The sequence below is a fragment of the Hoplias malabaricus genome, chromosome 3 (assembly GCF_029633855.1).
Source record: "Hoplias malabaricus isolate fHopMal1 chromosome 3, fHopMal1.hap1, whole genome shotgun sequence".
NCBI classification, from domain to species: domain Eukaryota; kingdom Metazoa; phylum Chordata; class Actinopteri; order Characiformes; family Erythrinidae; genus Hoplias; species Hoplias malabaricus.
Window position 1 is genome coordinate 54,729,256 of NC_089802.1, and position 72,089 is coordinate 54,801,344.

The window sequence follows — 72,089 nt, forward strand, 5'->3', positions numbered from 1 at the left end:
GTGCCTCTATTCTAATCTTTTTCAGGCTTGTTTCACTTTCTGGTCTTGCTGTTTTTCTAAAGTTTGTTGTGCACGCCCCTTTTCTTTGTCTCAGAGCAAGCAAATACTTTCCAGTCTCTTTCCTTCTTTCTGCTTTCTTTTTCTCTCTTTCACTGGCCTCTCTCTCTTTCTCTCTCTCCATCCTCCCACAGCAAAATTTCATTAAGGTTTTATTTAATCAAATACAGATTTAATGACTTTTGTGGTACTCTGCTGTGGAAGACTACATGTTTATAAACATAAAACACAGCTCCTTGTGTGTCTCCTTACTGCAGTTCTTCTATAGAGTGTAATTGTGTTTTCATGATTATTCATGTCTATGTCTCTAGATGCAGAAGCAGAAAACAGAGAGAAAAGCTGGAGCCAAGAAAAGACATTCACAGCTCAGTTATGTGTAGAGAATGTTTCCTGTGGGACACATCTAATCATTTAAAACCATTCACACTATAGTTAATAGGACTATGATAATCTACAAGGGTTACTCTTGGACATAACGATGCAGTTTAACACAATAAAACCTTTACACCTAAAAGAAAGAGACTCATTCAACCTGGCTGAAAAAGCAGTTTTTCTCTTTTTTTTTTTTTTTACTTATTTTCATATTTAGGGGCGGCACGGTGGCGCAGCAGGTAGTGTCACACAGCTCCAGGGGCCTGGAGGTTGTGGGTTCGATTCCCGCTCCAGGTGACTGTCTGTGAGGAGTTGGTGTGTTCTCCCCGTGTCAACGTGGGTTTCCTCCGGGTGCTCCGGTTTCCTGCCATGATCCAAAAACATACGTTGGTAGGTGGATCAGCGACCCAAAAAAGTCCATAAGTGTGTGTATGTGAGTAAATGTGTGATTGTGTGTCACCCTGTGAAGAACTGAAGCCTCCTCCAGGGTGTGATCCTTCCTTGCACCAATTCATTCCAGGTAGGCTCCAGACCCACCGCAACCATGAACTGGATAAGTGGTTACAGACATTGAATGAATAATTTCCACTTAAAATCACTAAGCCATTAAAGGACCACTAGTTAAAACTGGGCGATTTCGCTCCTGGGCTCCCCCTACAGCTCCTGTGTGCAAAAGGGAAGGAGTAATCAAAAAGGAGATATTCTTAAAATCTCAGTGCTTTCTCCTAGACAGCTTTAAAATGAGATGGAAAGACAAAGGAGACATTAGAATAAGTCTCCTGTGGTTAAAATGGGTCTTTTGAGACAAACACCTCTGTACCCTTGCACATGTCTCCTCTGTGACTTTACTGAGATCTTCACTAAAACTCCAATCTGTGCTCAGATTTGCCCAATGAACTTAACCTTACACTCTCCATTTTCTCTTCTCTCTCTCTCTCTCTCTCTCTCTCTCTCTCTCTCTCATATCATGTCTCCTTTTTGTCTCATTATTTTTTTCCTGAGGAATTTTAGGAGAATCACCATTATGGTTCCTGAGCCATTGCAGAGCTACATATTTTCCCTTGCTGTTTTTACAGCTCCCTCCTAAAACCATTATGAATGGGGAGGGAGTGGTTTTCTACCTTCCTTTAAAAGTTACATAGTGCAGTGTCTGCAGTGCTGAGCCTGAAGTACACAGTAAATTCACCAGTGTTATATCAATAATATTAGTGTTAACTTAACACTGAGAGTGTTTAATTATTACACTAACAGTAGTAGTGTTGATTTAACACTAGTGTATTTACTGTGTAGCAATGCAGAGGCTCTATTCTCCCTGTTACAGGTCAGTTAATTATCACAGATGTTTTAAAGCTGTAATTTTATGGTAAGAAATATTCCCTAGGGTTCATTTAAGCTCATTAAACAGATTATACAGCAAGTATGCCAGGGTCAACACTTTTTGTACTAACATTGAGTGTTAAATTATACCAACGGTGTTGATTTAACTTTGGCAAATTTGCTGTGTATTCATTTTCAGGAGGCAATTCTAAGGAAATTATATATGAAAAACTCACTTTCATTAAGTACTGGAAAGTCAGAAAAACCAAAATAATATTTTCATTAGAAACTGAGATGCATATTAAGATTTCATAAACAGATCGTTTTTAATTATTGAATGAATACAATGAATTTTTGAACTGTTTGAGAGGTTTGTAAAAATATATCTGCATATCCCTTTGAAAAACTGAAACACAGTGGTGAAAATATTATAGCTTTAGTAAAGGCTTTTTATTTACAGTTTTTAATTTCTAGGAAAACTGACTAATTTATGTATACTTGATCATAATTTTTCTTGAAAGTCTGGTCTCTGACTTTTGCACTGTATGTAAATAATTAGTATTTTGTTTGATTAGTTTAAAAAGCTTTGTGAATTATATACTGTATTGCAACACTGCTTGTGTTAAGGACGTGTGAGACTAGTTAAGTCACTATCAGTTTCACCTTCTCAGTAAACCATTTGGCCAATTTTCAGTATATTTTACTGACTCTTATCCCAATGTTCTGTACAATAATAAATACTTAATGACGACTCCATGTGTCAACCATAAAGCAATATTATGTTTTAGTGCTAAGGATTTTGCATTAAATCTTCATCTGAGAATTCAATATAAAAGAAATCCAATATTTAACCTCACCTTGCTACCTTAATATTAGCACAAAAATCAATGCAACTGTCAGCTTTTGTGTGCACAAATAACTGTTTCCACTGGAATAGGCCACAATTTCAGAGCATGTCCTCCACTTGGATGTATGTCTTATGGTTTGCTGGAAATATTCTTGAAGTTTTTTTACCCCCCCCCCCCAACCACAAATTTGTGCAGCCTTATCACACTCAATCCAGCTGTTGCTCTCACAGCTGTCAAGCTAGCAAATAAAACAGCTCAATTAATTTACCTCCAGTTGGTGGTCAGGTTGCTCAGCTTGTAGGAAAACCACTGGGATTTGTGACCAAAAAGAAATTTACAACATCAAGTGGCAGTACCAGCAATGCATTGAGTGAAACTTTAAAAGAAGTGGCTGGAGCTTGTCGAGAGAAATGGCATCAGAACATAGTGAAAGAACTGGATTTATCTGAACGCTCTCAGATTTTGTACAAAACAGCTGAGACTAGACTAACAAAACAATAAAAGCATGTGAATCATTTTCTCTGAGTGCTGAATTGTGTCTTCGGAATGTGAAAAGCCTCTACTTCAGTTAGGTTATAATGTGATAATGTACAATTATTTATCATTGTCCAACATACAACAAAATGTGTTTTCCTCACTTAACCCATCTGTGGCAGTGAACTCACGCACACACTCAGTCCTGGGGATTGAACCTGCAACCTTCCGGTACCAAGGCTGGTCCTCTAAACATTAGGCCAAGAATTTTCACATGGAGACAATATGAAAGTTAGGGAATAAATATCTAACAAAGAGCAAAAGTCTAATATTATAAATATATGAACAAATGGTTCAATATTATGATGTGTTTAAGCATATAAGAAAGCTATCATTTGTAAGAGATACTAGGTCTAAGTTATTATTAAGAGACAATAATATTTAATGTTATACTCATTATTAAGAGTAACTAAAAAGCTGTTTTGTTGTTATATTACTATTATTTATTTATTTATTTAATTTACCCCTCGAGGTTATGCAGGAGGCTTCCATACATTAATAGAATCAAAGTTCATTGGATGCTAAATGGCTAAGATTTAGCATGTAACACCGGTTTTGACCACAGGGGGCAATAATGCACTGCCAATCCAGGAGCAGGAAGGAACTCTCAGTAAGCATTACAGGTTCGTGTTTATTTTGTGTTTTCTTTTTCATAAATATTCGGTAACACACTACTGAAGCCGTTTGACAGAAGAAGCTCATGTATGAGACTTATTTACTCTTGAAGCCTTAGACATTTACTTAGAATGAGTGATATTTTAACTTTGCTGGGTAAATTCAGTCGATATTTTGGTTCTGCTGGTTTATTTAATGAAGTGAGTAACCCATAAAGCTGGGTTTCTCAGTTGAGCCAGTTAACTTAAGCCCAAAGTCAAATCCAACAGGAACAGAGCCAATGGAAATTTCAATTCAACAGTCCTTAACTCTAGACTTAATTTAACTTGCTAACTCTGAAATGCTGCTTTATGGAATACCCCCCAGACCTAAAATGTATCATTTTACAATTATTCACATAAATATTTGAGAAATGAACAGGGATTCTATATGAAGCCCACGCTTTACCATTTGGAATACATGTCATGATCAGTTGTGATTATATCTGCATTCTTCTAGGTTCAAGATTTGATTTACAATTTTATTTTATGGTATTGTTGCAACTTTTCTGACATTTTAATTGTTATACCTTCATGAGTATTGAATTAAATTTACAGTATATTTTTAAACTTCTTTAGAACGCATGCATATCAAAGTTTACTTTTTAGGTAACTTATAGGTTAAATGCCATTTATGTTTGTTTGTCATTTTCAGGCTTACTTTAAAGGTCTGGTAGAATATTTCCACCCTTTCCTAAACATTTGGTACTAAACACAGATGTGAAGAGAAGTCCTGGGATCACTAATATTTCAGAATTCAGCTCCAGTTTCTCTGTATATTACAGACCTTACACTTTGCAGACTATCCAGTAAAGAAAAGGTAGGTTGGGGTAAACAAGTATCCAGATAGTTCCATCCTTGTTATTGTTTGTGCATGTTATATCTTTATATATCTTATATATTTTCTCTTCTTGAAAATCAATACAATATATTTAATACTGATTTTTATATGAGCTATATGGAGGTTGGTTTGTGGCCTTTGTATAGTAATTTATATGATATGTGAATCTATGTGATATGTAATGTAAAATTTGATCACTTCCCAAATTATTTTCTATTCCACAATCTATATAATTATTTTCATTCGAAATTATATAAACTCAGTGTCAACTTCATATTGCTTTCTGTATCTTTTTCCACTTTCCTTCCCTCTTGTATATTTTTCAGTTTGTAGATCTGTTTAATCTTACTGTAATCACCAGCAGAGGACAATGTTCCACTCTAAGTACTGCACAGCACATGCTGTCTACACATGGATGAGTCCTCATGTAAAAACCTTAATTTAAAAGTCTCACCTCATACACATTTTTCTATATCTTTTTCTAAACCATGGTGATACTTTCAACATGACTTACTGCCCCAAAGTGCTTCTCCCCATGCCCTCCCTGAAGGAGTGGAATACAGCAAGAAATAAGATCTGGCTCTGTGAGCACAGAATGCATTAGTGTATCAGTACCTGCTTAGCTTCCTTCCAATACAATTTCACAGTTGATTCAGGGCAAGACAGAAGCTCTAGGCAGCACTGATAATGCTCCAGGTTCAAGCTATTTCACCCGGCGAGATTTCCTCTTTCCCGATCTGCAGATTTCTCTAAAGCTTCTCCAACTGGGACTCAGATTCCAATAAAGTTCCCATCAGAGAAGTCTCACATCAACTTCACACCACTTTAGAGGAGGAACTGGGGAGTTAACCCTGAGTATCAGAATAAAATTACAATTATGCCACCATACTCCCGTCAATCTGAACCTCTCATCTTGTTTATTCAATACCTGTCCACTTCTTCAAATGTAGCTCCTGATTTCATCCTCATCACTAGATTACCAAGCCATTGAAACAGCTCCATCAGACACAGTCTTTCTTTATTTTGCTTTCATCAGTCTTGATGCCTTCTTTCTCAAGAAGCTGACAAGGAAACAACAGCATTGATGTCAGCACTTTGTTTCATGTAGTGCAACAAGAGCTTTATATTCAGAATGTGTTTAGAATCCAAATGTGTCATGTTCACAAATCAAACTTACTTGTATAAATATATCTTTACACAGTCTTCATTCAGCCATAGGCCTTCATTATATTGTGCTTGATAAATGGTTACAAAAATGATAGCACTAATAGCTTTAGTGGTGAAAAAAAAATCAAGTATAATATTAATCTGCTTTTACAGAGGAAATATTGTATGCTCAAATAGTGCTCTTTTATGGCTCAAGAGACTTAAGGAATAGGCCTATTGTCCTAAAAACTCTTTGGAGAAATAACAGGAGACAGAAAGGAGATATGGGACAAAGGAGAGAAGATGACTGGGAAATCTGAGCACAGGGTGAAAACTACACTAAGTATCAAAAGGGGACATATGTGAGATTTTTGGCTTTTATTTCTCTTGAGAAATATCATAGGGGCAGGAGATGTCAGCTTTTCATCTGATATCATTGTAGCCTGTGGGCTAGTTATGCAGCTACACAGGTAAGTACCTGATATGATCAACACAAACAAAATCAGCACAGGAGACACTCAAATAGTTCTTGAACATTTATGTAATTAGATTTTTTTTATAAGAGTTTGTTGGAGAAGGCTTTACTCAGGTCCCTGATGAGTGTCTCAGCTTATGATTCACATTGGATTCACTTTGACAATTGTGGTTAATTTGCTGTTATAATGGATTGATTAGTAGCTGTTGAGATAAGTGCTTAGCCAGTGATCAGGTGTGTATAGCATTTTGGTTTGTGTCATACAGCTGGCTGATTTTAGATAGAGCAGAATGATGTTTCTGTGTTTTGTGTGATCCGAGACATGTGTTCTGTTCATGAACATTCTATATCCGCGCTCTTTTTCATTTGTACGTATGTACACCATAGTGATATGTTGCTGCTTTTATAGAAAAATTACTCCTCAGCCTCCCTGTCCTCTCTGTGACAAAACACAAATTCAATCTGATCTATAAAACATTATTAAAGACGACTGCTTAACACTGTGTATTCACTATTATTAATTTCAGGAGTAAACATGATTAAAAATGTCTTTTGTACCTGTGGTGTTAAATTTTCCCTCAGATAATTTGTTTTTATGAACCTATATTCTGATGTCTGGTGGCATTGATGTACAAAAACAATTTTAAACATGGCTGTCCCCATGTCTGTGACCCTCTCTATGGAGCTTGAAGGTATTCATTTGTTAATCACATATGAGTTGTGCGGTTGCTGCTGTTTGATGATAAAAATGACTGATTGTTCTTTTAAGGGGGTTTAGTTTTTAATAGTTGTGTGTGTGTGTGTGCAGGCATGTGAGGACTGATAGATGTGGACCAGGAGGTTTGATGTGTGATGGGTTATATTCCTTAAAAACCATTGGAGTATGGTGGGCCATTCAAAAATCATAAGACTGAGGAAAAAAATAACTATGCTTGTTCTGTATGGTAGTGTGGAGATTCAAAAGGACAACTACATTTACACATTCATTTGGGATAACTGTTTGATTTTCCCATACTATACAGACCATGCCTAAAATGAAGCCGGTTCACAGTAGGTGCAGTGGGTTTTTTTTGGTTTGTTTGATTTTTTTTCCTCTCTCCTTTTGCCAGTTGCCACTATAGAAGCTTGAACAATATTGTAGGTTTAATGGGGTGTTGCCCCTCTAAAATCCTCCTGACACTGGGCCTGAGAGTGCTATAGAGATTTCATCCATTAGAAGCCTCTAACTGGTCATGAATCCATTAGGTTTGTTTTCAAAACATTCTGCAGTTTTGTCTTGTGTGGGGTAGAGTCCACATTGCTTTACTGAATCATACTGTGCTTATTTGTGTTCAGCTGGAATTAACATTGTGGGTATTAATTCAGCAGTGCAGATTTTCTGTGTGAGGCTGATTTAAAAATATGTTCTTGATTGGATAACCAATTTTATACTGGCTATCACTGCAGGGGCAAATAGGCCAGGTTTTAGCAGTGCAATAACTGAGGAATTCACAAAACAATGGAGGACTCTGAAATGTGCTAATTGTAGCAAGATTCAGCTTAGGCTCTGCTTGTAAAATTACATCTAGTCCAGGGGTAGACATGGCACTGTTTCAAACATACCTACTTGGGGCCTCAATTTTTCCTCTGTTTTGAAAAGCCAAATTGCACATTTCAGCCTTTCCACCACTCGGTTGAGGGCCAAAAAATAGTTACCAGAGGCCTACTGAGAACATGAAGAATAGGCTATAAGGAAATTGTCTCAAGCTCAATAATGCGTGGCCGAGAGAGACAGCCAACTAATTGCTGAATAATCATGGAGAAGATGGTCTCCTCTGATCAGAGTTCTTCTCTGTGTGAGAGAAAAGAAGCTCGATGGGGTTAGGAAATAAATGGTGGAGGGTAGCAGCTCAGAACTAAGGGTCTTTAGATGTTTCCTCCTATTTCAATAGATGTCACTTGTTAGGAATAGCATAATGTGAAGGATTATCAATAGCTGGATGTTTGCCACAATTTGTAGGGGAGCAGAGCAGGGCTTTTGCTCAGTGAGAGTATCATTTATCAAGTTGCAGATTCTGTGTCTGCACACATGTTCCTGCAGAGGATAGCATTCATGTAAACAGATCTGCTGAGCACAACGCACATTCCTAAAGAGAATAGAATTAGTTTCCTAACTTGTTAAGTAAGCTGTTGAAATTGCAAAGTGTGTAGGCTTGCGAGATTGTGTGTGATATACCATCAACACATCATGCCTCCTAGCTATTGCTGTTTGACGATACTGTTGTGCACAGGAGTGCTGCCAGAGATTTTGGGCTCAATGAAAAGATATTACACTGGGCCCCGCCGCCCCACTAAAGTAAAAACAAACAAACAAACAAACAAAAATACCCATGAGTTTGCAATCATTTTGAAAATGAACCATCCTGCTGATGATAAAAAGTAGATAAATAAATAAACAAAAATAATAAATAGATAAATAAATAAATCCAGCATAGCAAAAAGTATATAGACCACAGATTAATCTGTGGTCTGTGTGTTTTAAGAAATGTGAGAGTGTGAAGAACCTTTTAAACTTTTAAAATCTTTCACTCAATCTTAAGGTTTTTTACCATTTAAATGCATATGCAAAATTATTATTCTTTATGGAAACAATATTGCTTCTTCTATGTTATCACCCGGGCGGCACGGTGGCGCAGCAGGTAGTGTTGCAGTCACACAGCTCCAGGGACCTGGAGATTGTGGGTTTGATTCCTGCTCCGGGTGACTGTCTGTGAGGAGTTGGTGTGTTCTCCCCGTGTCCGCGTGGGTTTCCTCTGGGTGCTCCGGTTTCCTCCCACAGTCCAAAAACACACGTTGGTAGGTGGATTGGCCGCTCAAAAAAGTGTCCGTAGGTGTGAGTGTGTGAGTGAATGTGTGTGTGTGTTTGTGTTGCCCTGTGAAGGACTGGCGCCCCCTCCAGGGTGTGTTCTCGCCTTGCGCCCAATGATTCCAGGTGGACTCTGGACACACTGCGACCCTGAATTGGATAAGCGATTACAGATAATGAATGAATGAATGTTATCACCCAAAGAACCCTTTGTAATATATTTAATTTTTTTTTTTACATCACACCCTGTAGTGGCCTTTAAACATCAGACAGTGTATTTTCTGAAACTGTGAATTAAGTAAATGCATATTATGTATGTACATAAGATTATAACATGCAGTTTATCTCCAGTTCTCAGTATAATTGTCATCCAGCTCAGGCATTGTCAAGTGGACAGATATGTGTTGAAAGCCATCACTGTGACTTATGTCACTGTTGGTATTTTTTTTTTTTTGTCTTGAGTAATGTTCAGATGCCTGATTTTCCAACAAAATGACTCTGTGTTCTGACCTGAAGATGGAGAAGAAAGAAAAATCCCCCTCTTCAGATTTCTACCAGAAAGCGTCATTCTCCATCCACAGATGATAGGCTGAGGGGAAGTCTCCTGCCAGGCATGTCTTCTGTGATCAGAAAGCATGGAGATGTTCACCCTTCACTTTGATGGACTCATGCAGAGCAGCTCTGACATCACTGGGCTGCACACAATGAACAGTGATATTTCTCCTGGCGTGATGGGGAGGGGAAGGACTGCATGCTTTTATAGTGTTTCTAAAGCAGGTGTATTCCTGACACATTGCTGTAAGCTGTGAGAATGCAATTTTCAAATGAAGAATCATTTACCCATCAGCTCTTGGGCATTCCATTTCATTATCCACACCGACTGACGATGCATCAAAACAATGGACTCGCATTCTTTCATTTTCCATTTTCATAGGGTATTAGAACTTACAAAAGTTGCACAACAAAAAAGTAGACAGCTGTAAGCTTCATAGAGAGGGAGGGTTTAATGAGACAATTACAGTTTTAATATCACCTAGAGGAGAGGAAATGTCTCAGATGTACAGCAAGCTTTAGTGTTTCAAACATGAAAAGTATGTATTAGTGAGAAACTGAAACTATGTATTACTTGCTTGCACAGGTTTGGTTCCTGACTTCTATGTGCATTCCTGCCATTTCATAGGTTTGTTTAATTCCATTAGCAGGAACCTAAATATTGACAATCCATTATAAGGGATAAGTTTGTGAAGAGTTATATGCTCACACACTTTAAATCACAATGCCTTTAATTGTTTATTTTCATTTATTCCAAAGCTAATACCTGTTTGAACAAACAAATGATCACTTCACAGATAAATGGCTTTACATATCATTTCTCAGATGTTTAAACATGCCCTCAGATTCACTCAGGAATGTATATTTCTGCATTATATTTTGACAAGAAAGAAAGAAAAAAGCCCAGCCCTAGCTTAAAATGCATCTTCAAGAAGGAGCCCCCACTGGCAGAGTGATTTAATCCATGACTAGGCTTAATCTGTGTCTGGAAAACCAGCCATTAGGGGATCAGTGCAGGATCAGTGCATAAGCACAGAAATGCATTTGTTTCTGTGAAAGGAAAGTGAATTTCACCAGCTTTGGAAACTCATATATTTACAGCAAGTCAGCAAAGTCATAGTTTGGACAACTTTTGTTTTATTGGCGTGACCACACCAGCCAAAGATTCTGGTGGAAATGAAAGTCTGAAGCACTTGACACAACTGTATTTGACACCAGCAGGTATAGTGCTTTTGTATCAATATATTCACTTACCCCTTCAACTTCTGACTGCTGCTTTGCACAGGCAATGAGCACTCAGTCTTACACCATGCTTCAGAAAACTGTCGCTCACAGGAAATTCTCACTGTGAGTACCCACCTGTAGACCCCTTCTACCAGGCAGGAACGGCTTCCTTCCATGCCAACAAATCTGGCCCTTGCTCCTTTCTAATGTTTGGTTGTTTTACTCACACGTCATGGTGCTGTTACTGGCCAGACAACCACAGTCTCACTGTGGTTTTTTTTTTTGCCAGTTTTAGATTTGCATGATTGGTTTACTTAGCATGTAGCATGTTTTACAGTGCCTTCTTTAGTATATACGTCTTGCATGGAGTTGTGCATGCTGCAGTTTTTTATTTAAAGCAATCAATAGAAATATGGCTATGCCTCCAGTTCAGTCAGTGACTTATCTAGAATTTTCAGAAGGACTCAAGAGACACCTGGTCAACAGAGTGGCTCCTGTCGGTTAGAAATGAGTAAATGCTTATTATAGTGGTGATTATTCTGACAGTATAGGCATTCTGTTCCTGTCCTGAAGTCTTAATCTATGGGAAAGCCCATTTCGCTGTAGATAATACAGAAATGAGAAATCCTGAATTGACAGTTCTCCAGTGGGTTTTCCAATATCTTAGCTGAGTCCTTTACTTCCAGGTAAATTTTTTCAATGATAAAAATGAGTAGAATTATAGTATTTACAGAGTTTCTGTAGAAAAAGATTATAAAATATATATAGTTCCTAGAAATAGTAAGTCATTTCTGAGGGCCTTGGAGATCCTGATGGGCTTCAGTGAACTGTCACATGTATAGTAAATAAATAATAATAATACATTTAAATTAAACAATATGTGGAAATTTTGCTTCCAGGTTCAGCAAGTTTGCACTCTATCTAAGACATGGGTAAAGATTTTCATAAAGTCATATGGAGTGGAGTGATGAAAACATTGCAGCCTACACTTGTTAAAAATATCCCTTGTGATTCTTTGAGTTGCGGAGTATAAAAACTGAGCACGTTCTTGAAAAATATACCAGTTCCTTGTGTCACAGTAATTAGATGTGGTCTTTTAATGAGCTTTAGGCCAGTCCCTGGACTCTGAATCACTAATTAATCTTACACTATCTATGCGCTACCCAAGCCATTCAGTAAAAATAATCATCTGATTTTCCCAGAGAACCACCTACAATATTAATTATTTTTTCCTATCAAAAAAAAAAAAAAAAAAAAAACCTAGGGAACTTTTTCTTAATTAATATAAAAATATATTATAAATAGGCATCTGTAGTAAGATCCAGCTTTGTGTAAAGCTGCTCCTGGAAGCTTTCAGATATGATGCCCCTAAAGTACTACGTGTCATTTGGCTATTGTTACAAAGGCTGAACTCTGTCCTCTGCTTCACTGTTATGTGTGGGTGGATATTGTACTTGAACTATTGGAAACATATTTCTACCTTATTCCGTAAGCAGGATTTCATATCTCTGAAATGCTAAAGTTTAGATATTTGGCATTCCAAGCTTAAGCAGTGTGAAAAAGAATCAGGAGTTTAAATTTACCTTCTTTTTTAAACAAATACATAATAAATTATTAGAATAGATAAAAAACTGGTCACAAATGGTCAAATGACATTCTGACATTCTGTTACAAAATAAAATAAGCACACATTTTCTACAGAGAAAATGCTTCTTCTCTGTATACATACAGATACATACAGAAGATTTCATTTCAACAAAACACAACCAGCATTGTCCAGAATGTGACTGATCACTGTATTCTCTTATAGGTCAGTTCCTCATCTAAAGCTAAATGCTTCATATTTCAAATCTTGAAAGTTTGGTATGAATGTCTGATTACAAGCTTTTCTTATTCAATATCCAAAATAGTCAATGCTTTTTTTATTATAATCATACACAAGATAAAATGTAAAATATCCTATGCCAATCCATTAGTACTTCACATAGGGCCCACCCCACACTCTTCCTACCAGCAGCCACACAATTTCTATTGTTCCAATCCTACAGCTACACCCTAAGGGTGCTGTGGCCATTTATGATCCAATTAGCAACCAGCTACCCTTAACTTCTACAGTTACTCAATGAGCCCATCACGAGTACCCAAACCACTCACTGCATCACTAGCTCTTCACAGGGGTCATCGGGTAGGCACCTCCCCTCGTCAGTGTTTCGCTGAATTAAGCCCATGACCCCTCCAGAATGTTCAACAGTGAAGTCCAGTTAATTTCTGGAACTGTCCATATTTTATTTAGCATTATCCCACATTGCGCCACCAATTTGAAATTCCCTCTGGGATCAATAAAGTTTCTATCTATCTATAAATTAGTAACATGAGATGCTTGTAGGTATGCATTTACATAGTGTTGTGCATCTTTGGTAAGACCTTTGGCTGGGAAGTTCTGCATTTGGGAGTGTTGGTTTATTGGCTGTGTTTATTTACGAGCAGCAACCCGATCTATAGCATTGGATCCAATTCAAAATTCATGAGGGGGGAAAATAGTTTAGTTGTCACTAGTTAGTTAGTGCCATTCCCTGTCCCTGTCCTGTCTGTAGTTCCCACCATGTGCTTACTTAGCACATGGTTCTGTTTATTTTGGTTCATGTCTCTGCCCTAGTGCCGCCTTAGTTCCACCTCCTTGTCAGTGTTTCCATCTGTGTCTCATTTGTAATCTTGCCCCCTCTTTATCTGTCTCAGGTGTCCTTCTGTGTATTTAAGTTCCTTTGTTTCTTTCTTGGACATTCCACTTTTGCTTGTCTGTCACTAGTTTTTCTGGTCTGTTCCTCGCTTCGCTTTGTATGTCAGTCTGTTCCCTCCTTGTGCTTTGTGTACTTGTTTAGGTCTCTGTTTAGCTCTCCCTGTCCAGGTATCTGTTTAGCTCTCTCTATCTGTTTAGTTCCCTCTGTTTAGGTTAGTCTGTTTAGCTCTCCCTGTTTGGGTCTCTGTTCAGCACTCCCTGTCTAGGTCTGTATGTATCTGTCTCTAGGTCTCTGTTAAGCTCTATCTGTCAAGGTGTCTCTGTCCAGTTCCCTCTCTCTGTCTAGGTCTGTCTTTGTTCAAGTGTTCTGTCTAGTAATCTAAGCCTGTCTGTCTCTGTTTTGTTATTTTTGTATAAATAACGTCGTTGTGTTATAGTGTGTGCGTCTGCCTCCGTCAGTCCGACCGGTCTTGACATTGAGGAAAAACTACATCAGGCAATGAACAATGCTTTCGCAAACAGGAAAACATTTCACGGGAGGAAAATACACTTTGAGTGAAGAAAAATCCACCTTGTTCGAGGACAGTCAAAACAGTGCGATGTACTCACTGCTCTTGGGTCCTCCCGCAGTCCACTTGTGTTGTCTTCACTGATTGTTAAATAATTCCAGATTGCAGATATTTTGAGTTGTCTGCTCATTAGCTCAGCAACGTGCATTAGGTACAAGGTATCAGATGTTGGTATCAGAGCCTCGTTTTCAACTATGAGAACATGTAAATGAACACGGTATCAGGCAAATACCCAATGCCAGTATCGGTATTCATGCATCTCTACTTAAAACAAACTCAGCCTTAAATTATATTAGATTTGTCCAGTAAAGTTATGAGATGGAAAATAAACGTCTACATAAAATTTTGTAAATTATGCAAAATAATTTCAACTGTAATGACAGATAAGATAAAGATCTCCACAATATGTGAATATATATTATATTCTGACACTTGTTCAATGCAGTTGTTCAGAAAACCAACTGAAAATTTCTTTTTTTCTACTAAGAACATTGAGTTCACTTTCCCAACACAAGCAGAAGCCTGCTGTACTTTTTGAAGACATATCTCCGAGCTTTCCTTTACTGCTTTCTTGGGCCTGGCAGACATACTACATAAAACTTTAGTGCATAGATCCAAGAAACAAGATTAAAACATGTCTCCAGTTCTAAATGACTTACACAGCAGTACAAAGGGAATACAGAATTAGTGCACACCATTCACATTTAAAGCTCAGTTAATTTTCATTTGCTGAATTTAACATTCTGAGGAAAAATAAGCATAATTGTTTCTTTTGTTTATTTCCCCCATTATGTTGAATTCAGCAGTAAACAGAAATTCTGCACCAGAAGTTGCTGAAAAACACCATGTTGAAGTTTGTTCCATGTAAGTAATGTGTGCTTATTTTAACAACCAAATCATAATACCATTGGTTATTTTATGTTTGGATACTGTATTATATTCTCCTTCTCTGAAGTCTTATACAATATATCCAGATATTTTTTATAGTCACCCATTATCAATAGTAAATTCAGCTACTTTAAAATACACATATGATCACCACTTTTCAGTTCTGCACACATAGGTTTAAAATGTCCATAGAAAAATCATGAAAAAAGGAATGCTCTGAAGAAGCTGCACATGGGATCACTGTGATTAATGCCAAGTGTGGGCTAGAGTTGTATAAATCTCCAAACATTAGGCTGTGGAGTAGTGGAAGCACATGCTTTTGAGGGTTAACTCCATCAAGGTCTGATCCGGGATGAATCATCCATATGATTATAACACTACTGCTGGACCTAATGTAGGTTCTTGTGGATGAATGCAAAAACCTCAGTGAAATGTAATATATTGTGTAAGCATGTTTCTACGAACATGTTGAGCACACCCCCATGTATACTCTATATTTCAAAAGTCATGTTTGATGGGCCAATGTTTCGCAATATACTGTATGTACCCTGTGAAATATTTCATATTTCATTCATGCCCAGGCCTGTTTGCTGTCCTGTGAGCAAACAGACCCCAATAATGGACTCAAATTGCTATGAACTGACAACATCAGGGCCTAGTGTGCTCTATTAGCCATTTGCACCATTTATTGAGTCCCACTAAATCAACTACTTGAACATTAATTTCAATAATGGCACTAAACGAAAGTGCCTAAGACCATGAGTCAAATAATATTTAAAAGCAAATTGCAAAACACCTGAAAGGGGACAATAATGACATGGAGAGTATGCATTAATGAGGACTCCAAACAGCTAGGTCCGTTGAAGCCTATTATGAGACAGAAATGATTGCCTACAGTCATTATATGCTGTATGCCAGTCTATTGCAGTTAGATCAGCCTTCACAGTGATTCACTTCAAGATCGATGAGTGAGTAATTCTCACTAGATGGCTTCTTACTGACTGTGATAATGTGACTGCACCACACCAATTATTAGAATAAAAAATGAACTTCACACTTTTCTGAGTGTTTGGCAGTGAACCCAGTGCTTATTAGTGCATGTATGACATGCCACTTTGGCCTGAGCACTCATTGTGTTGTTGTCTGTGACATAATCAGGAATGTTTTTTATTTGCGCCCCAGGGATATCCATTAAAGCATTTTGGCAAAATTACAATTAAATGCTACTGAGGAGCAAGGACATTTCCCTTCAGACTTATTTATTACCTTAATAGTGCTTTCGTCTTGTCACACTTTTTAAAGATAAATTTTGTCTTAGTCCTTCAAACTAAATGCAAATTCCTGAGAAAACACAGAGGCAAATACACTTCATTTTTAAGGAAAAATATTACTTAACATTAGCTGGCCCTGCAGAAAATATTTGCCCCCTCATAATTGGGATTGCTTAAAATAAAGATGTGCATCTATTGATTTGAAAGAATGGATATGGGCATGTGTACAATACACTGTCAATACTAAATTAAATTACTGTTCGGAGAGTATCCTTCTAGCATTCTCTCATAAGACCGAGGACCCTCCTCTGATGTATGAGAACCAGGAGCAATGCATAGGTACAGTTGCATCACATGAGATAAAATAACATAAACGCACCGTATAGTCTGGTGGATGCTAAGACCAATAAGATCAGTTAATGATATACTAAGAATGAACACCTTTATTCTATTCCATTTGATCTGCTGTGTGTGTGTGTGTGTGTGTGTGTGTGTGTGTGTGTGTGTGAGACTCACGTTTTGATTTCTGCTGTAGTATAAAGCTTTTTTCAAAAGCAGATAAATCAGGATTACAAAGAGGAAATGATAAATAACAATAAAAGGAGTGGAAATGGGATTCTTTGCTCAAAGGGCAAAAGCATACATCAGTGCTGAATGGAGGGCTTTCGACATTTTGTAGAGGGAGTTCTTGCATGACAAATGAAGGTTCAATGTGTAATAGAGCAGGAGCAGAGCGGGGCTCGACATTGGTTTCCATCTGCCCCAGTTCTTAACGGACATGTTTAGTGAACCAGATTATTTAGAGGTTAACTGCATGTATTCTTGTTTAGATCTATACCAAACTATGTCCTCCGCCTTATGGCCATATGTGGGACCACCCAAAGATATAGGTAGTGACCACAGGAATCCTAAAGTCCAATACGGGAAGGAGTTAACACTACTCTGGAACTACCACAAAACCTACCACCTCCTAGAACTGTTTATGCACTGAACCTTTCCAATTACAAAATGTAGTCAATATGATGCTCTGCATACTTTTTTGATAGATATTATATAATATCTATCTATACGACAAAAGATTTTTAGACAGAATCTCATTAATGTTCCTTTTAAACCCATTAAAGTATCCAACTCCCCTTTGTTGTAATAACCACTCATCCTGTTGTGAGAAGGTTCCTGGACTAGATGCTGGAACATGAATGTGGTCAAACTCCCACTTAACACTGGACGTTGTGCTCTTAGGCTTATGTGCAGCTGCTCCCTGCTCCACGCTGTGCTCAGTGCTTTCCCATAGAGATAACATTAGCTATGTGTCCACTATTGATCTCTTTTATCTGTGATAGGTGCACTTAAAAGTTCCAGGAATTCATTCATTAGAAAACAAAGCTGCGATAAACTCGTAGAGGATAGAGTGAACTCACAGGGCTGTAGTGAGACTATAGTGAGCTATGCATTCGGCATGTTATGTGGAATTATTCCCCAACAAACACAGCTGTGTAAGGAAGAAGTATTACAAGCAGCGTTCAAGTGCACTGAGGGTGCATTAAAATTACATTTTTATACATTTTCACCCAGTGGATTCATTGTAGCGTATGTTTCTGCAAATTGTACCAGGCCAACTTTTACATTTGGAAAACAATTCCCTGCAAGCATCAGTCATCTGTGCACAGAGAGTCTGTGCTTCTAATAGTTTAAATGATAGCATAATGCCTTAACATTTCTTTTGTGCTGTTTGTAATACATTGGTTCTGCTGCATAAAATAAGGCTGTTTTCGCTGTGTATGGGGAAATGGTGGCCGTCTGCTGTAATATCTGAAAACTTCCTTCTCAGAAACTTTTTTGTGGTCAAAGGCTTGAAGGCTTTTCTGAGCATCGACTTTGTTTTTTGAGAGAGATCAAATGCAGGGAGGACTAATAAGGCGAGAAACAGAGACTCAGCAAGACCCAGGCATATTCAAAGGTATTCACTCCCAGCACTGGGAGAAAATGAACTGTGCTCATCGACTGGTCTATTACCCTGTTATCAGATATTTGATTTTGTACAGCTTGTATGACACACATTTAGGAAAAAGGGTTCCAATGATAGGGCTAACACCCCAGCGTCTGACCTGGAGGTAGTTTCTGAACAAATGTCTATGATAAAGGTAGATAGTAATAGTTTATTCCATGACCTAACGTGGAATGCACTGTTAGCATTGATTTAACATTTTTATAACAATATCTAAACATGCAGATACAAGTGCATAATTTTTTTTAAATGGAGAAACTGATCTTTGATTGATTTTTCAGGTTAAAATAACTTTTCTATATAGGATTACAACTGTAGTAAAATGAGTAACATAGAATAAAATTATCTATATAAATATACAAAGATTAATCAAAACTTTAAATTATTCTTGTTATAACACCTGCCATCCATTTTATCAGCTTCACTGACTGACTGAGGTGCACTTTATAGATGTACAGTTACAGACTGTAGTCCAACTGCTGCTCTGCATACTTTCCTCATATTGGCCTTCATTGGTCTGGACCTTCACAGTTATGTTTTGGGCTATATATATTTATCTACACTGTAGTAACATTGTTGTTGGTGTGTTAGTGTATTTTGTGTTGGAACGAGTGGATCAGACATAGCAATGCTGCTGGAGTTTTGCAACACTTTAAGGTAATCTGCATGGGTATATTTCCACATCTCCAAAATCCAGAAGAATTTTTTTCTTCTCGGGATCTAAATACATTCAGTATTGAGATTTGGCCTTTTTGAGAAGATCAGTCCTTTTTATTGAATCTCTATCAGCATCTATGTCTTATCAGACCCTTAGTGATGTTTTCTCATGGTGTATGGATGGAGAGAAACTGTGTTCTTGGTGACCTTGCACAGCTGTTATGAGACCTGTTTTCATTGTTCAGTATTTTTTGGATTTTACATTAAAAATACCTTTTTGGACACTAAGTAAGATTAGCTATTGTTGCTCCTGGGCTCCCCCTACAGTTGCAAAGTGAACTTCAATTTTACTGCACTATCCTAAATGTCTCACAGCAGAGGGGAAGCTGTTGGAGTTGGTTTCCTACCCATGTATAGAAGTTACCAAGTGCAGTTCCTGCAGTGCTGAATTTGGAGTAGCATAGACAGAGACTCCTGTTCTCCAGGCCAGTGGAGCATCGCATTGATTTTGAAGCTGTATTTTTAAGATAAAAAGTATGACTTATTGTTCCTTTAATTCACTTCCTTATTTAAATTAAATATACATTCATTCATTGTCTGTAACCACTTATCCAGTTCAGGTTCACGGTGGGTCTGGTGCCTACCCGGAATCGCTGGAGGGAAGGCGGGAACACACCCTAGAGAGGTACCAGTCTTTTGCAGTGTGACACACACTCTTGTATTCAATCACACACTCACACTTATGGAAACTTTTGAGTCACCAATTCACCTAACAACATGTGTTTTTGGACCGTGGGAGGAAACCGGAGCACCCGGAGGGAACCCAGGCAGACACGGGGAAAACACACCAAACTCCTCCAAACTCTAGCAGGACTCAAACCCACAACCCCAGGACCCTGTAGTTGTGTGACAGCAACACTGCCTGCAGCGCCACTGTGCCGCCCTAATTTCATTATCTTGTTTCGAATGTCCTCAGAAATAACTCCTCTAAAAGTATAATTTGTGCTTAATGTTCATTATGAGTGGAAATTAAATAAATAACAAGGCTTTCTCTTGACATTTACTCGGTGTTGTGCTTCATTTATTTATTCCAGCACAAGAAGTTCGTATATAAGCATATTGAATTTAATATTAACTGTGCCATACTACCGCAGCATTCAAAAACCCACAGGGCTCTTGGTATTAAAGCATTTAGCACAAACCAAGTAGCTTTTGGAGGAACAGTATTTGGGCCATTAACTGTGCTGACAGTTGAAGCTATTACCTTTGTAGCTGCTTTATGATGGGTTACATTATTGCTGTGTACTGAGAATCCTTTTTGTATTTTCTTTATCTTCTTGACATGGTTTTTCCCAGCTCCCAATTCAACTGTAATGTAATTTAGTACTACAGTACTACTATGTTACTACTATGTTCTAAACATATATTTTCCATGTAAGTATTGTTGTTATCACCCAATGTTTATCAAGAGAGTGGTGGCCTGCCCTCTGTAGCAGATATGATGATGGTTTAGAAGGACATAAAATTGAAGATTTTGTTGTCCTGTCATCTTGTTTTATTTAACATAGGTAATTGTCTCACCCTGGCTGTTTCTTGTTGTTTAATGAACTGATCTAAATGATAATGACTCCGTAATGACATCCCCAAATAAATATTTAATTTGTCCACAGTGTGCAGCGCCACCTTGCCGAGGCCTAAACATAAACCAGGACCTTTTCAATTAGACCCTGATTAGATCTGTGCCTCTAACTGATTCGCCTGCGTATTAATTAGTCCCGTTAGTGCAATGCATGTCTGTGTGCTTGATTGCTGTGTGTGTTGGAATCTGAAAGGTAGTTATGCATTATTACCTTTAATGGCAAAATTTCCGCATTCAGTAACTATAGCTTGTGTAATTATGTTGCTCAGGCTATTTCAGCGTCCTAATGTGCTTTGAATGTCCTATCATTAAGATGAGTTGTGAAACCTTCAGTACATAAAAAATGCAACATTAAACAGTGTTAATGGAGTCAATTAATTTGCTCTAACACAGTATTTTGAGCATGTGTGGGAAGACCATTTCAAGTAAGAAAATAGCACAGCAGGGGGTTTCCTCAAAAATATGGCTGATCACAATGACATTTACAGAATGTTGAGATGTTGTACATGTCACACGGGTCATTGCTCAGCATGCAGACCCTTGCCCCATGTAGCACTGAGATACATGCCAAATAACTTTCAATTAACCCACTGAAAGGGTTGAGTGGTTTGATCTTTTGTTTTCCTCAACACTAGGATCGAACTGCAAAGAGGTTGAGGCAGGAAATGTGTCTCATATCATCACCCTGCCCTTCAGGGAGCTCACTCACCTTTCCTTTGACTTTTGTTCTGTCTCCAGATTCAGCTCCTGGGTTTCTTTTGCATGTTACATGCATTACACTTATGAATGTCTTTAAATAGGGCACAATTCTATTATTTAGACTTTGTTCAGTATGGGCATAGGCATTATTATTAAAAGCTAGGCTGCCATATAGGCTTCTTTGAAGTGAACATATAAAAACAACTAATGGTTTCATAAAGGAAATTTCCTTGGATGTTTCCATACACATTATTAACAATAATGTTTCTAAATACAATCATATGCAACAGTTTGGGCACCCCTGGCTCAGAATCTCTGTTGATATTCTTAGTGAAAAAAATTGCAACATCTATGGAACGTTTTTCTACATATTTCAGTGGATTTCCTAGGTCCCCTTGCAAAAATGTATCTACATTGTATTGCTACTTAGCACACAAACAAATCACAGATATGAAACAAATCAGTTTACATATAAGAGTTTTCATAAAACATACCTCAAACCAATTCAGTTAAATTACAATGCACAAACCTGTTCCCCATAGAGCATTTGCACTTATTTTCTTGTCATTTAACTACTAACAAAATGTATAATTTTGTTCTTTTGACTGCAGAGACGTGCTCTAAGTAGGTGAATATAATGAGACACTGGTAGCGGCTGACAGCGGTGGGCTCTCAGTGCTTCTAGGTAAAAGAGTTAATGAGATTCTAATGATAAAACTGTCAAAGTGTCCTCATACAACAAACAACATAACAACACCATAACAGTTATATTGAAGGATCATTTGTAAAACATGTCTTTAAAGAACACATGAATTTATGGGTGTGGATGAGATCTGAATAGTTGAGGAATCTTTTAATTGTGTAAATAACCTGCATGATACCAGTTAACAGTATTTCCTAGGGTAATTTTTTAAAGAACTCAGTTATCCAGTTAATCAGTTACTATCCAACTACACTCTGCCCTATAAAAGCATATATAGAATTAATTTTCTTACATTAGAATCCTATTTCTCTTTTTATATGATTTTATATGATGTTTGTGCACTATGAGACATTCAGAAGCAGACAAAAGACCTTGCTCACCACTGAATCAACTTCAAAACTCAAGGTCACATGGCCTTATGTGTGTATCCTCTGAATAATTGATGAAATGCTGGCATGGATTCAAACCCATTTTGCCTCCGTGTTCACTCTGACATTAAAGTAAATAACTCATTTACAAACAGGAGTAGTTCACAGCCGCAGTCTTTGGCAGCAGTGGTGACAGATGCTGATAGCCAAGTTTAGTGTTGACCACAGCAGGATGCTTTCCCTGAAATACTGCCACTTGTAAAAAGAGATATTCAATTTGGATTTTTTTTCTACAAAATGAGAAATTCCAGCAGAATTATACTGGCAGTAAACCATATTTTTCAGTTCCAAAGTCAGTGGTTATTTAAAAATCTTAAATATTCCCTGTAAAAACTCTAGAAGTTATTGGAAGGCATGAGGGGATGATCCCCATTAAACATGTTTAATTAAATGAGTATTCAGTGTGAACTCAATGTGAACTTTTAAACTCATTTATGAGTTAATTCAAATGGCAGGAAAACAATTAGTTTGAATTATCATTGTTCTGTAACGCATATACTTCTCTTAATGTAAACTAATTGAATTAAAGTAATTACTGAAAGGAGTCAAGGCCATTTACACAGAGCCATGTTAGTTAATTCAACTGCTCATGCATTTAATATGTTAAGACAGCTGTGTTATTCTGTGATAATCACATGGATATCAGTAGGTGAGAAAAGACAATGTTGATATCATAGCAATTAAACGCATGTAAAATTAAGGACAGACTGTATACACCTTTTGAAAATAATGAACTCAGCTACTTAGAGATCCACTCATTGCGGACATAGACATTTAATTATTCAATACACTGCTAGCATAGCTTCCACTAAAAAAAACAAACAAACATGAAATGCAATTAAATGTAATTATATTACATTTCATTTTATTTAATACACTGGAGTACTTTTACATAAGTTTACACTATATGCCCATTGCCCAGTATAGACTTGAAAGGTATAACACATTCCCCCTCTCAGCATTACACTATAGAGACTGAGAACTGCATGAAGGGCCACCCAGTAAATTCAGAATGAGTGTGGGTGGTGTTGGTGATCCAGTGCAAACCGCCCAGCATCAGTACTGATGTATTTAATGCTCTTATGTATGAATGCAGTCAAATATAGCATGTAGAGTCAAGTCTTCCCAGTACAGTAGAAGCTGTTACTACAGCAAAGGAGAGGCAACTCACTATTAGAGCCCTTGATTTCAGCAGACTCTCTGAATGCAAAAGTGTCCAGAAACATTTGGACATGGCTTTGATACATCGTGCATTCTTAATATGATATATCTGGCATCATAACTGTGGCATACAAGAGAATAAACTTCCTCTAATGTCCAATTTTTAAATAAACTTTACGAGGTGATATTTTTCTTAATTTTACATTGTAGTTGTAAGTACTTATATGCAGTGTATGAGATCATAGACGAAAGCTAGTCAGAGAGAAAGTTGTTCAAAGGCAGGGCTAAGGTGAAGTCTCAGCACCTCTGCATGCATTTTCTACTGAAGAAGTGTTTATAAATATAGAAACTGGAGAAATAGGAATAGAAACAGGACTAGTGCCTGAGCCAGGTAGAAATTGGTGAGGGATGCCACTGAGGCCAAGCACTAGACTGACAGAAAGACGAGCAAGGAGAATATGGGATGGAATAAAATGAGCTTTAGTCAACAATCTCCAGACAATGAACAACACTGAATCTGTGGCAGGGTTACAAGAAGACAAACATTCCTTAAACACCTTCATCTCAAAGCACCTGAATGATTCAGCGAAACAGAACTGCCAGAGAACAAGCTTGTGTGGTCCACTGAGACGAAAACAAAACTTTTTGGTTGAATTGCCAAGCGGTGTGTTTGGCACAGACCCAACAAAGATAATCTCTCAGTCAGCACCATCTCAGGCATGGTGGCAGCATTGTGCATTGGGGTTGCTTCCCAGCAGCTGGGACTCAAAAGCTTGTTAAATTTGAAAGAGAAACGGATGGAGCAAAGTACGAGCAAATATTACAAGCAAATGTGCTGAAGCATGCTAAAGATTTCAGACTCATTCAGAGTGGAAATTCATTTTCAGCTCCACAACCATCTGAAAAATGAGAAGAATCTACTCTGGATCGTAGCAAAAGAAATTTAATGCTTCTCTGTTGGCCAATCAAAGCTCTGATCCAAAATGTAGCCAGAACTGGGAGAGTAAAAATTATTTTTTTTTTCCTCTTATTGTGCACAAAATGCTATTACGTGTTGGATGCTTCTACCCAGCAGTGGAAATGGACTGAAACCCGGTTCTCAGAATAAAAGTAAGCAAACAGTGTCCCATCTCGGATTTCAAAATTAAAATTACTTATAATCAAAATGTATACAGTTGTTATACGTTATTTTGAAGTTTGCATGAATAATCGTCCACACAGTCTCCTTGGTAATGATGATCAGCAGGCTCCATAGACACACTTACTATGATACCAGCAGAAAATGAAGGCTGTCATGCATTAGACTCCTCCATACTAAAAGTGAATTGTGATGGGATATATAATATACCCAGTGTAATTATATTGTTGGAGAGCCTATGTCATTTCTATCAGTGATTTTAAGATGTGTGCAATACCTTGCAATCATGTGAAAAATTTGAGTGGGCATTCTGCACATTTTATACAGGGCCCTATGTGAAGATTTAATGGATTGGCATAGGATATTTTACATCATGTCTTCATTCATTCATTATCTGTAACCGCTTATCCAGTTCAGGGTCGCGGTGGGTCCAGAGCCTACCTGGAATCATTGGGCGCAAGGCAGGAATACACCCTGGAGGGGGCGCCAGTCCTTCACAGGGCAACACACACACACACACTTTTGAGTCGCCAATCCACCTACCAACATGTGTTTTTGGACTGTGGGAGGAAACCGGAGCACCCACGCGGACACAGGGAGAACACACCAACTCCTCACAGACAGTCACTTGGAGCAGGAATCGAACCCACAACCTCCAAGCCCCTGGAGCTGTGTGACTGCGACACTACCTGCTGTGCCACTCCACATCATATCTTGTGTTTGGTTATAATTAATAGTCAGCTTTTTTTTACCTAGCTTCAAATATTGTGGTATCCAATATGGTCCCCACATGGCGGCAGGAAGTTAAAGTGACAGACCTTGCAAAGTGGCTAGCAACATGCCTACAAAGGGTTATTTGTTGTTGTTTTCCACTGAAACTGTGTTGTAGTGAGTAGTTGTATTTAATTTGTCGTGTAGTCTTGCGTACGCTTAAAATATTTTTTACTGTGATGGCCCACCGTCATCATATATCTTTTCCCTTTTTGTGATCTCCCCTTATTCTATTTACATTCCTTGGTGCTGGGTGGGGTGATATGTTTGTTTTTTGAAAACAGTTCCAGGGATTGCTGCATGGTGAGGCATAGTGTCCTCGCATCTTTTAATGTGAAAGCCACAAAATCAGTAAACGAAGCTCTGGATGTTCTTGACAGTTTTGATTTAAACATAAAAAGAGCAGTTGGTATTTGATCAGTTTAATGGTTGTTTTGAGAAGCTCATTCCTCAGTAAATCTTCAGCTCTACTTCTGCTTAAAGTTGAGTTCATGTTTCTGAATATATACATAATGTTTTTCACTCTGAGTTTAAGAATTGGAGCTGCAGAAAATACACTTCATGGTAACATGTGCTTGACTCCTTCAGCTCTACACAGGCACTGTATTCATTTTACTGTATGCGTGAATTAGCCAAAACACCTCTGTCAGTTACAATCAGTGAGAAAGTCATGGCATGTGCAAAGGAAGGACAAAAATAATGTTCTAAGTAAAGACTGGGAGGACAGGTAGGTGGACGTGTGCACGCTTTTCTCAGAGAGATGTCAACCCTCTATGGGTGACTGTATTGCTTCTTTACTAAACACCAAATAAGCCAGCTCACACAGAGGAGGCTGGTCCCAAAGAAGGGGGTGCACTGTCAGAGGAAAGTAAAGCAAAGAAAAGAACCAGCTTGACATCCATTCTGTCTAAAAGCAGCTCCACTAACTCAAAAAACTGGATGTCCCATTCCTTCATGACAGCTACTGTGTTTACAAATGGAATTACTTAGCTAGCACCAGTGATTGATGCCTGGTTGAATTGCTGGCAATTTGTTGTGCCACTACTGGAGCTGTACAAATGAATGGACTTCTTTCATTTAATATAGAACCATGTTAGAACAAAACACAGGTACATGGCAGAATGGCATTTCCATCAACAACTTCCTTTTAGTTAATTTTCCTATGAATTTACTGTCATGAAACTTTGTTAGAAATTATTTTACTCTTTGAATGGAACATAATTATAGGACATGCACTCGCCTCCATGTTGCACAATCACCATTTGTTACAGATTGATAGGTAATTGCTTATTTGTTCTAATTATATATTTTTTTTCAAAGTATGCGTCCCATTCAATTCTGCATAATGTGCTTTTAGCATCTAGTTAATTTGGTAGGAGAGAAAAAATGTTTAGCAATTCCTTTCAAACTGACAATGAGCAACAGAGATGACAATCACAGATGTATATCAGACAGGATGAATGGCTTGATTATAATAGATTAAAACAACAGGAAGTCCTCTTCTTTCTTTTTCGCAGGCACAGATTGTACAGCATCTATGTTGTGACAACATCATGTGAGCAAAAAAAAAAAAAAAAATGATGCAGTTTGCAAATTTATATGGAATATATATGTATATATGCAATATTTTCATTTCTCAGTACTAGAGTTTTCACACATTACAAGCTTATCTAAATAACTTGCATTACATATTTTGTATTGACAGTGTCTGTTTAAACATCTGCCACTACACATATATTCTTCACTCCACTTTAGTTCAAATATTTATATCAAATTTTGTATTACCCTAAATTACTTACAATCCTCCCAATAACTCAGAAGAATACTAGTCTTGCAGATCCAGATTTGATATGAAAATAACCATCACTTCCTTGAGGAAAAAATAATTCTGTAAGTGTTTCCATTATTTATATTGGATATATTGAATTATAAGGATATATGTCTAATTTTCTAAAGTCATGTTATTTAATTAGAGTTTCCTTAATTATGAGACATCTTTAGATTAGCTCATGCATCTTCAGAACATCGAACATTAAGAAATCAGTCATGAAAGTTGGCTGTTAGGGTTCCATAACACTATTAGTTTGCTGGATAATACTCTTTTGCATACTATCTTGAACATGAGTTTCACTTCATATATTTGGATTATTTTTAATTTTTAATTTTTTGTTTGGCATAGTTACCAAAAATACCAGTTGTGCTTTACATTGTTTTAAATGTTACACTGTGAATTGACCATTTAATTGAAATGACTTTATTTTAGATAAACTTGCATTCAATATTAGTGTTTATTATTTTAATTAATTAATTTTTTATTTTTATTTTTTATTTTTACAAAGTTTGAACTATTGTGGGGATGGATACAGGGTTTTGATTGAACAATGCAGGTATACTGAAGAATATATACTGAGGAACTGAATATCTTTTTGTTCTGGTTTTTCAGTGATAGTTTTCCTTATGTGTATTTGTGATTATAGCAATCCTTTTTCTGCCAGTGATTGTTCATATTATCCAAGTTTGTTTATGGCAACATCTATGCTGCTTTGTGATTGGTCATACATCGGCTTTAGTTCTTTAGCATTTATTTTAGAACAAACAGAAAACACAAAGAGAATAATGCAACAATTATTAAGGAATTCCAGTTTTCTTCTAGGAAAGTACTTCAAATAAGGCATTATTTTACCTAAGCAATAATATATTGACTTGAGTGTTGTTCCTGTTGGCTCCTCTAGGCTCCCCTATCCATTTGTGGTGGCATGATAATGTCAATTTTATGTAACAATGTTCAAATAATATCCTTCTAAAATATGAGCAGATGCATGTGATTGCATTTCAGTTTCTTTAATAAGGACCTTGATTTGTTGTTCTCTTAGGTCTGAGATTACAAAGCATGCATTCACATTAAGAGTATTGATGCAAACAAACAAAGGTTTATCTTAAAATGCTTTCGATCAGAAACAAATCCCCTTTTAAGATGTTTAAGTATGCTGATGTAGACAAAGTAGGTCAATAGAAAAAAGTTTTGCAGGGTATGAAATCACTGTCATTTAGATTCATATAATGAAGAGTGAAACGCCAATAAGACGTTTCACACTGTGTCCTTTGTTCCGTGTTCGTAATTAGCCAACTGGCAGATACATGGTGAGCTTATGTTGTTGTTTTCAGCACAGGCTCCTCTGTAGCACACCCAAGGACAGATTTTGATGGCATATGACAAAACAGGCAGCGAGACGTAGCTGATATCCTCAAACACTCACTGTAATTAAAGACCAGAAATCTGTCATTATCTTCTGTTTTTGTCTTCTTCCTCTGCCTCAAAAATCATGAAATATTAACAGAAAAACTGGAGTTGTGAAAAGAATGGCATTTTTCCGTTTCCTTTCTTCCCTGCAGTTGGCATCAAGGAGGTGCTGTCTACCTTTTTTATGGGAAACGCCCATTTGCTCAACTGCAAAAGCCATGTATAAATGTGTGCTAGTTAAATATAGTGTGCTATTTTTCCTCAAGGCTTTATGCAAATTTCAGTTATTCATATTTAATAGTAATAGATATACATGAACTAATAGTGTTAACAGCAATAGAGTCAGTAGTAATAACAACAGTTATAGCATTAACTGATTAACTGTAGAATTTCTAATAGCAGCTATATATATATATATATATATATATATATATATATATATATATATATATATATATATATATATATATATATACATAGACATAGTGGTAGTAGTTGTTGTAATAGCAATAGTAGTGACAGTAGTAATAAGTGAAGTATTAATAGTAATAGTAGTAGTGATGTTGGTAGAAGTACAGTAGTAGTAATAATAGTAGAAGTCTTATTATTCTGTTCCCTGAAACAGCATGTGAAGTGAAGTCAATGGAGTCCTACATTTGTAGGTTGGTGGTGTTTATTATTAACACTGATAGGGTATATAATGAATTGCTTATGCATGCTGACCTTCCAGGCCTTCAGAAGTGTAATAAAAGGGAGGTCTTTTGGGACCTGCTGATGTAAAAGGTTCACAGGGGATTAAACGAACTCTGATGTTCTGTATGATATCTAATGAGGTTGACACTGGAGACCTTGGGAGAGAAAGAGAAATTTATAGACCAGGAAAAACCACCAGCCATCTTTTATACTGTACTCATCCATCAGCCAGAATGAAGAATTGTACTTTAAATCTGTATAACCAAAAGTGCTGTCCTATACACACTAGATGTCCAAAAGTTTGTTCACACCCCTTATAAATATTTTATGAAGCACACAGATGTTAAGGATGTACGCATGAAATAAAATGGGATGGTCAGGAACAGCTGGACATGAGCCTAAGCTCACCATACCCAGTGCCAAGCTTCAGCAGTATTTTTGTGTTCACTGGTTTGATAAAGCTAAGTTTAATACATTTGGGATGAGTTGTGATATACAATTAATAATCAAACATAAGTACCTGACATTACTAAGGTTTAAGTGGCTGAATGCCATCAAATCTTACGAGCAATAGTCTAGTGTAAATCCTTTCTAGAAGAGCAGAAGCTGTTACTGCAACTGAGCTGGACAAAGTTCCTATGAATATTCTTGATATCATTAAACATTTTTGGATAATCTGGTGTAGTTGTAGCACCAGTAATAATGCAAAATTAGCAGATGTGGAAGCTAGATCCATTAATAACCATCTTAACATAAAAAATCACTGACGGAGATGAGGCTTAAAGAAAAGAAAGGGAATCCCAGCAGTAAATCAAAAAAATGAAAATATGTACAAGAAAGCTGACAAAACAAATTACACCAAGACTGAAAAAAACACCAAATGAATGACATTGCATCAGTTCCAACTACTATACAGACATCAAGAAACATCTGAGAAACACCTGTGAACAATAATTACACTCAAACAAAGCACTGGTTTGCATGACAACAAGTATACAAGAAAATGAATAAACAATTTACTCTAGTCACAGATATATTCTTAGTTCTTCCTGTTTCACTGAGGCACAAGTAATTGAACAGTTGTCTTCACCATAGTTACTTATGGCTTGGTAATTTCAAATATTCACTATCTCAAATATCTCAACAGGTAATGCAGCTCTCAGGGGAATTGATAAGTAGACATTGACTAGGATCTGTAGTTGTTGTTTTTGTAGATGTAACAGTATTCATAAGCAAAACAGTAGGAGTAATTTTATGAGTGGTTTGGACGGTATTAGTAGTACTACAGTAATAGTAATAGTACTAATAATAGTATTTCTTGTATTTGCTGAAGTAGTTGTCAGAGAAATAGTAATAGAATCAGAGGAACTAGTAAATATATTATTAGTAGTATTTGAATTAATAGTCTGAGGGTGGTGGTTGTTATGATAGTAGTAATAATATTAAAATTAGTAATAGTGGCTGTAAAAATTGTAGTGGTTATAATAGTTGGGTTTAATAATAGGGTTATTAATAGTTTTAAGGGTAATATCATTGGTTATAGCAGTGGTGGTGGTGGTGGTGGTTGTGGTTGTAGGAATAGAACTAGTGGTAGTAAAGTGGTTTTTGTAATATCCAGTCTTCCTTTGCCACTGGTTAAGTTAGTTTTGGAGACTGTCTGCAAATTTTGAGTAATTACAGCATGATGTTATTCCCTGACTCTTCTAGTGAATCTATCTGTGCTCAGTGAATTAATGCTACTCAAAGTTGCCTCACGAGGCCATAAGCTTGGAGGTTTTTTGGACACTGTACAAAACATTGGTTTTAAATATAACTATGTATATGTGCACACAGATAAATTGAGGTTGCTTGTGTTTATGGAGGCATTTAGGAAATATATGGACTTATTTAACATGTAATATTTAGTATATATTCCTGTTGTAATGGGCCTTGAATAATTGGACAGTTGTCTTTTGCATCATTGGTTTAGGCATTAGATTAGAGTTGATTAGAAATGTTTCATCTGTTGTCTGTTGCAGTTGTTGAGTGTCTAAGGAGTGCATTAAAGGTAGCCGTGAGGCTGAGCATTCAGGATAAATCAATTTAGAATGCAAATAAGAAACAGAAACACTCAGGAAAGCTTAACTTTAGCAAACAAACTGACACAGTAAAAAAAAAAATAAATAAAAATAAATAAAATGTCCACAGTAGTGTTATGCGCATATCTGGGTTGTTACTGTGCGTGTTTGTGTGCATTAGGTTGGGCTGATGTGTAGCGAGAGGTTTGTTTGTGCTTATACTCCCTCTTCTAGGGTTGTAAGATGTTGGATATGGCTCACCTCACACTCACCGCACACCCACGCCCATCCACTTATACACTATGCCATTGTTAGGGCATAATAAAGAGCACCCTTGAACAGAATGCCTGTGCCTCCCATCATCCTTTGACATCCTCTACAATATGTTATTCCACGTTGACTTAATTTGTTAAAAACCTTGAAGTCAGTCACATGCTGTGGGCCTTATCTTGAATAAAAGAAAATGCTAAATTCTTGCCAGTGATTCATTCAGAAACTTTGGCTTTGTTCTATCTGTCCTCATTAAAAAAGTGACTGGATTGCATGCATGCCTGTAATGGCAACAGATTCAGAGTGTTGTGTATTGATCCACTGCACATTCAGTCACATTCAAAATGCAATTCAGACCTTTATGGAAGTGTATCTTTTGATCTGTTTAATCAGGATGATAAAATGACTGAAGATTAAAATTTATATATATTTATGCATTTGCTTTTAACAGGTTAGGACCCAAGATATTTTTTCATTTTTTTTTTCTTTTATTTTCCTAAGTATTTTGTATGGCTTTAAAAGTACATGACTCTCACTTAAAAAAAACAACAACAAATCTGTATTTCATTTTTACAGCCTGTTACACAACTGCTCAGTACGTCTTCCTTCAAGTGGTTTGGAACAACAAGCATTGCTATATTTAGTTCCTTTTCTTGATAGAAAATTCAACATGCATTTAGAGAAAGCACATATCTGAATATATTCTAAACTTCATTTTGGAAGAATATATGTTCCATTTATGTATGTAGAGCCTGTATTTAAGATTGTGTATATATATAATGTAATCTGGTATGTATCTGGTATGACAGCTGGGGCATCAGCAGGTAGTGAACCAGCAGTCTACAGATGTCATGGCCATGTTTGTCCTCTACGTAACGCAGTAGCTTATGTTCTTCTGGGCAGAGTTTCCACTAGATGTTGGTCTGTATTTGTGAGCATTGGATGGCATCCAACCTTGAGAGCACTGTTGAGGTCTGACACTGGTGTTGAATGAAGGAAGCCTCCCAGTTCTGGTTCACAAATGCCATGCAGCGTCATCCCAAAGGTATTGGATGGTGTTACATTGCTAAAGGGAACACAGTTCCACGCTGTTCCAGATCCTAATTCTGGAATATTTTATACCCTTCTAGCCCTTTCTCTGTATAATGTACAGTGACTGAAGGTTAATTTTTGGATGTTCATGTATTGGTTCTTGATTTTTTGTTTGTTTGCTTTTTGTTTTTATAATGAAACTACACAAGCATCAGTACAACTTATTTTCTTTGTCTTTAAGGGGTGTCTATACATTTTTGGGGCAATATGAGTTGCTCATACTGCTCATACAGTATGCTATACTGAGAAGATCTGAGAAGGTTAAGCAGCCTAAATGAAATTATCTGTTAATTAAATGAATGTAATGAATCCAGATTTTTTTATTAATTGTAGAGGTATAATGCTATGTGTTTAAGAGTTTAAAAGAATCTCTTCTTAAGTTCCCTTTTTCCTTTTTTTTTTCATTAGATGGGTATAAGACTCCAAAGTGGCTTCAGTTGAGTCCTTCCTGATGGTAAAGAGCTCTCAACACCTCATCCCTCACTCCACCTTTTTAACAGCATATCATCTTGTTATTACAAGCCAAGACGGGCCTTATTTCAGTGTGACAGAGGATGGAGGGAAAGATATCAGGACCTGCAGGTTTTTGACATTTAATCTCATTTCTGGGTGGAGATAAGGATTTGAACCTGGTTAAATTTACTTTAAGAGCCCTTTTAAACCCTGTTTTTAAGAGTAAGTGCCAGTGACTGAAGACTGCCCCCCATCCCTCTACTCAGTACGCTGATAATCTTAGGCAATGTCAAACACTCTTAAATTGGTGCTTTTCTTAAGCATACCACTTTAGGAGAAACCTTGTCAACCACATTAAGAAGGTATAAGACATATAACATATTTATAATCAATTTATAAAACATTTTAATATATCTGGAAACATTTATAACAGCACATTACATTGTATAAACAATTTTATAATGGCTTAATAGGTAAACATAATTAAATACTGAAACAAATTGCAATATTATTATCAAGTCACTTAATAAATAATTGATGTTAATTAGCTGTTAGTAACATAGTAACTTTAGCATTGATTTCCTTAATTCTCTACTAGCTGTGCTTCAATGGTGTATCAGCTTTGAGAATATTGAGGCAGCTCCATGCATGGAGATGAAGAAAATTAACCAGATGCTAACAAATACTTAGTTAGAAACTAATTTATTTCTTAGTATTTACTAATTAAAACTGTGCTGATAGTTGCATTTTCATTCATTCATTTATCATTCATTCATTGTCTGTAACTGCTTATCCAGTTCAGGGTTGCGGTGGGTCCGGAGCCTATCTGGAATCATTGGGTGCAAGGCAGGAATACACCCTGGAGGGGACGCCAGTCCTTCACAGGGCAGCACACACACATTCACTCACACACTCACACCTGTAGACACATTTGAGTCACCAATCCACCTAGTCCCTGGAGATGTGTGACTGCGACACTACCTGCTGCACCACTGCCTGTGTTTTCATTCATTCATAACTAAATTACTAATGACCAGTTGATTGCACTGGTGCTGATCTGATAAATATGTCTGCTCTCATGGAGAAATAATATGGAAACTAACCAATATGTAAATCTCATTCATTTCAGTGAATTAATTTACAGTTTTATTTTTATATACTACTTGTTTAGGACACAGTCATTAGCCTTTAAGAAGTTTCTTTACACTTGCATATATAAGTTACACAAAGAGAGTCTTATGCATAAACGTGGGTGCCCCTGGTGGAATTGCATGTTTTGATTGTATTTGTTAATATACATCACTCCCAACCACACGTCTACACATCTGAATACACAGTGGCTGTTTACATGCTGCATTTAAAATACTGGGGAAACCTAAATAAATAAATAAATAAATGGGGCCTCTGCCAAAGTTACACCACATTTTATATTTTATACTTTATTTTTCCAGCATGTTTCCAGTGACGTATTTCAAATGTGGACCTTTTTTTTTTTTTTTTGGGCCCTTTTAAGACCTAGCCTCCCAGTATCTTCCAGCTGAATGAGCAGAATCCTTGCTTGGCAGGGGTCCTTACAACAACAAGGCAATAAACCTGCTGCTCCACTACCCACATGTATTCTTCATGAACCATCATCCACAGTAAATATTTCACAAACAGCGTGCTACAGAGGTTGAGGCTCTGCTTTAAGATGCCAAGGCATTGCATTTGGAGAAAGCAATGTGATTATGCTCCAGCGCGCCAGCTGGTGACACCTTTCGGCAGAACGCGAGCTGTGACACTCAGGAGTGTGAGATTCTGGGGGCTTGCAGGGTGTAAGAGCAGCTTCCAGAAACACCGTGACTAATAAATATGAGTGTGTGTGTGGGGGTGCGTAGAGTATGTAATTGCATGTATTGATTAATCAGGGTGTGGTAACATACAAATCACAGGGCAATGATATTTACCAATTCATTGTGATTATAATTTATTACCTAATCCAAAGATGTTTTGTTGAAGAGAATACAAGAGCATCCTACTCCCTTCTCCCTGTTCACTTGCCAGCCAAATATATTAAACCTTACATGATGCAGTTATTAGAGGATAACACTGAAATGGTATATTGCTGAATTGTAGCTCAGTGAAACCTCGGGTAAGATTCTAAACCTTTAATCATATATATTTATCAGGAGAATAGAGGTTTTAATATGGTTTAATGGTGATAAAATTAATGATATTCATATGATCTTCAGCTGTACATTATTTAGATTGTACATTATTATTGCAGGAGAAATTATGGCATAATCTGTATGTTGTAGGGAATTAAACTAATAAAATAACCATGTGCACTAAATATACTCTTACTACTCTAAAATAAGACCACCTAAAGGACTTAGTAATAGTTTAATAACAGTTGCTTTAGGTATGGTCTTTTTTTGCGGCACTATCAAAAGTAGCCAAATGTAAACAATGTAAATGTGATTTCTTTACAGTGGCACACATTTGGTGGAGGAGTATGTTGTAGATGCCTTTACAAAATAATCTTAATGTTCATGGGATAGTTCCCAAAAGTGTATACATCTCAACTGTAAAAGAGCTACCATTTATTGATTGTTACCTACACACTTAAAAATGATGATTCTACAAGAATTCTGAAAAATGAGAAGAAATGGTTCTTTTTATCACGAAATCATTCTTCAGATTGATGGAGAATGTGCTATATCTCTATATATCACCTTTTAGAAAAGGGTTCTATGAAAAAAAGTTTTCCTCTATTGTTACAAGCTTGACATGGACTTGGAACCATTTATAGCACATATATCTTCATCAATCTGAAGAACCCTTTCATGATACAAAGAACCCTTTAATCATGCAAAATATTCTTTGAGTGTTCAGGGTTATATATAGAACATTTTCTTTACTGAAGAACCATTGAAGAACCATGAGCACATTTTTAAGTTTGTAGCTGTCATTTACATGTTTATATAATCAAACACAGAACCTAAATCACAAACAATGCCCCTGACCTGGGAGGGTGAGGAGAAGTACATGCTTCCTCTGGGACTTTGAGGACAGTGAAGCCAACCACAGCTTCTTCTCAAACTGACATCAATGTAACAACACTGTACAGTTTAACACACTGAAGGAGAGTAAATCACTGTTAGATCAGATAACAGACACCTGGGTTAGCACTTTGGGCAGTAATGTGGGAGATGGTGACCCATCCTACTCACCCAGAGAATTAAAACCAACTGTGCGTTTTAGGACCCTCTGTCTCAAACAGGCAATCTCCTGATAATAGGATCTACACTTAAAGTAGTTATGCACCTGTGAGTAAGTCCAAACCTAGCCAAAGTTTATCTTAGAGAGCAATGGCAAAATGAAGCATTAACCTGCCCTGGAATCATTTATTCTTTTTCTTACTAATAACATAAATATTATCCGTGCATATACCATTACTTGAGGATAACAAACTGTGAGTCATTCTTAGAATTTTAGCCACATTAGGCAGCAGAATTGAATCTATGTAATGAATACTGGCCTATTAAATATGACCACATTTGTAGTTGTGACACAGTTTGTACTGTTAGCTTTAGCCTCATGATTATTGTCAGACTAAATTTTATTAATATATATATATATATATATATATATATATATATATATATATATTGTTCAATTAATATTTTTATTAATATATTAATAACTATGCAACATTATGCAAATAAGAAGTGCTTATACTTTATACAATAAATCTATAACAGAATAATTACATTTTAAAAACGTTTGTCATTTTTGTCAACATTAATGTCATTTTACAACGTAAAGACGTATTTGTTTTTCTCTGCAATTAACACACTTTGTGAAGCACTGGCGACACTCCAGGGTGTTTTACCACCTTGTGCCCAGTGATTCCGGCCAGGCTCCACCTGAAATGGATAAGCGGTTACAGACAATGAATGAATGAATGAATGCATATAACACACATTGGTACACTAGGGGCAGTGAGCGCACACACACACCCAGCACAGTGGGTAGCCATACCCTGCACCCAGGGAGCAGTTGGGGCTTCGGTGCCTTGCTCCGAAGGTATTTCAGCCATGGATTGAGGGAGGAGACAGCATTGTTCACTCACCCCTCCTGGCCCTTCCTGCTGGTTGTTAGAATCGAACCAGCAACATTCCAGTCACAAACTTGCTTTATCTATTCATTAGGGCACGGCTGCCACATGGTAGTGTAATAAGTTTAATTAGTAACAAGTATTAGAGTTCTATACATAGGACAGAACAGAAGTTTAAAACACACAAATCATGCTTATAAAAAGTCATATGTGATTCCTGCCTCAACTAATCCTTGGTAGAATGGCTTCAGAAATGTCGGCAGACATGAGTGGAGGGAGGTGCAGTGACTGGGTGAGTTCATCAGTCGCCAGAGGTACATCAGCTTTCCATTTGTTGCTGGAAAAGTGGGGACTGGCTCAGAGGTCAGTCAAGCGCTGACCCCTCTCAGCTCAGCTGATATCTAATCTGCAGGAGTGGCACGGAGGCCTGAAGCATGTGGCCGAGGCCTAGGGCAGATCCCCTCATGTGTCATCATGTGTCACTGCTGTCAGCGTCTCCGCGTGCCCCAGGGTCAACCGCAACAATCCGTTAATGTCTCAGCTCATGCGGCTCATGCCTCACCATAGGGATCATATTCAGACTAAAGAAAAGCATCTCTGAAATATCTTATCTGCTTCAGTTCTATATGAGATGGGCCATTTATCAGCATCAGAATCTTTAATCACCAAGTTCCAGACTTGCATCTCTATAACCAGTGTGTACGTATAAAGGTTACATTATAGGAAAATCATTCTTAACACTGAATAAGAACTAATGGAACAATTTGGACCATTCTGTTATAGTGATGTTCCAATACAATGTACACAGCTGCTGCCATTTTTAAATATTTCCAAAAAAAGCGTGCACATGTTTTATTTTTTTTTTTCTACAGAAAAATATATATTCAAGTATAGATTCATGCATACAAACGTATGTAGATTACATAAGTGTGCAGCGAGTATTACATATACACTATGTTCTGTTGAAGATTCACTGTAAATAATGTATATTCTCATATTATTGTTTATTACATTTTTACAGTGTAAAGCAATGTAAAGCTTTGATTAATAAATCAAAGGATATTAATCACTCACTGATGGTTAAGTGAACACATGGTTCTATACACGTCATATAAGCTTGAAAAAATTATGTGGACAACCAAAAGCCAAGCTCCAGCTTCCTTTTGAGTCCCTTCACTCAGTTCCGTTTTAAACCTAAGGGTGGCACTGTTGCTTTGCATTCAGCGTCCTCCAGGTCCTCCAGCCTTCAATCCTCCCTCAAAGTAGGCCAGATGGCGTTTCAAATGCGAACTGTTTCAGAATGGAGTTTAGAGTTGTAAAGTTGCAGTGTCAGATCCTTGGTGAGACTCATGACACTAACATGTGACAGAACTGTATCTCACCCCCAGATCCCTCAGCAAATCAACCCTCAACTTCGAACTGAGGAACAGATTAAGTGACAGTGAGGCTGGAACCTGAAGTATGTGTAGCTTGTAGATTTGTATTGCTGTAAATAGGATAATAGTCAGTGTTGTATCACAAACAACTTAAACACAGAGTTGGCTTTATAAGAAGCTGTAGATGTTAACATTCTGTGGACTCCTGTTTTGTTTAGTGTTGTGTGTGTCCTCTTGTTCATCCTGATTTATTATCTTGATTTTAACTCGAGCCTCAAATGGGTATTTCTTTGTAGGGTTTTTGTGGATATCACTGCAAAAGACATTCTTCCACTCTGTCCATTTTTCATTTTTTTTGGTAGAATGCACATCTAGGAACAGTTGTTTGCCCTTTGCTGTCTAATGATAATGAATTTGTGCTCTGGAAGGAGCTGGTTCTAAATTCGTAAACTCTCTGTTGGTGTGTGTGTGTATACATTCAATGCATTCCACCATCATGTTATGTACAAAGCAATTACCACAAGCCTACATGCCAAATTTTAGGCTCCTAAAGACATGGGGGTATTCTGTACACAATATCATGCACATATTAAGGTATTAAGGTCTTAGCTGATTTTACAATGTGAATATTGTTGCCGTTTTCGATGCTTTCATGCCATGTACTTAAAAAAAAAAGTGTTTCCAATCCTGATACATTGGCTTTATGGATACTTTTTCTATGAATGTTGCCAGATCCTTTGTATTGTGAGGGATCAAGGAGTTGAAATACATGTTTGGCTGTGCCTGTAGTGCTTTGGGTCCTTGTTTTCAATTAACCATTTTTAAGCCTGATGATGGACTGTACTATGACTGTAAACATCAAGGAGAAATACACAACTTGCTTCACAAAATAGTTTAAAAGATAGCAATTACTTTCCTTCAGACTGAATTTATGTTTATTTTCATCTGTTCTAATGATATATGGTGAACTGACACACATGCTTTTGCCCAGATAACACTGTATCTAGAAGCCTAGGACTTTTGCACAATACTGAACATCTGGCCTATTGTGTGTGTGTTTTTTTTTTTTTTTTTTTTTTTTTTTTTTTAGGGCACAGGGCAGAGAGAGATAGAGAGAGAGAGAGAGGAAGGCAGAAGAGAGACAAAAAGACAGTGAGACAAAGAGAAAATAGATGAAGGGAGTCAGAAGAGAGACAGAAAAAATACAGCAAGAAAGATAGATGGGAATTATACCACACTGTGATCAAACTTTCATTTCCCTCACAATTAATAAATCCCTGGTCAGGTTCTCAGAGGCACCGAGGAGAACAAATTCAATCATCTGCCAATGTCAAGAAAATAAATGTATAAATTTACACCAATCTTTCCTGAATAAGATATCTGATTTAGCTGGAGGACCGTTTTTGGGCTTGTTCTACACAGAATACTTCAGGGGACACTGCCTAAATTTAATTTTCGTGAAAGTCATGACAGATTGATTCACCATACCTGATAAAATTAGGATTGAATTGAGGGAAAGTGTCTGTAAACCACGATGCTAAAAAAAAAAAAAAAAAAAAATCAAAACATGGATATCTTTGTTCTAGTCAGAACTTCTCTGATTTCACCAGAGGATAAGCGTGTGTTATTTTTTATCCATGCTTCATACAGTGTAACAGTGTTAATTTGTTTGTCATCAACCTTAAAAAGCTGAAAACACAACTGTCATAAGCCCTGAAATAGCTCTGCACCCTGAGAAGAGAGGGGAATAAATATGGCAACACTAGCGATACATCAGATAATACAACATAATCAGGCCATATCCAAATCCCATGGCATTTAGTACTGAATAAACTCCCCATCAAAAGCTTCCTCTCTGTCATCTGCTACTGTAATAGCTCTGCTGCTTGTTTTGTCACTTAATGCAGTGACTGCTCATTCTCGTCTCTCATATAAACAGAATCATTCACGGCTTATATTGTAACATATTTCAAATAATAATAACTTTGAATTAATTTATCTTATTAATAGCTTTATTTGCTGCAGATTAAAATGCCATTTTGCCTCAAATAAATATATTTGTATTTTTGTTGTTGAGCAGTGCATCCATTGTTTATTAATGTGTTTATATTGGTTTTAAATGCTATATTTTTTTTATTATTGTGACAGTTGCCATCTTTGTATAGAAGTAAGTTTTACTATAGTGGTGTTTCATCCCTCGTCCTTTAACCCCTCATTACTCACTAGCAGCTTCTAGCAGCAACAAAATCACAACAATATATGAGTAAATATGGTTACAGGGATAATTAACTTCATCATATCATCATTTCATTATATTAGCTACAGGTCTCAAGGTTCCTCTGGGTGATAGTTTTCTGGATACAATTTTTGCAAATATTTATTTGTCTTCTAGATCCTGTATTTTTTTGCCAATTGCTGATTGGTGTCTTTGTAAATTTGGTACTTTGTATTTGTTTGTTTTCTTATTTGAACCCAATTGTATCATATAAGAGTATCCATTGCACAACTGGTGTGTAATATACCATAGATGATCCATGCTTAGATCAAAGACATTTTCAAAGGGGATGTGTGTCAAGAAGCTTTTTAGAGTTAAAAATCACCACATTAAATTTACATTATTCCCCATTACACATCTCATTTGGAAATATGGTTCTTTAAAAAAAAAGACATCCATCAAAAGTTTCTTTAGGGAAAGCAAACACAAGGTAAAAGCTGTATATTAATAGAAAAACTTTCACCTATTTTTTTCCTAGAATCTTTACATTCTGTGGAGGATCATTAAAGCAATGATTCTCAAACCTGTCGCAAAACATGTTTTTCTCTATCCCTAGGCACTGAGGTCCGATGAGCCCTGTGGAATTTTTTAACTTTAAAATGGTTCCTCACACTCACACATCACATTTTGTTTTAAAAGATGTCCATAAGGGAATCAAAAGCTGTTCTTCACGGCATCAGTCCAGAAAAAACTCCACACGATTTAATGTCCTTGCAGACTTAACACACTTGCAGATGTTATTTACAAGCTCATGTTCATTGGTTTGTTTAGCCTAGAGTAATATGGTTGCTGGATAGTACTGCTCCTGCTTGAGTAAGTCAATCATGCTGCACCAGTAAGACTAAGGCTTCATCTAGTATAACCTACAAGTATTGCGTACATGATCTACATGATAAGAAACTGTATGTTTCTGTTGGTAGAAGCATCTGCCATATACCATATAAATATCTGCAAAATTTATGAAAGGTACAAAAAATAACATTTAAACATTCTTTAAGGAACTACCTCCCAAAGCTATTATTTTGTCCTTTTTCTTTTCTATTGTCCTCTAGTCATTCTTTTTGGACACTTTGGGGTCGTTGTTCTTCGCAGTGGGAGAAAAAAAACCTGGGGATTAGCCGCTTAGAAAATGGACGCAAGACGGAGCAAGTGATGATCATGACCAATGGTTGACATCACCTTGACCTCAGAGTTAAAAGAGAACAATAAGTGATATAATACGGACTTCCAAGCCATTTGCTCGCACCCATTATGACAAACAATGAGCTATGAACAGGGCTTGAGAGCTGTATGATGTATTATTTGCATGCAGCACAAAGTTCGACCTTGCCCCGTTGGAGCCGGGCTGTGTTTATTTCCGCGGTGAGGTGCTCTCAGACTTTGCTTTTATGACCCTTTCCCCATTCGTACAATAGTGGTTAGGACTGTGGAGAATGGGTTCTAGTAGCTGGAGAACTCTTGCCCATCTCAGACTCATCTGTGATTAATTTTCAAGCCAAAAACAGTGACTTCCTCCTACATTAATTTCCAAAGTAATGTGACACCTCCACTGTGTGACAGTGTGAGAGTGCCCCGACACTGAATTCTTCCTCGCCATAAATCATTAGCCATTAGGGACCTGTGGGGCCTAAACGAGTTAAACAAATGAACTTGTCTGATTTAATAAGACCTTGAGTTACATCAATATGCTTGATGAAGAATGCGAAGGAGAAGGAAGAGTGGGATAAAAAGGAAAGAAATATAGGCCATGTCCTGGACCACATCGTTATCTACCCTCGGCGCTGTGTTCGTGTAATTGATTTTCATTTATATCTGTACATTCGCTGAGTGTTATTCCAAGCTCCGAACGATGGGATGACTTCAAAGGGCTATGGCAGTATTAGTTTTCAAAATCCTGTAGATAGATATGCAAGCTTCATTTGTTTTGTATACTAAATAGCCCAGTTTTTTTTTTTTTTTTTTTAACAGCAGGCATTTCTCTTCCATTATTATGTTTACAATTTGCTTTCTTCTCTGCTGCTTCATTTTACAGTACTGGGCTCTACAAAGACAAAGAACATGAATTGATATTCATGGGGTGCTTTGCAGTAAATATATGTACACTGAATATCCAAAGATTGTCAATTAATATATTCTCATTGCTCAGTTGCCAATTACAGCTATCAATGTGCAATTACCAGTGTTTTTTTCAGTGTTATATTGTTACATGCTTGTGTGGTATTGCTTATTCACTAGAAGGAGTATCATGTGTGATATTAAAAATGCCATAGCTGAAAATTTCTTCTGTTTTCCAAAGACAAGTTCAGCCAGAGTTTCTACATCATAAAGCTAAGGAACCAATCCTGTCAACATGCAGAATGGGGCTTTCAACTTCTAGGCAGAGTGTTAGGTGGCAATAGATGTGGAGACAAATTGTATATTTATAGATCTGCAGCTACTGAATGAATGTGAAAGTGTAGAGCTTTATCTGGTCCACCTTTAAGGCATTGAGGAGAAATGTGGAATAATAGTGAATATAAAGTATCAATTATTACAATTATCAATATCTCTTAATTTTCTCTCCAGTACCCACCTGCCATAACTGATAACAAAATGATGCTATTTAAATAATGTTCACAATAGTAATTAAACAAATTGTTAATTGTATATTGGTAAATAAACAATGTTAATTGCACTCTGATGACATTCTGATGTTGTTGTTCAATCAACAATGTACAGTTATCATTGTTCTTTATTTCAAGCTCTGAATATATAGCGTATTGCTAATTAAATTTCAATTACCATTTCTCAGTTGCCAATGATACATTTTCCATTATCCATGTTCAGTTATTAATTTTCTAGTGCCAATGTTCTATTGCTAAAATGCAATTGTCAACATATAATTGTTATTGTTTAATTAATGAGTCCAATTCAGTGATCAGTTCACACTTATCACTGTTCAGTTGTTGGTGTGCAGTGTTAAGCTGTGCTGTAGTTGAATGGGAGTTGAAAACAGTGGGTGTAAACGAGTGCAGTGCTGCTGAGAGTAGGTAGAGTTATGTACTGTAGTTGGAGGTATAAAGCTAGAAGGGCCTGGAGGCAGGGTTGTGCAGGTTGAGTTCTGCTGGGGAAACAGCCTCCAATCACTGGGGTGCCACAGCCTCGAGGGGGAAGAGGTGGAAGTGGGAGGGCACACTGGTTTCCATGGTGATGGTACAGCACCCAGGCTCATTAGAGGCACACATAGAAAGTGGAAAAAGGGAGAGAATAAGAGAGCATATATGTGTGTATGTATGTGGGTGTGTCGGAACGAGGTGAGAGAAGAAGAACTGGGAAGTGCCGTTAGGATAAAAGAAGAGAGTGGGGGAAAAGTTAATGTTTGAAGCATATAGCCTTCACAGTGGCACAATAGAGTTTAAATTTAATCCTTTGCCTTCCTCCTCGGCTTCTGCTGCTCCGTAGCCACGAGCCCCAAAGCGGAACCCTATCACGCCACCATGATCCTGTCGTCTCTACTGTAATCCGTACATTCTGCACCACTGAGGCCTCAGCTAACCACACACAACAACCACACACACACACACACACGGGCGAGCGTCTACTCTGTGCTGATCAAGTGTAGAATGGATTTGCTGAGAAGAAGATTCGGTGCTGGCCAGCCTGCAAATTAAAGCTGCCCAATGGCCAAAAGCTTGTCATATTAACAAACCAAGGAAAGCCTAAAGAAAAAAATCACTGGGATGCTGCAATTTCCATTTATTTACTCTTCTTTTCTTTCCTCCCAACACACCTCCCATTTATTTTCTTTCTTCAGTTTTTCCATTCCCCTATTATTTGTCACATAAGGGGTGGGCCACTCGGCACTTGTCTAATGACCTGTTTTTTCCTCTTGTTTTGCTCACAATTCATAGTGTTTTTTTCTGCTGATTCTAAACATGAAAAGGATTCCAATGTTACTCTTTTGTATCAGAAATGTATAATTAAAAGTGATGAAACATTGTTAAGTCTGTGGTTGACAGTGTAGTTCTGTTCTAGGGGCTGTTCTCAGACTTAACAGCAGTACGTATTCTCACTGTTCCCAAAACACCCTTACCTCCCCAAAAAAAAAAACCTAAAAACAATGTTGTGTGTGTCTGTGTGTGTGTCTTTGAAGTAACAGAACACGGTTGCTTTGTGAAAATTTGATGGTGATATAGCTGAAAGAATCACTTCTTTCCCCAGGCCCTTAGAGTCAATGGGCATGTTTTTTTCCTGGTTTCAACTGGCTGATAGGGGAGTCAGGGTGTGGGCATGTTCACAATGTACAGCGTGAAATAAATCATAGCAGAGTCAGTACTAAAATATATTCTTTCACTGTAATGATGGAGGTGTTGTTTATTTATTTATTTTGAACCATAAGATCCATTTTGTATAATCTGAGTAACAATAAATGTTTATTGTATTCATATTTTCAAACATATCAAATATCAATATCAAACACATGCATAACATCAATAACACTTCCCATTATTAACAGAGAAAAGTAGATGAAATCACATAAAGGGCAGCCACTCAAGCCACTGAGGAAAAGGTTTAACAGTAAGTACCTTTTACATCCTCCTTTAAAAGTACACCCATTGCAGGTAGTGGAATGTTTTAATTATATTTGTCTGATAACTAAAGGATTAAGTGATTGTCAGAGTGACCAGTGTGCGAAGAACACTTGATTAGATGGTAACTGAATTCCTGTCAGTTTCACATAGTATTTTTTTTTCTTTTCATTATTTGTCATTTATTGGATGGGTCAAATGGCAAATGAGTTAGATTTTCTCTTTGTTTTGCTCTCAGCTGATAATGCCAAACATGAACATAATTGTAGTTATTCATTACTACTCAGGCCATCAGAAGTGTGTGATTAAAGTTGAAGTAAGGGTATTAGACTGTGTGTTTGACAGTGCAATTTACTGTTCAAACAGCTGTTCTCCACCTTTAAAAGGTTGTTAATATGTATGAAAATATTGTTGGAAATGAAAATAATGAGTGCAGCAGATATAAAGAGAATACAAAAGGTTATTTAGACAGTGTTTAACTGACCTACTGTCATTTCATTTTATTTACTGTGTTCCTCTATTTTCACTTGTCCATTGAGTATTGGGTTACTCTGCACATGATCAAAGAGCTGGTGTTGTTTTCCTTTGGTTTTTGCTCTTAGTGCTTTAATCAGTTTTGATCAACTTAATAATGAAAATAATTCATGAATCCCAAGGGAATCAGATGTGTGTGATTAAATGTGCTGTACAATTGTTAGAACTATGTGTAAAACAGTGTATTGCAAAGCTCTGTGTTTTAAACAGTGGTAAATAATGTAAGAGCATGTTGCTGGTAATTAAAGGACTATGTGGTTGCAGTGTCTTTGAAGAAAATAGAAAAAGTTAATCAAAAAGTTTTTATGGAATTTTTGTTATTTCATTTCATTTTCTAATATTTTTTAAATCACATAATGGGTGTGTCAATCATGAGTTGATTTATTCCCATGTTTTGCTAAACATGAAAAAATAATGAATACTTACAAAATCAGACATGTGGGTTTGAAGGTGATGTAAGGTTGCTGGTAATTAAAGGACTACATGGTCTTGGATAAAAATAGAAAAGCTTCATTAAATACTGAATAAAAGCTTCATAGAAAATACTGAAACTGAATACATCTCATTTCACTCTATTTTCCGTTTTCTTATAGCTTTCAAAGGTTCTCTAGTTTTATTATTTGTTACTTAAATAGTTGGTAACTTTATGCATGACTAATCGGCTTATGAATTTCCTACTTCTTTTGCCCTCAGATGACGGTCCTTTAATCTCGATGCTAAATAAATATTTAATGAATCCCCCACAACATCAGAAGTGTGTGATTAACGGTGCACTATAAAATTATAAGGATCTGTGTACACCTGTTCTTAGTCATTTAACAGCAGTAGATATGTAAGAGTATTTTGCAGTAAATTAGAGGATTACATGATCTTTAAAGCGAAGAGAAAAGGTTTATTAGACACGTTTGCTGAATTTCTGTCATGCGTCTGTCCTCATGCCTGGCATTTTATCAGTGTTAGAGGACAGATTGAAACAGTTTAAGAAGCATTTCTGTGTCACAGCCCAAAAACTGGCAGAGCACACAAATGTGGAATTCATTAAGTCAGTCTTCCATTAAGCCTGGAGCATTTCTCTCATTTCAGATACTGCATGGTTCTCCTCCATGCCACTGCTGCCTTGATGACTATCAAGTGCAATCAAACTTCTAATTGTGATGCCAAGGAGTTTTCCCTCTTCTAGTTGAATGTTAAAAAATTCATAACATTGCAGTTTGTCAGAAAAAGGAATCAGGATTTTTAATAAGCTTAAGTGGTTAAAACTCCTTCTGACAAAGAGTATAATCATCTTCATTGATATTGCTTTATGTGGCAAAAGGTCAAAATGAGAAAAATGGCCACCTGGCCACTATCCTGCAAGAAGAATGGCTTAAAATCCCTCTGACCACTGTGCAGGACTTATATATATATATATAAACTAATATATATAATAATAGTCGTGGAATAAGGGCGGCACGGTGTTGCAGCAGGTAGTGTCGCAGTCACACATCTCCAGGGACCTGGAGGTTGTGAGTTCGATTCCTGCTCTGGGTGACTGTCTGTGAGGAGTTGGTGTGTTCTCCCTGTGTCCGCGTGAGTTTCCTCCGGGTGCTCTGGTTTCCTCCCACAGTCCAAAAACACACGTTGATAGGTGGATTGGTGACTCAAAAGTGTCTGTAAGTGTAAGTGTGAGTGAATGTATGTGTGTGTGTGTCTGTGTTTGCCTTATGAAGGACTGGCGCCCCCTCCAGGGTGTATTCCCGCCTTGCGCCCAATGATTCCAGGTAGGTTCTGGTATCGGTTACAAATATAACATGTAACAACACAACAAAGAAGGGTTATCAGATAATTATTTAAGATCCAATGGCATGTAAATATATGTGTATGTTTACATTCCTTGCAAGCAGTTTTGCTGTTATATTTCCTTTTTCCATATTCCATCTTCATGGATCATTATTTGATGAGTCATCTCAGTTACTGACCATGACATATTGGTGATTTTAATTGCTATTAGGCTGCAGAGAGATCACAGAACTGTGTCTGCCTTCGCCTTCAAGTGAACACTATAGACCTTCTTAGTCTACTTTCTTCCGAAAGTTTTAATGCTTTGCTTCAAAAGTGACTACGAATTTCACGGGGCAAATCAGCTATCCCTGCCAACTCAAACTGCACAGTTGACATCCCAGGCTGCAGCTTGTTAGGCGTAGCAAGCGTAACCACAGGCCAGCAAAGGACGGAAGCTTTGAGAAAAGCTCTTTGATTGCGCAGCCTGTGGACTACAGGCCGGAGACCTTGCAGCCACTGTCTGATAGTCTTTTACAGGGGGATGTTCAAAGTTTCAAGTTACTCCAGATATTACTGAGAATTTCACAGGGCTAACCGTCTACCCTGACATTTCAAATTCTGCAGTGGACATCCTGTCCCCAAGAGCTTGTTAGAAGGAGAAGCAGTAACCAAGAACAAGTGAATGATGGGAGCTCTGTGAAAAGCCTGTTGAACTTTTGGCTAACGACTGAGAAAATAGAACAAAATCCAAATTACAATCTGATATAACAGTTGCACTGACTCTTTTCAGTTTGGGGTTATGTTTGTGTCATCTGCAGAACAATTTTCCAATTACTTAGCTATAGCAGGTGTAGGTGTGTCCACAAGTTGGGACATTTTCCAGAAATACAATAAAGACTGAAATCTGTAATGTGTTAATTCAATTGAACTTTTATTTAACAGGAACATAACAAAGCTTTATTAGTATTTCCAATAATGAGCTTAATTTTATTTGTTAAATATAAACACATTTTTAAAAAGATGTCATGTTTACCACTTTGGCATATCAACTTTCTTTAATTGTACTTTTAATCTTTTGGGAATTGAAAATAGTAATTGGTGTCATTTAATGTTTTTTGCCAATTCTTGCTGTAAAAACATGAGCTGCTCTAGAGTCTGTGGTTGTCGTTGATTGATTGTTCTCTTCATGACGCACCATATATTTTCAGTAGGAGACAAATCTTGACTGCAGGGAGGCCAGTCAAATACACACACACTGTGTCCACACAACCAAGCTTTTGTAACTCATGCAGAATGAGGCCCAGAATTGTCCTGTTGAAAATTGAGTTCCGGGAAATATGTTTGACTTGGTGAAAACATATTCATTCATTCATTCATTCATTCATTCATTCATTATCTATAAGCGCTTATCCAGTTCAGGGGTGCAGTGGGTCTGGAGCCTACCCAGAATCACTGGGTGACAACATATGTCTCTCCAAAATACTGATATAGGCCTCTTTAACAAGGGTACCTTCATATATTTGCAGATCATGCATGGGCACTGATGAACCCTTGCTGGTAACAGGCTGGATGGTCTTTTTCAACATTGGTATGTAGAATCCAATAGAATCCAGTTTTTTTCCTAAAACAAAGTGAATCCTGGACTTGTTTAAACAAAAAACACATTTCCACTGTCTTTCATTTGCAGGTTGCAATTTTGGATGCCCTTCCAGACTGTGTTATGTGGAAATGATTTTTCCAATGTGCTCTCAAGCCCATGTGGCTATGTCCATCCTGGTAGCATGACAATTTCTCGAACAGTACCACATGAAGGCTCAATGGTCAGGCAAATTCATCAGCAGGTTCTGCCCTTGACCTTTAAACACCAAGATCTACCCTGATGTTATGAACTTTAGGTGGTGGAAGACTTAAATTGCATTTAAAATTTTACTGTTTGAACTGCTTGCATTTCAAGGTATTAAAAAACATTTGTACTTTCCAATACTGGTGTGTGTTGCAGGTGTCTGATTCTACTCTTGTTTATATGTACAAAACACATTCAGGTTTGTCAGTGAAAACATTGGAAATTACTAATTTTTCTCAGGTACTTGAATGTTTAAAAGAATTAACATGAACCACGGATTCATGTTTTTATCATATTTTTTTGCAATATCCTGTATATACCTTTCTGGAAATGGGGTCTGTCGTTATATTCTTACTTTAGTGACCAAATGACCAAATAACTGCATGGCTGTATTGACTGTAGGGTAAAGTGATGGCCATAGAGTCATTGAGAATTATACACTAAAGCTTATGAACCATTGCTTTTATAAGGGGAACATGTCAGGCACAGCCTGTTGGAAGGTTGTTGTACATGGGGCAGTGACACCTCACATATGTGCAATTTAATGCAACTGGAAAATAAAAGACTATCAAACAGTCGCTGCAAGGTCTATCGGCCTCTAGTTCATTGGCTGTGCAACTGGGACAAGGCTGCCTAAACCCTAGGAACTACAGGCCAGCTTAATCACCTTTACCATCCAATGGGAAAATCACTGCTTATTCAGAGTACAGCCTCTGGACAGTCCAGTAAACTACTCTTTGGCCAAGTGCAAAATCAACCAAGCTATGTAACAGCCTCAAAGAATTCAGTCACTTTAAGGAAGACAGCAGCACTTTTTCTGTACCCAAGCATGACTGCATTTATTATATTTCACAACTCTATATTAAAACGAAAGTTTGTGGAGTGCAGCCCCAGTGTGAAACACAATAGCTGCTCAGGAGTGTAATACTTAGTGATTCCACACCAGGCAATTTTAAACAGGCTCCCAGATTTAAACTTCTGATCTTTCGTACAGGGCGGCACGGTGGTGCAGCAGGTAGTTCACAGTTACACAGATCCAGGGACCTGGAGGTTGTGGATTTGAGTCCTGCTCTAGGTGACAGTCTGTGAGGAGTTTGGTGTGTTCTCCCCATGTCTGCATGGGTTCCCTCTGGGTGCTCCGGTTTCCTCCCACGGCCCAAAAAACACATTTTTGTAGGTGGATTGAAAAGTGACAGGTTATGTGTTTTGTAGTAGTGAACCATACTAGCTGTGTCTGAAATGTGTGGGGGGGGAAGCACAAATATTTTGCCTGGGATGGCCTACAAGTAACAGATTTCAAGGGCTATTTTTCTGGGATAAATGCCTTAAGTGTCTAGATTTTAAATAAAATAGTACAGTGAATGCAAATTTTTCCCTTTCTTTCTTGGCAAAGAAAAGTGGAATAAAGAATGGAATGTAAGGCGAGAAACGCTACTATTCAACATCTCCCCCGCCCCCACACCCCCCGCTTTTATTATGACCTGAATATGAAACCATGCTCTCCATAGATGGGATTTAAATTAGCCTACAACCAACTTCCATGCCTTGGAAAATGAGAAGATTAAAATGTAGAGGAAGGCTGGTGACAGTATAAGGGGGTAGAAGAATTGATGAAACAGTCCGAAGACAGAAGGAAATGACACAGGAAGAGTGCTGTTCAGCTCCACTACACACATCCTCTTAAAACTCAGAGAGCACTATCACAAATCCTGCTTTCAGTGGAGGACACATCCTGTGTACTTGCTACTACTCAGGTGAAAAAGGTCTGTACAACCTTCTGTTAAGGTGCTGTGTTTTGGTGCTTTGTCCTTTTGCATTTCTGTTCCTATTTTTAGCTTTCTGTGTTAGCTGGTTCCTCTGGAAACGTACAAGTCCACATCCACTGCCCCTTAAATTCCCAAGCTTGTTACTCCCAAAGGCTTTTTATTCAGTCGCCATGGAAAACAAAGCAAGCATGACATGGAGTATGATTTTATATATTGTTGCTGTCCAAAGAAAATCGTTTCTCCATTTTTGTTGGTTTTTAGTTTACATCATTTGGACACAGCAGCTGTCCTTCATATTGTGTGAAACATCATGATGAACGGACAAGTAGAAAAGCTCCAAAATGTTTTAATAATATAAAATAAAAATTATAAAATATTTTCACATGGATTTGCTTTGAAAATTAAGAAGTTTCTGCTATAAAGGTTCTCTTTTTGAGATACAGGTTTTTATTTGGACAATGACCCAAAATATGACACATCTGCAGTTCTCTTATGGCCCACATTCGGCCCTGAATCACAGCATTGAGTCAGGGTGAGTCTGGTTGCCCCAACGCAGCCACAGGTCCACTTTATATGGGCCAGATGTCAGGTGTGTTGTGGAACCTGTCTGGGCCAAATTATTTGACCCATGTCTGGCTCACAATACATGCTGTAACCCATATGAAGCATAGCTCATCTGGCACCCACAATATTTGCCAGTGTTTTTACTGATTCATAAGTTCCAAAAGTGATTTGGCCCAAATGTGTCTGCTATCTGGGTATTTTACATATAAAATGTTACTAATATTTACTTTAAAGAGTCTGCTATCTATCTTGAATTGAGTGGAGTAGAGTTAATCTCCAAGATGTACCCTTTAGGTACTGTTTATCTGATTACTGTTTTTCAGGTGAAAGTTTTAGTGGTCTTCCAGGTCTTGCACAGAAATTGTATTTTCTTAGTGTCTTTTAGTGATTTTTATATCTGTATATACTTTATTGGTAGAACATCCTATTTTTTGTTGACTTTCCATGGACTTTCTTCTTAAAGCAAATGAATATCTTGTACTTAATAAATTGTTTACATATCATATCACATGATGTCACAACTCATGATGGAGGGCAGGAAGTGATTTTTATACACTGGGATTTCTTTGAGATGTTAGGAAATATCCTGCAGCTTTGTTTACTGTCGCTCAAAAATCATTTCAACTGATAAATCACAAGGAACAAATATCCCAAAGTTCCCAAGGTTGTCATTCAAAAATGCAAAAGAATTACTGAAAAAGGGCTTATAAGCCAGGGCCTTCAGTCAGAAAGAACTCATTTCTCACTACCACATGAGGCTGAAGTCAGCTAAAATAATATAAAAAATTCACCCGTTTCCCATTCCTGTTTTGTTGCTCTGGATGTCTGAATGTGAAATTTGACAGCAGAAATAGTTTCTCAATTAAATTTGTATTAATTTTCATATAAGTATATATTATAAATCATCACGAGCCAATTCAAACTAATTAGAATGTTTTCTTTAAAGTGTAAAAATTACTCTCATCTCACTTTGGAGGGGCTGATGCCTTTACAAAAATCTTCGACTATCCATCTTGTGAAAAACTATTAACTCATTATATACAGATATCTGTAAAATACACAGACATAACGTTGGGAAAGAAGATAAATTTGCAGTATTTAATGCATGAATATTTTAACTGGCTTTTGCAGCAGGCTAACTTTACATTTACCGGTAATCAGGTTTCCTCTGCTAGTATAATGTTATTTCAACTAGTGCGTCAGTGACTTTTCATTCTGGTTAATTAAATGTTGGGAGAGGCATTGAATTAATGTTTTTTTCTTTATTTTTGTCTTGTAATGACACTCGCCATCAGGAAACTCACTACACCTCCTTCCGCATACACTGTGTGCGTATTTTGTCAAGAGTGCAATACAGACCAAGAGCCAACTGAGAAAAGGCAGCAGCTCCCCCAGGTCATAGTGCACACAAGTTTCAGTAAATTGTTAAAATGGAGACAGAGAGAACCGTTGTTGAAGTTGAAAGAATTTGGGGGGCTAAAGAACACTTAGGGGGGCTACAGCTTGCCTACAATAGGCCTAAGGATGTCCATGTATACAGGCTCCTGACCTCAGTCTCCTCCATTCTGTTTTTCTCTTCCTGCCCTTGATCTACATTTTGCATTTCATTGGAATCACGTAACTAAAAACAACCTATTGGGATTTTGGCAATTCAATAAATTATTCAAAGGGGAAATATTATAACAAGTTAACAAAGTTCCCCTGGGGTCTTAATGAAACATCTGTGATATGCTTTGGTCAAATAACAGAACATGATTTCCACTCTGTCTAAATAGCCCTGTTCAGAATGACCAGTTTCAGCACCTGTCCCTTTAAATAATAAATAAATGAGCCGTAGCTCAGTTCAATGAGCGAGAAGCAGAAGCTCTTGTTTTTAGACATTTTTTTGTTTTTTTTTCTTCTCCATTCTGATTTTATTTCTCTGAGCTTGTGTTTGTTTTGCTCAGTTTAACCTTGGTTTTGTACTCTTACATAAATGCAGGCCCAGCTCTGATTTGTGAGACTCAGACGAGGAGGCAGGAACGTTCTAAAGTCTTTGTACTCTATGTAGGTTGCATATACCACCAGAATGACTGCTTTAATCCCATATTTTCTGATTTAGGCACTAAGTGGTAATGTTAGTGGATTTGTAGGCATTCCATACCCCCAACGTAATGTGCTAATGCACTAAACAAGTTATTTACCTTTTTCATATTATGCCACCTTTAATTATTTTTAGAGTACTATAGATAGATAGATAGGATGCCTAATTGTTCCATTCATTCCTGCATTGTCTGAAACCGCTTGTCCAGTTCAGGGTCACGGTGGGTCTGTAGCCCGGAATCACTGGGCGTAAGGTGGGCCCACTTACGGGGGTTAAGAAACCCATGCGGACACGGGGAGAACACACCAAACTCCTCACAGACAGTCACTCAGAGCAGGATTTGAACCAACAACCTCCAGGTCCCTGGAGCAGTGTGACTGCACCACCGTGACACCCCCCCCCCCCCCCCAATTATTAAAAATATATATTTATTATAATATTTGGCAAAGTCATTGTAATTAGGTGATTAAAAAAACAACTTGGTAATAGCCTGTCATTAGATAATTACATGCTTGTGGACAGTTCTGTTAGGTATGCTGAATATTCATAATGCATTAAATTTGTGCATATCATTAATCAGAGTTATGCTGCAGTAGTCAGCCTGGGGTGATGACCATGGGATGAGACATCCTCTCAGTAAAGCCCTGCTATCCTCTGGGGAATTGCAGTTGGTCTGAGTTCAGCTGGCCTCAGCTGCACTTGCCCTACTGTAGTTTCCTCATTGCTTATACGCTTATTCCTGAACTGAGCTCAACAACAGAGTTCCTTTTTTAGAATGGGAATCTCTGATCTAGAGTCAGACTGTCAAAGCTCATCTTCCTCTGGATTTGCCAACCAACCTGTGATGAATCACCTTCATTTCAGAGCCTCAAGTGAGCCTTCAGGTAATAGAACTGCAGCCTTTAAATCAAGGATATTCAGTTTGGCTTTAAAACTCATTCTTTCTATAATAAACTCTCTGTGAACAGAATGCTCCATGTGCAGACATGTAAATTCTCAAAAAAGACTCTGCTATCAAGACATTGACTCTTAATTCATTCATTTGCTGTACATATAGGCTTCACAATACATTTGTCATACACATATTCATTAAAAGAAGCCCCCTGTCTACAATAGCTAGCCGAAACCTAATTTGATTTTTTACCAGCCAGGCTTTGACAATTTTATCGCTAATACTACTTGTACTACTACTACTACTAATAATAATAATAATAATAATAATAATAATGATAATAATAATAACAATAATAAATAAATAAATGTGAATGCTTCAGTAAATGTGTTTTCTTCAGTATGACAGGCCATTTGAAATGTGATTATGTAGGCAACAACTTTGCTTGACAATGTAGCTGCTTGTCTGCACTTGCTTGCACAGGTAATGTTTCCACAATGGCCATTAGTCAGTCAATGACTCAGTAAGAGATGACAGCTGTCTTGGCACTGTCCAAAAATTAAGGTGCTATTAAAGGGGTGGTAATGAAAAATGCCAAATAAATACTATATTCTGTTCCTTTAAAAATACAGAAAGTTTATTTAGTATACAGCACATACACCGATCAGCCAAAACTTATTGACCGCCTATTTGTTGTTCTACAGACTGCAGTCCATCTGTTGCACCGCATACTGAGTTTGCCCAATTTCAATTTGTTCTTCAAAAGTCAGGACCCCTAATGGATCACTACTGAGCAGGTATAATTTAAGGGGTTGGATTATTCTCAGTGCTGCAGTGACATTGATGTTGTGGTGGTGTGCTAGTATGTGTTGTGCTGGTATGAGTGGATCAGAGTTTTTAAATGTCTCATTGTCATTGCTGGACTGAGGATCGTCCACCAACCAAAAATATCCAACCAACAGTGTCCTTTGGGCAAGGCCCTGTGTCAACTGATAAAGGACTTGAGGAAAACCAACACAACCTCTGCAGCCACAGATTAGCTACTGTCTCTGACTATACTACAAAGTGGACTAACACATAATACCCAAAAACTAATAGAGTGGAGAGTCAGTGGACACAGTGTTTAAAAATTCCAGGAGCACTGCACTGTCAGATCCAGTCATACCAAACCATACATGCCACCACAATGTCAGTGCCACTCCAGTGCTGAGAATGAGCCACAAGCCAAATCATGCTCTGTGGCGGTCCTGACCACTGAGGAATGGTAAGAACAGGTAAGCAATGTATGCAGAGCAACATGATAGATTACAGTCTGTAATTGTAGAATTTCAAAGTGCCTCATATGGTCATGGGAACAAAGAGAATGGACAGGGCATGTAAACACAAGGTTTTAGATCAATCTTAGGTTTTACCTAGATTTTTACTAAAACTAAGTCTATTTGGCCAAGTTATTATAATAGATACATAGGTATCCATATAGATCCTTAGTATTAAAGCAAATATTTTCTGTTCATTTTACAGTTTGTCCCACTGACACACAAGGCTTTTACTGTATTTCTGTCCAGCTCTTGTTTTCATATAGTCTACCCACTGTTTTCCAATGGACGGTAATTAGTTGACAGTGCTTAGCCACAAGGTGTTATTTATGTGTGGAAAGTGACAAAGAAGTTAATTCAATGCAATGAGATGTTGTTGGTTTGTTCATGCAGGCAGGGCTATCTTTGAGCGTCTCAGAGCACGGCCCATTTGTCATGTTCTGTCTTCTAACCAGATTAAGAATTCAAGTATGCATCTCATTAATATATCGCTCTGACAAATTCAGTTCATATGCATACTATTCTCCGAGGTCACCTCTACAAACCTTTTGAAATTATTGCTTCGGGGTCATATGTCACACATAACTGTCTGGCAGCACATTGGTGAGGAGGGCAAATTTTTCAGTTTATGTTAGGGGGTAAGTTATATGACTTTTGAAACATGGATTTGCTTTTAGCATAATGTGGAGGGCAGGAACTGCCCAGCAACTGGGTGGCAAAGGGAACAAATTGACAGCAATGCCTTCTCCGTGCAGCTTCTGCACGAGGTCATAAATACCCACATTGCTTTGTCTGGTGTATATTCTCCACATACTGTCACCATACAATGTGTTATGACAGGAACTGGTGAGACAGAGACATCAAAATTGAAAACATAATGAACAAATATATCATTAATGCTCTTTTCATCATGACAATGTTAAAATATAATTTTAAATGTCTTTCAGATTAAGTGTGTCTGTATTAAAGATCTGAATTTGTGTTGAGCTGCCAAGGAGCTATGGAAGGTGAGAATAGAGGTATGCCTTTAGACATAGCACCTAAAAATCATGAATAAAATACAAATCTGCTGAAGCTAAGCAGGTTTGTGCCTGGCCAGTACTTGAATAGGAAACCAAAAAGTGGCTCAGTCATTCCCTCTAGACCTCTCTCTACCCAGTATGATGTTCTGGCATAGATCAGCTGCTGTCACAACATCCAGGTGTATGCCACATTATTGGGGTGGTAAAGAGAACTCCCAAATGTCCCAGAAAAAGTAAAGTGCCTTATTTGTCTAGAAATCATTATATACATTCAAACTCATTCATTCCTCTATCACTCAGGGAGCTTCACTTATTGTCTTTTGTTCTATCCGTAATTCCCTTCTGATCTGGATAATTATGACATATACAGTACTTATTATTTGGCTGAAATGTCCCAGGAACTGGAAGAGAATGAAACGTAGACAGGCTCAGTGTCCCTGAGGGTGGGCTAAGAATCTTTGCAGTAGATAATAAATGATGGAGTCTGCCGAGGCCAAAAGTAAGTCCCCTTGCAACTTAATGTGGCAGCTGCAGTTGTAAACAGAACAAGGCTTGTTTGTGAGTTTGTGAATCATACAATTAAGCCCTGAAACATTTAACCTTTTACTTTCAATTCTCAGAGCACAGCTAGTGCCTTTAACACATTTTTTGGCTTCAAATATTTGTTAGTTTGCCCCCAGGCTGTGTGAAGCCAGCTTTAGCACATTAGAAGCCTAGACTGGGGATGCTAGTAATGCATGTGTTTGATCTGTTACTGGTGATGCTGGAGGAAATAGGACAGGTCAGATCAGAAATCTTTACAGAAATAACCAGAAAATATGCAGTATTATTTGTAAACTAACTTGAGGGAAAATGAATGTAAAAGCTACACTATCTCTAATCAGACTATGGATTGTTTGTGAATTTTGCAGTATTTGGCACTGAAAATTCTAGCCTTTACATAAGTTTATCTAGTGAAAAACATATTGAATCATATTGGCAGATACACTGCATGTCCAGCTGTTTGCAGAATCCCCTTATATAACTAGTGAGTTCAGCTGCTTTCAGGAGCACCCACTGTTGTTCAGTTGGCTATGCCCAGGTGGGTTAAATGTATAGACAAGCACAAAATGAAGAGAGGCCCTCTGGAGCACAGTTACATAAGCCTAAGATAACCAAGAGGGGTATAAATCTGCCAGCATCGGGCTGTGGAGCAATAGAACTATATTCTGAGAATGATAGAGCTATATTCAAAATATTGGTCATGAGATGAAGTTAATCATTCAACATCGGTACCAGACATCAGGAATGTTCTTGTGTACGAATTCTATCAAATACTTGAGGAAATCCTGAGAAACGATAAAAGAGTTGAGGCTGTTTCTGTTGGAAAAGACATATCTGTTAATGCCCCAGATTTCAAAAGAAATTCTGAAAGAACATGTATCTGCTAACATTTGGCCAGAAATTGTAAATTTGCTTGTTACAAAAACATAATTGTCACAAGGCTCAAGGGAGGCAAATAGGAAGGATATATTTATTGAGCATAACAAGACAAACAAACAAACAAAAAAAGCTATTGACATAAAACCACCTGGGAAACCACACATAAAACATTAAGATCTGACAAAGACACACTAGAAACATAAAGAGGCAAGACTTAAAGCACCTGGGAACAACAACTACTGGAATGAGTTCCAAACAAAACAGAGTTAACATTAATTACAGGAGTGTGAGTCTAGGAAGGACAAAATATATTTGAGTGGCAGTGGTGTACACCGTAGCTGCATTCCAAATCCTAGCCAAGTCAGCCTCAGAAGGAAGAGCCCTCAATAGGACTGTCTTTTAGTCCTCTAAAGACTCCCTCTGAGAAGCTGGGACCAATTTTGGCTATGGTGTGAAACTTACAAAATAATAATAATGAAATATATCAATGTGAAACTTTTTTCCTCATAAAAATATAGAAATAAAAGACCAATTTTAAAGCATAAAATTTTTTTAAGCCAAACTCCAGTCTGGAGACATTGGTTTCTACGAGGTTTATTACATTTCTTCCTCTATAATATACATGCACACACAATTGCGGGTAAGTAAAGCACATGAATAATGCATCCGGGCCATCTTCGATATCTCACCGAAAGAAGACTGCATTTCTCGGCTGTATACGAATGATCCTTCACATTAGAATAGCCTTCAGTGACATATCAGCCTAGAAATGCAGCCTACTAAAGCTGTAGCCTAGACTTTGGAACGCAGCTAGTGTACTTTCAACACTCAGGTCATTTAAGATTATGGGCAATTTAATATTTTTATTTCTTTACCTGACATTTGGAGTGCCACAATCTTTGTAATTACACTGTATGCCCAAAAGCTTTTAAGAAAACATGCTGATCGCAAATGTCTTCTGAAATTAGGGGTATGAATAGGTTGTACCTTCACCTGTGCTGTAGTACCAGCTCCTGCATTTCTGGGAAGGATTAGACTACATGCTCCAACATTGCTGTATTTTGAATTTGATGGCATTCATCCATGAGGGCCTTGGTGGCATCAGGTATGATGTTGGATGATTTGCTCTGGATCACAACATCTGCTACATCTCATACCAAACCACTAGATGGTCCTCCAACACTTGCTCTACTGCTTTACAACCAAACACTAGAGAGCTGTGTACCTATTTAGCCACTTCTTGGTGGAGCATAGTGGACAGACTCATGGTCAGCTGCACCAGAGCATCTGATTTCATTTTACACATTAAACCATCCATGTGTGCACAACAAGTACACACAAATTACTCATTATTACCTACTACACTTCATTCTTTGATTTGAAAATTGGACTGCCATTTTTACTCTTCCGTTATTTTGCATTACAGCATTGACTTAGATCCAAAGACTCTTGTGCTTTCTCCAACATTCAAGTCAACTTCAGTTGGTGATGTACTTCTGAAAAGTAGAGGTAAACACTGCCCCAAGATTCATCAGCTAATATGTCTTTATTTACAAGACACAGAGAAGGAGTACTTTATCACCTAAACAGAAAATGCTGGAGAATTCTAAAGTCAATCCAGTATCTTCTTCTTTTATCGTTTCCTACATCACATCTTCCCCAGATGCCTCTGTGGAGCAAAGAAAAGATTTATTAGCTGGTGTTTCTCAATTAAACTGAATCAGTGATAACGGACGGCTGTAATCAAAGCACTAAACTCATAACCCCTCTCGTGCATCTGGAGAATGCCTGAGGTGTGAGTGTAGAGCTAAAATGATTCCTTAAATCTAGAAGGAGTTTTCTATTTTACATCAGAGATATTTTATTAATGGCCTGTTAAACTTTAAATTTCAATATATATTTGAAATGATATATTAACAATAGGCAGTCAGATCTCCTTTTTTTTTGCTGTCTAAATGCATACACGGTTTGCCATAACTATGAATTTATCTTCTTTTGACATTAATTGTCTATGTTATCAGATTTACTGACCATGCAGATGTAATGTGCAGTTCTACAGTTACTGATTTTACTCCATCTGTTGCTCTGCATACTTTGCAAACCTCCTTTGACCCTTTTCTCCAATGGGTAAGCCCATTATGCGAAATACCCCCCTATTAGTGGTACACATTTATATATATTTATATATTCACTATATATATATATATCACACTAGTTTGTGAACGAAAAGCTTCTCAAAATTTTATGTAAGCTCTAGAAAAACAAAATCCCAGACGTTTGTGAAATTCCGCCCGGACATTTTTTCAAGTCTAAAAGAGAGGACATTTCCGGGTAAAAGAGGACGTCTGGTCACCCTACATACTCACTCTAGCTAAGGCTGTTGAGGTGGAGAAGAAAGAAGGTCATACTACCCATGCAGACAAAGCAAGGCCAGTTGTACTCACTTGTACTCCTGGCCTCAGGAAGCTGAGGCATGCTGGCGATCAAACGGCAGGTTGAGGAGGGCTGGTAAACTGAATAGATGAAGTGACTCTATTAACAGTTTACACTGAAACTTCATGGACTGGCTTGTGCGGGGCAGGGCTAAATGCAACATTTCCCTGGAATATATTCAAAAGGGAAACGGTGCTAATTACACTGATTAAGTGCCTGAAAAGGCTTGGGGCATTTCATATTGTCATAATTAATGCTCTTTGCCACCTTGATTTAACAGGCCTCCGCAGCTTAATTTAAATCCTGTTCAATTTCTGCACAACTTCATCTTCATTATTTTCTCATTGCACTCAACATGTTTACCAGTGATTAAAACATTTGGAATTAGACATGCATGCCATAATGTCTCTGGCTTTACCATGCATACCTACAGCTCACTGGGTGCAGTTCTCTACATTTAGGGTTTACTGTGACTCATAAAATAAATCCTGACTATAGACTGTGAATAGGCTTTAGCATGAAACATATACTTTAACATAAAAGAAAATAAAAAAAATAAAAAAAAACAGAATGCAGGTTTTCATATATTCAGAACTTTTCAAAAATCAGAAAACACCCTTTGTGTATTAACTTCCCAGTTACTTTCATGTTATTCTTTCATGCCAAAACCCTGACGTCAATCCACGTTGTCGTTTGACGTTGGTGTTGTCAAAATGACAGCCTGGGCACCTAATCCCTTACTGGAGAATCAGTGAATGTGGATTACTGTGATCATGAAAAGCAGAAATTGGAGGTAAGGTTGCTCTCTGGATTGTGTCCAGTACTGTGTAAATATATGATAAATCAACCGTCCTCATTCCTTCTTTAGTAAAGCATGTTTCATACAGTTGCCATTTGTTATTTTACGACTGTAAATGTGTTAATAATTTAAGGCCTGTGTTTGCTGGAATGACCTGTAAGACTGAGATGATTCATTTATTAAAACCATACACTTGTCCCTAAATCACAAGAATTCAGAATGTAGAAAGGTATGTTGTGATGATTTGAAATCCCATTATTAATGACCTCCAGCAGTGGGAATAATTGATAACGTGATATCTTGTTGTCTTCATGAAAGAACATTGTGTGGAAAGTGTGTGATTGACACATTTGCCCAAATGGTAACCACAGTGTCGTGATGAATGAGGTCATTGTTTTTACTGTCAGTAGAATTTAATTTTCTGCTTTGAGTGAAAGGCAGAGTTTTATAATGAAGGCTGTTATGTGGGGAAGGCCAGAAATTACAATATAAACCAGCACTGTAGAAGAGCAAAGTTCTTTTCAGTTTCCCAAATCCTTTAGCAGTTCAGAACACCAATTTGCAAAGTTTGTTATTAACCTCCACCCACAATTCACACATGTAATGCCTGAAATGTTGGAAATCTAAATTATGATCTTTCAGTCATTTCAGATTATTGTGTAGTGTACTGCAGGGCTTTTTACACAATGGGGCAAAAAAGAAAAATATGATTAGGATCTTTTGAAGGTTACCCATTTAACCCATGGTCAGGGATAATCTGGATGGATTGGGCTGGCCTGTGTACATAGATAAGAGTGTAGAGAAGCGGGACCACTGTCGGCAGCTTCACGGTCAGAGCTGAGAGCAAAAGTAAAGTAAAGATTACACTGCAGAGGGGAAGAGTCTTAGCAGAAGGAGATCCTATTTCAGTAATCAGCATCATGTTGATCCAGCCGAACTGGGAGTCTGTTTGACAAACACCTGCTCTGTTTCCCTTCTCTCTCTTTCTTTCCTGCTTTCCCTTCTCATTCAGGAGGGGTTTTCTCTCCACAACACAAGAGAGGGCATTTCCACAGTTATTGCAGTTTTGCCTTTTTCAAGTTGTGTCTGTCTCGGGTGGAGTTCTGGCTCTGTTGTTATCAGAAAATTAGAAATGGAAGCCTGTGTAAGAGATGCAGATAAAGCCCTGGAGAACCTTGATGAGTATAATACGGTGCAAGGATGAATGAGGAAACTCCCTGCATCAATACTATGCCTTGTGTTATTGTCGGCTAGATGTACACCATCTGTTATTAAAGAGTCTCTGTCTGAAATGTTGTGTTTGGATTAGGCTTGGTCAGAATTTAGCAGCTAAGCTTCTGAAGCCACACTCCTCTTACTGAAGCAGGGATTTTTTTTAAAGGAAAACATGATCTCTTTTACAATGTTAATGTAAATGAATGATTACATTTTTATGAAATTTGAATGAAGTTTGAATGGTAGCATTTTTAGTACAGTTGAATTGACTGTTTAATTTAATATATAATTAAATATAATATATATAAACTTTTAAGTAGCAAATGGAGCAAATTTAAGTGCATTGCATTGTCATTGCATATGCACACACTTAAAGGAACACTAGGTAAGTATGGCTTTTTTGGCCCCTGGGCTCTTCCTACCTGTTGCTATATATAATTCAAATTTACAGTACTGTTGTGAAATCAAGTCAAATACACACACACATAAACCCCCCTCTCTCTCTCTCTCTCTCTCTCTCTCTCTCTCTCTCTCACACACACACACACAACACACACACACACATACATCTACATCATACAACTTTAGCAGCAGCTAACTATGCAGCTCTCTTAAATGTATTAAAACATTAATTACACGCAAAGCGCAGCCGCGAACCCTGCATCCCCTGTTTATAACCCTGATTATAAACCCTCAAAAACATGATTATAACAATTTGTTATCCAAAACAGCAAAATTGCTACAAAAATGATCTTCTCTTGTTATTCTTTAGGTTAGAAAAATATTATTAACCAGCACAATGTCAACATTTTCAGAGTAATCATTTTATATCAGACTTACTGATTATTGTATCTCTCACAGTTGTTAGTATATTTTCCAAAATAAAGGTCTCTGTGAATTTAAAATCAGTTTGTGGAGATTTAAATCTTTGATGTGGAGATTTGATCTTTTACACAGGAGAGTAATCTGACCGGTCTGATGCTGGACCAGCAGTGACCTACAGTCGACAGTGTGCCCACCATTTTAAGCCAGTGGACTGACATATGCTCACGGTCTGTTATAGATTTGTAAATGGTCAATAGTTTCAAAATAATTTTCCTTGTCTAATGTCCTGCCAATGATGGTGGAAGAAACCCAAAACACAATCTGGCCAACTGAAACATGAAATTTACATCACTATCATGCTCACCACTCATGCCCTCTGGATGACCACTCCTTCACTCTGGATGACCATACATTAGCCTCTGGGTGAGAGATGCTGCCAGATGCCATGAAAAATAAAAAATAAAAAGCAAAAGGAAGATTATTGTTAGGGTTGCTTTGTAAATGTGAAGCTGTGTTTATATTAGTATTAAATTATAATAGTATAAGTGATTGAAAGCTCTTTACTGGATCATATTATAGAAAATCCTGTTCAGTCAACCTCTTATTAAACCAACCATTATTCATTTGACCCCTAAGGGAAAAAATGAGGTTTTAGGGGCAGTCCGTTCAGGAGAATATAGTCTTTGTTTTTTTTAGATTGCGTTTCAAATTGCAGTTGAGATGTCCTAAAAACATACATTTTTCTCTATAATACTGGCACAGCTGTGTTTTTACTTGACAATATTGTCAGTTTGGCTGTGGTGAAGGCACAGTGGAAGTAAGAGCTGGAAGAAAAAGCTGCAAAACCGCATTTACAGTATCTTCATGCATTATTTACAAACTTCTTACTGAACAATGTGCAGAGTAGATTTTCTATTACAGCCGCAGAGAGACCCTGCGTATAGAGACGCTACATTAAATCTTGGAGTTAGTTACTTCACCTCTTTGCTTTGAGTAGTCATGATGGAGTACTCCCAAATGTAATGAATCTCAGAGTCTTGAAAGGAAGTGTGTGAAGTGCATGTTCTCCAAATTGCGCACTGGCTTCATCTTTCTAATTATAAACAAAATCTCATGAATATTTTATTGAACTCAGAAATTAATTTCAGTTCATGCATTTTATTCCAGCCAACACTCCAGAGGGACATACTATTGCCTTTATGAGCATGAGCAGGTTAGGAATTCAAATTGTATTTGACAATTTGATCAATCAATCAATAAACAAACACATACACTCTTAAATGATATGTTCCTCCATGTTTGGTTTGTTGGTATAAGTCTATCATTTTTACAGTGGTACAGAACCTATAGAGTCCCTCTCCAGTTATCGAGAAACCCCTAAAAGCCTGTCTCTATTAATCAAAATAATATATTTACATATTTCCAAGAAATAGATCTCCTTAATACTATAAAAGTGGCTTAAATATAACTCAACACCTTCATTCCATACAAATGGATCTATGAATATAAAAGTATTAACCTAGTCTCTGTTTCTGTATTTCTGTACAAGCCCTCCATGGGCTAATACAGTCAATAGGCAATAGGCAATAGTCAACGTAAACTACATAACACCACACGAGTTGAGTGAAGAATGAAATTTAATTCCTCCTAGGACAGGCTGTATTAACACAGTTCAATGAATGCAGACAATAGACAATAAACACTGATCAAACAAACACATCCAGTGAGTCAAATATGGAAGTGTCTTGTGGGATGGTTGTTGAAAGTAGCTCATACTGATAAGATTTATCTCATACCAACAGCACTGTGACATAGAATCTTACCAACTTTTTTGGTAATGTTAAGACTAATGTTAGGATTCCTTGTTTTGCTGTGATACGTTTGTTTCATCTATTTCATTTTCTGTGCTTCTTCCTGCTTAGGGACACAGCTGAGTCTGAAGCCTAGCTGGATTCAATGGGAGCGAGACAAGAGCACACCCTGGCCAGGAAGAAGTCCATCGCAGGGCATCACACACTCACCCATTTACACACACACTCATAACTGTGGTCAGGTTCACTTACAATATGTGTTTTGGGCTGTGGAAGGAAAACTTAGCACCTGGAGGAAACCCACACAGGCACAAGGAGAACATGCTAAACTTCTCACAGACATTGACCTAAGGTTGTATAACCTCCTATTCACATCTTGGCATTGGGCATACTGATCTAGGCAAGTGTGTGGATAGTTCAGAGGCACCCATTCTGTTGCCAAATGCTTTATGTGGAGATTATACAAATGTCCACATAAGCAATGATGGAACCTTAAACTAGTTAACATCACTCACAGAAAGGATTTTTCCCATATAGTGTCTATATATGGGATGTGAAAGAGGATCAAATTCAACAGACGCTGAATGTCTTTGGACGTCTTATATATCAGTGAAGTGACGTTCCTGCAGATGCAGCATCAGTCAATGTGCCTGTCACTGAAAACATTGTGGAAGCCGTACTTCAGCAGGAGCCGTTCTTCTGAAGCTCTCCACTCAAATCTGAGCTGCATTTCAAGCAGGCCTAACAACGCACTAATGAGGGCAGACAGCACACACACATGACTCAGTGTGACATCTGTCTCGCTGCACACATCTAAGGATGTGCCTCTTTACCCCACATTTATTTATTTATTTATTTATCTATCCATCCATTCATTCCATTTGTCACATTATTACTACCAGCAGTCCCGCTTAACTGTCATGTGTGAGACAAGATGTTATGCCCTTATTAGCCCTGCGTGGCTTTGTAGAGATCCACTCAGAGCCCTGAAGTGACACAGGCATTTCAGGGATATTGGAATACATCCATTAGAGCCTTAATCATGAGTCTGGAATAATGCTGTGTTCAGCTGAAAACTAGCCCTCAGTTTCAGAGACATTATACCACAGTTAGTTACAGCCTCACAGTTTGACTGGCTGAAAGGCATTTTATGAGTGGTGATACTTCACAATACTTTCACTCTTGACTTATCTTTGTATCCCTCCAACTTTTTCTCCTGTAACATGGCAACTACAACTGGCCCTTTAAAAATGAACAGCTACAGCTAATTTTAAGTAAGAAGTCTAAAATAACAAAAGAGGACCCATCCCTGTCCTGTTTAAACTATTTGTTGTGCTGTTGGTTTTATTGCGCTATTTTGCATATGTTCTGCAAAGAAGGGATTTCACTGTGCCCTTCTGTGTACACGTCCTAGGTCTCTTTTGATGTGTACATTACTGAAATTGATAACACCTTGCAGCCATTTCAGACCCTCTCTAGGCCTGAATCCAAAAGTCACAAGCTCACTTTCATTCCCCAAACCCCTGAGGCAGTCTCTTCAGTCACGCTACCCCCTGTGATGTGAATGAAATATTCAAATTCTGAACATGCACTGAATAAACAGCCCCAAAAAGCTTTCCCATGCTCCATGTCACTGGCAATCAGTGCTCACACAGGCAAATGAGACTGTTTGTAGTCAAGTATCTCACTGAAAGTGTTCAACAAACCAAGCTTTAAGTGCTCTACACTTAGAAATAAGTTCAAGAGAAGTATCATAAGGGTCTGTGCTGGTCTAAAGTAGTGCCACAATTACCCAACAACTGCCTTCTGATATTAATGTATGTATATTGCTTGGTTTATCTGGTGTATTTTTATTGTGGTGTTGTTGGAAACCCTTGGTGGCAAAAATTAAATTGTATTCAAGTTTCCAGTTTCCCTAAATGTGGTTGATTCGCTGAGGTCTCAGTGTATTTTAATTCATGTTTATAGTTTACAGTACATCATAGTGTGTGAAATTTGTATGACCTCAGTGAAATCCTGAGTGTGGTTTTCAGACTGAGAGAATTTATGGGTATCCACAGAACAGATCAGGGTGGCTAGTGACTTTAAGAATAACATTAGTTTTTTGCAAACTTATTTACGGCCCTAAACTTTTTAATAAAATGCACACTAAAAATGATTTGACTGAGCAGTTACATCTGGTGTAGGCCAATCTATTACTTTAATGTCTATGTACAGTGCAGTGGTTTCAACAATAACTGAACATAAAAGAAGAAGCTGTAACCTTGGTATTTTGGTTATTTTTTTTTCTCAGATCATAGCACATAGCAGGTCAGCTACCCAGGGTTCTGCACAGATGCATGTATTGATAAGTACAAGATGCTCATTGCACATTTTCTTTTTTCTTTTTTTTTTTTTTTTTTGTGGTTGAGCATGGCACTGTGATGTGAGGCCTTGCATGGAGCGTTAAAAAGTGCATGTGCCGTGTGCTAATTCCCAGCTGACAAAGCCTCACTTCAAATGTATGAGCTCATCAGGAGAGAGCAGTGGAAAAAAAGGCCCCTTCTCTCTTTCAATTTCAGTTTAATGAAAAAATTTACAACTGGAAATTGAGCCTTTATGTATGAAGGAAATGAGAAGAAGTTAGAGTACAGCAGAGGCCCTGCGGCCCTCCCTGCTCCTTTCCTTTAAAACCCGGTTGGTATAAGAACCTGACGAAATCCAACTGAAAAGAGCTACCCATACAAGCTTTGGATGACTTAAGGTAATTGAAAGTAATTTTATTTAATTATTATTTTTTCAACATAGGCATAACCAGTAAATTGATTCATCATGCTGAGGAGTATCAGTCAGTATCATTACAAAGAAAAAAAGTTATATTCGCAATTTTTCATTTCCTTCCTAAATTACTTTGAAGAAATTGACATTTTGCACTGTTAAAATGCAGAGGAGTCTTATATGTGTGATTTTTAAAAGCTGAGGGGCTGCAGGCCTGATATTAAGTAAGGGATTTCTCACATCAGATGGACTGTAGATTTTTCACAATTTTTGTATTCATTAAAATGCATTAGGGATTTAACAGACAAATTGGCAGACAAAATCATATAGACTCCACCAGCTGAGACCCAGCAGAAATGAGTAGATGATGAATGCCTGCATTAGTAAAATATATTATTGCTTTAAAGCAAACATGCTGTGATTTTAGAACTGTGAAATATTAGCAAGCTTTTCTGGCTTGTATCCTGGCTCTCAATAGTCTCTAAACCAATCCAGCTCCCAGTGAAGGTTGAGTTTGGAGTAAAAGCCAACTGTTTACTTTACCATGGTTGACTGACAATACTGTTTAAAAGTCTGTTGTTATCCCATAATGGATTATGTACTCATGAGAAGGATAAATGCCTCAACAAACATAATGCTAATGCTTAATGCTTTGTGGTTTTGTTTTGCCTGTCAACCAGTCAACACAGCTTTGTGGGGTAGCATTTTCATCCGCAGAGCTCACCTGACTGCCATGTGCACGGCATGGTGAGTGAAGCTTCCAGTAATGTCTACAGTTGTTGGTTTTCTGTGAAGTGATATCACAATGTTCACCAAAGCCAAGTGGATGTTGGCTATGCAGGAAGAATCCTGAGGCCTTGAGGGGGATGAGAAAGCCTGGATAGCATCTGATGTTCTGATTTTAAAAGGTGTTCTGTATGGCTGAGGCATTTACAGTTGGCTGGGGTGGATTAAGTAAACATCATCCACTGAAAAAAATCACTGAGCTCTTCACGTAATTATGAAGAATGTCCAAAGTCAGTGAAGTACCAAAATCCCAGTGATGAAGATTATCAAAAAATGTCAGTGAATATGCTGAAATAACTGTAAAGGTGTAAGAAAAAGTTAGTTATATGAAACCTTATGAAACTCTTCATTAATTTCTGATCTTCAACTATAGCATAGAGTTATGTAGCAGCAGCCTAGTTTAAACAGCCACCAGTAGTTTATTATATTTGTTTAATGAATGGTTGGCATTATAAAGGTCATTATGACCAAGACTAGCAGATAATAACACAGAAATAGCAAGTTATACATTAAAGTAAGAACTGAGGATGAGACTAAAAAAAAAGTAACCTCCATTTCACACCTTTACTCTGTATATAATTTCAGCCCTGGCTTAAGGTGGCCCAGATTTGGACGATTAGCTCCACTGTTTTGGGGTTAGCCTCAAGGTGTGTACAATGGCCAAAAAACTGCATACCAGATACAGGTCTTTTTATATATAACTGTAAACCTACACTGTAAAAATTGTTTGTCAGGATTTATACACCCTAAATATATACAGTGAATGAAAAAATTTAAAAGCTAATAAAAACCAATATTTTACAGCCATTCAAGCTGAACACTTCAGTATGTCTGGCCTTATATTCTTTAACTCATACTGTACAAAGAATCTCCTTTTTTAAAAATTATTACTTCTATAGACTACTATATAACGTACACATTTAGAAAAGGCATACAGTCTTCCAAAACTTTCAAATTAAAGTCTGTTTGACTTCTATTTTTCTTTTAAGTTCCCGTTATGCACCCATTTGTAGTCCTGGCATCTGTCAGTCATTCCAAGGTCAAATAGTATGATATTTATTCATAGTGTTTTAGATGGAACTCCATTCTGTCAGATATGTCTGTGGAATTCTTTTAGAAGCTCACACAGGTAGGTATGTGTCTGCCACTTTATGAAAGATTTATCTCATAGAAATGTGACAAGCCTGCAGTTATTGAACTTTTCAGTGTACAGACGTGCTCCTGGAATAGATTTGTGCATGTCTGTGCAGGTGTATTGGAGTCTAGCTGGAATTACAGTATGTGACACCCATCTGCCCAATAATAATACAGATAGTAATAATACATAAATAAAAATACAGAAAATGGGAACTGCCATGAGAACTCCTGGTGGACAAAGGAGTGACTAAAAACTAGGTACAAATATATGTACCTAAATATTTTGTGAATAGAAGCCCACATCCTTTAAAGAGAATACAATACATTTTAATGTATAGTTACTGTTGTGCCAATGCTGACGTTACAATAATAAAAACACTAAGGTGCTTTTTTCTTTTTATGTTTTCAAAAATGTTAAACCCAGATAAAACAAGCAAATAATAATTTCTGCTTGTATCTGCTTGTCCCTACAGGGTTGAGCTGAAACATTTTAGATGCAAAGCACCTAATAGAAGTTTGTTTTAACTTACTTATTCGTATGCATATGTTTAAGGACTGCACCACAAGGGGATGCTACACAGTGTGTTGCACCAAATTACTGTGCCCATGTTACTTTGAAAATCTGGTGTCCAAACTTTTGCATATGATGTGATTTTTCCTTATTTATACTATAAAACATCATTATGATGATCTGTAATTACCAGAACACAAATTTAAGCCTAAGTGACACAGATGTGAGGTAAATGAGATGAAATAAGTCAAATGCTAAATGGAGATAGAGCTCTTGCTGTTTTTCTTGCTGAGGCCTGTTAAAGGCCTGTTCAAGGTAAGTCGTCCATATTGCTGCTGTCAGCAGCCAACTGCATCTGTTTGACAGTGATAAACATCATATCTGTAAGCAGCTGCCCTTTAATCAGGACTTCTAATGGATGGCAAGTCAGGAAGCCACATATTTCATGAATACTGCACATGACACATATTCAGAAGAGCTGCCCAGGTGCAGTGATTTTGGAGCGGTGGAGGGAATTTTTGGAGTTGAAGGGGTTTAGCAAAAATGATTGTGTATGTGTGTGCATTTTGGGGGGTGCTTTAAAGAATTAAAGTAATTTTGCACATGTATATTGGCCTGTTTATAATTACATTTTTAGTTGGACCAAAAGGACAGCTGGAAATTTGTATTTTTAAATAATTTTCATTATCTTATTACAGCACTTTACAAAATTGATAATTTGGACTTTGAAACATATCCAAAATATGTTCATTCTTGCTGTACATTATTATTATTATTATTATTATTATTATTATTATTATTATTATTATTATTATTCATTCATTCATTCATTCATTCATTATCTGTAACCGCTTATCCAATTCAGGGTCGCGGTGGGTCCAGAGCCTACCTGGAATCATTGGGCGCAAGGCGGGAATACACCCTGGAGGGGGCGCCAGTCCTTCACAGGGCAACA

The 72,089-nt window shown here is 37.4% G+C and overlaps 1 long non-coding RNA gene across 1 annotated transcript; it reads left to right on the top strand.

Moving 5' to 3' along the window:
* Window positions 1-3,660: 3,660 nt before the first annotated feature.
* On the top strand, window positions 3,661-49,842 carry LOC136692915 (uncharacterized). Its single transcript, XR_010802000.1, has 5 exons — window positions 3,661-3,751; window positions 4,437-4,601; window positions 33,295-33,468; window positions 49,479-49,540; window positions 49,640-49,842. It is a non-coding gene; the product is annotated as an uncharacterized lncRNA (long non-coding RNA).
* Window positions 49,843-72,089: the final 22,247 nt, after the last annotated feature.